Source organism: Coenobita brevimanus, chromosome 100 (genome assembly GCF_032717465.1).
Source record: "Coenobita brevimanus isolate Jiangsu-jjx chromosome 100, ASM3271746v2, whole genome shotgun sequence".
Lineage (NCBI taxonomy): Eukaryota > Metazoa > Arthropoda > Malacostraca > Decapoda > Coenobitidae > Coenobita > Coenobita brevimanus.
The window spans coordinates 59068256-59140344 of NC_137053.1; the positions used below are offsets into that span (position 1 = coordinate 59068256).

Consider the following 72089-nt stretch of genomic DNA (forward strand, 5'->3'; position numbering starts at 1 on the left):
GCATTGTGAATTATAACTGTTTAACACTGCACATTCTGTTCTTACTTATGCTATGCCAGTGTTGCACTCTGCACTTAATCGTTTGCACTCTGAATTCTAATTTCTTAACAGTGCACAACACTGTAAATTCCAATGTGGTCCAGTGGTGATGTATTGCAGTTTATTCACTGTTTATTCACAAAAAAAAAGCATGTGGCACAGCCATGGCGACAAGTGTGCAGTCACAATGGTAGGTAGGCGGGAACCAGGGAGGAGAGGATGCAGGGGCGCTCCACTATGTGCCAAAACACAGCTGTTTGTCACCGCGCAGCAAAGCTTTAAAGTAGGGATGAACACATATCGGCTTTTCTTTTTTGCAATTTTACGTTTTTTGGCCATTTTTGGTGTCCAAGGAACCGAGCCCAAAATGTCTGGGACTTGGGGTGTCCGGGACTTAAAGGGATTACTGTAGTTCCAAATACTGTATAAGTTAAGCCGAGCAAGGTACGAGACTGCTGGGTTGCCACTGTCCAAGGGAGGTACTAAAATGGGGGTGGTGAGGAGCAAGAAATCTAGTTGCTGGCCTCATGCAACTCACCCAGGAGGGCTATTACACACACTACTAAAATTGGTTCCCTTAAGTAGACTGAACCTAATTGCCTTAGAAGGTATCTAACCTAAGAGAAAGAAAACTCCAAATTGAAATCCAAGATCCTAGGTAAGGGCTGGGGACAGCAAAGACATATGGCCATTTACAAAAAAGACATGCACATCCTACCAGTCAGTGGTACACCAGTGGTGCTGGAGTCACATGGCACCCAGTAGTGAAAGTGTTACCATCAATGGGTGGAAAAATACTTACACATGCTTGCATGGCCACAGCCTTCAGAATGCAAACATAAATGTCACAAATATGCTAAAGGCATCAGAGGGAAATCTCAGCAAAAACTTGATGATAAACCTAGTGAATGCAACAGTCTGTGGGACTCACTCTGAAGGATTTATAAGAGAGTGCTGTTATGAGTATATATCTATGAAGAGAGAAGAAAGGCATTACAACATGGTAAATAAAGAAGTTTAGTAATGAACCAAGGGATGCACATCACACAAAATGTTCTTAATAAACTGATAACAAACAAGTTAATACATAGAAAATGCACTGTAGTTTAGCTTTATACCTGACCTTCAAAAAGAGTACAAAACAGCTGTGAATGAAAAGAAGGAATAATAATTGTATGGACAAGGAGAGATCACACAGAAGCAGCCAAACTAAAGAAAACCATCAATAATGAAAAAAAATGAAAAAATGAAAATTTGAAAGTTTAACATGAATATTGTGGTTGGTGGGAGTGCTCACCATCCACTCACTTGATGTAGTGCTGTTTTGGGTGTCTGCCCTTTCTTCCATCCTTCCTCTTCTGTCTTTCTATCCATCATTCTTTCCTCTTCCTTCTGCCTATGGGTGACTTTACACTCCCTCTTGTACTGCCTATGGGTGACTTTACACTCCCTCTTGTACTGCCTATGGGTGACTCTACATTGAGTGACAAGCCAAATGGTTTACTGTACACCAGAAAACCATTTACAACACTGGGTGGTAACCATATAACCAAAGTATGGCACCTGGTTGTTTAGTGGGTAATTAAGGTACTCCAATAAGATTGAGCCTGTGTAGGTTTATATTCAAGGGATGGTTGGGGTTTATTGCTCATGTAATGCCACTCAGGGATGAATGAGGCTGGTCACTCTCATCTAAATGTCAGGATCAACTTACCTAGCTCCAGGTTCCTAAGCTCCTTGTGGGACGACATAGGATTAGATGATGAATGGATGGATTAACATAAATTCATTTTTTCATTCATTGCCAGACGCCATGTATCCCAAACAGGGTGGCCAAGGGCTTAGAGTTAATTGTTTTACAGGGAGGGGCACTAATCCTCTACCAACCCCACTTGACACATAGGGATGCCAACAGCATCTGGTGTTCCCAGGCGGTCACCCATCCAAGTACTAACCAGACCCAACGTTGCTTAACTTCGCTGATCGGACGGGAAGCGGTGTACTCAACGTGGTATGGCCATTGGCATTAACATAAATAAAAGTGAAAAAACTTGTAAGAATAGATGAATCTTGATAGCACTTAAACAAGGGTTTGACATACCAAGAAACCAAATGTGTACCCTGAACGACTCTAATGGGGTAAGTACAAAGCAACAATTCGTTGTTTCGTTTGTGAAAGCTCCAACGTGCTCGCATGCGTCGGCCCTGGTCGCCTAATGACGGCTCTTCATGCTGCTTGATCTCTAGCAGCTTCCCTATTTACTCCCTTATCCCTGAGGCCATACTCAATGACCTTGTCCCAGGTCTTTGTCAGTTTACATCTTGCTACCGTACCCCCAACATTAACACTCCTCACTTTTTGCACCGAATTATCATCCCCCACCCTCTCCACATACGCAAACCATCTCAGTCTACCTCTCCTCATCACAACACCAATACACACCAGTCCCACCCTACCTCTCAACTCTTCCATTGTATACCTAGCCCCCCCAGGCCATGCACTCAGGAACATCCACCTAATTGCTGCCATGTTTGTACATCTGAACTTGTGAATATCCTCTTCCTTTACTGCCCAGGTCTCAGTACCATACAGCATTACACTTCTGACACATGCCACATACAAAAATCCCTCAGGACAGAGGAAGAGCCCTCTCAATGTCATGAGAGGCAGCAGCTCCCTCAACTTCTTCCAACTACTCCTCACTTTATCCACAAAGATAGCTCCTGCCCCACCTCCAGCACATAACATGTCTCCCAAATAACAAAACTTTTCCACACACTCAAGAGACTCACCAGCAACTTCAATCCTTTCACGCCTAGCAATCTCCACTGCTGTCCGCAACACACCGCCCACATGAAATCAGCATTATCTTGCGGCTTACCTCTAATACCACTACATCTCTTATGCACCCAATTATCACACACACTGCACAAAATGAAATTGCTTCACACGCCACTGTGGCAAATTGCGCATAGCCACTCCCCCTCTTCTTTGACAGTATCGTCCCCAGCCCTAGATACCATCACTTTGGTTTAATCTGACTTTACTTTTAAGCCCTTGTGCCCCATACCATCTCTCCACTTCCTAAACCTTTTCTCCACCTCCCTTTCATTCTCTGAGTCAACACCAAATCATCAGCATAAAACATCTCCCATGGGAGTCCATTTCTGAAGTCATGTGAGAGGGTTTCAAGTGCCATAATAAACAAGGGGCTCAAGACTGACCCCTGATACACACCAACAACCATGGAAAAATCCTCACTCAAATCTCCATTCACACCAACATTCATGGAAAACTCCCCACTCAAATCTCCATTCATCCTTACCTGGGTGCGAGCACCCACATACAAGGCCATGGTCACTCTAACCAGCCTCTCTTTGATCCCAAGCTTTCTCATTATGCACTTCACCACCTCTCTAGGGGTTCTGTCAAAGGCCTTCTCCATCATCATCCAAACCTCCTTTCCCACCCTCGAGCAGGGTGAGGAGTAGCAACATCCAGACAGCCCAAGTTTGCCCATTCCAATGGGCCATGCTTCCAATGACTCATCATTCAAGTCCTGGAATCCTGGCTTTATGTGATACACCAAAAACTTTCGCCACATTCTGTAGCTTCACATATACGTATCCAACAGAGTTAATCCGAACGTGTCATGTTAAAAAGGGTGCCAAATCCCTGATGGTGCACTTCTCACAGCATTCATCCAGCCAGCTTGATCTCTTGTCAGTCCCCTAGCCTCACTGACTTCCATATCTCTCTCCTTCACACACTCATCCACCATATCCCTCCACCTTCTCCATGGGCTACTTCACCTCCTCCCTCCTTCAAATTCGCTCAGATATACCTCTTTCACCACTCTGGTTTTATCCACTCTTCTCTAAATCAACAAAAACAAAGTACAGTGTGAAGAGAGCGCTTGATGCAAGAGGGATGTCTGTTGAGCAAGGAAGAGTGGCTGTGCGTGACAGAAATAAATGGAAAGAAATTGTGAATGAATAAGTGATGACGCAGCCCTGAGGGGATATTCTCCCGCATTTGGTCTGATCAGCTAGTCAGGTAGAGGTGTGGGTAAGGGGATGGGTCTGTTATGATGTGGGAAGGGTAAACCAGCTCTGCTGTCGGGCCCTGCTGCGGATGTCACTGATTGCATTGCGCAGTTGACCCTTGTGCGGTGTGGTGCAGTGAGGATCTGTCCGTTCTCCCCTTTGGGGCTAAGATGCGAATGAATGTGTTTGAATGGATGAGTAAATGGGGAGTGTGTCGTCCTGTCTCGGCTACCTCCCTTTCCTTGGGGGAAGCAGCCTAGGTATATAGACAGACAGATAGATATATTCTTCCTGAAGCAGTTGAACAATGAATTTGGCATCAGTGATCCCCTTGCCTGGCATAAACCCAAACTGCATCTCATCAATATTCACTCTTTCTCTAATCATATCTTCTAGAACTCTCTCCATTACCTTCATTCTCTGGTCCAAAAGCTTTATGCCTCTATAATTTCCTCTTTTCAGGGCATCACCCTTCCCTTTGAACACATTTACAATTACGCTCCTCAGCCAATCATCTGGGACAACACACTCATATAAAATCAGGAAGTAGGCTGTAGCACCAGCCGATCAGGGTGGTACTCCCCAGGGGAATGGGAATGCTGGTGATAGGGAGAGCTGGTGCTCCTGTTTCACTAGCTACAAGACCACCCCCCTTTGCTGACCTTCGCAGTGTGATACTAATATGGAGAACAGACCTGCATATTCTCCCAAACACTTTCCTCTATCTCATGCACTACTCTAAATGTGTTTTACATATCACATAACGTATCCCACTACGTCACAGGGGTTGGTGCCAGCAAGGGCATGTGGCCAGAAACTTTGCCACTGCTACATAGTGGCAGACCTATCATGGGGAGGCTTGACGAGGGCTCCACCTGCATAGATTTTGGTGCTGGCATGGGATGGGGCTCAAAATCTGTGTTAGAGGGTACAGGGCATTGTGGTTACAAGGCTGCAGCTTCCAACAGAGAGGGGCCCGAACCTGGAAGTAGCGCCCCAAGAGGCTGCCCTATCAATGGGTGCACATGGCAGGACACTTACAGTGCCAAGGTTCACTTGGAGGGTGTCCCTGTACCTGTCCTGGCAGGGTGCCCTGAGGCCACTGCCACAGCCACTGGTCATGGCTGGTTGGATATGGGTCCCAGATCCCATGCCTAGGCCTGAGACTGTGTGGGTGGATGGGGCCTGTGGTATGTCTTTCCCCATTATTTATTCAAATATATATATATATATATATATATATATATATACAGTAAGTCCTCATATTTGGATGCATTTTACTTCGATCCCTTGTTTTTCGCGCAAGAAAAGTTTCCGAGTTGTCTCACAATTCGCAAATTTCCCCACAATTCGATGCTCCCAGCCAGCAGCCGACACTCAGCAGATAATGCGTACCGATGCTCAGTCTAGTCACTGTCCATTTTTTTATGCAACAGTTTTCCATGATCTTTATACAGCAGGTCCAGCGGGGCAGTAAACACACGAGTTTGTTATTGTTTATGATCGTAACGTACGATCTTCAGCCGTAGCGTGAATACACAGCAGGTCCAGCTAAGCAGCAGACACGTGTCTGTTATTGTTTGTGATCGTAACGTACGATCTTCAACCGTGTCATGCTACTACTGTATTTCTTAACAAAGAATCGTTACGTTTCTCATAAAACTATTTATTTTTGTTTTGATAGACAAATACCTGAAATGGATGTAAAATAAAGCTTATCGATATTTAAGGAAGGAAAGAATAATAACCATCCCAATACAGAGATGGTAGACTCAGCCCACCAATTTTTTATTCTATTTGACTATATTACAGCCTCTCTTCCTTGTTGCAATAAAATAATGTTGTTATAATTTCTCCCTTCCTTTTAGTGACAAAGAGGGCACATAAAATGACTGAGGTTTAGTTGACCTACTTTGATGTCGAAAATTAAATAATCTGGTGAAAAGTGGGAGCTTTTCCTTGGTTAATGACATCAGGAACTAGCCCATCCACTCTCAACACACCTTCACTTGCCACTCAAGCCAGTCTTCTCTTTATTTCTGGTAAGGATTTTTGGTGTTGCAGCTCTTTATAACAGCTTTAATGTCTTTTCAGGTACATGTTTTATTGTGTAATGCTGTTTTAGCACTAGTAAACACTCTTCATTTAATTTTGGGTAGGGAGGTGTTATAGTACTTTCTGATAGGGTTGGTACATGTCCCATCGGAATGCTCCTCTATTTTTCCCATTGATTCTTAACTTCACAATTCGATATTTCGCAGTTCGCGAGGTTTTGGCGGAACATCCAAGCCGCAAAAAAACAGGATTTACAGTATATACAAATATATATATATACAGTACTCTCACGTCCAGTACGATATTTTTGTCAGACAGTACTACCGTACTGGACTAAATCTGTGCTGGACAAACAACAGACCTTATGGGAAAAATTAATAATGTCAGACAAGCCTTGAAAAAGTCCCCCCAAAATTTAAGTTAATTACATTTTGAAACAACTAAGATTTTACCAACCTTTAAGGTGAGTGATGATGGGCTTGGGGGGGGGGAAGAGGGAGGGGTTTCCAAGGCTGTAAGAGGTCCCGCTGACCCCCTGGAGGAGGGCATTCAGGATCCTCTCTGCCAGACAAAAAAGAAGTCGGGGTGCATTCATGTGACGGCAATACAGTAATCTCCCCCAAGATCCGATGTAATAGGGCCAAAGGCATGTCCGGGACTTGGTTTTGTCCGGGACTTGGTAAAAATGCTCCTGGACAGGTACTTATTAACCCCATCCCAACCTAACTTTAAAAACCACATAACTCCCTACTGGACATGCACAGCACCTATTTAAGACCCTATGCACACAAGTAAGGTACAGAAACCATGAAATAAATGAAAAGGAGCCAGAGAATGAGAAATTAGAAGTCCATCCATCACCCAAACCTGCATTGCCCTATAAGGAGCATAGGAGGCCGGGGCTAGGCAGTTGGTCCCGACTTTTAAGATGAGAGTGACCAGCCTCACTCATCCCTGAGTGGCATTACATGAGCAATCAACCCCAACCACCCCTTGGATATAAACATTCACCGGCTCAATCTCATTGGAGCGCAATAATTACCCACTAAACCACCAGGCACCAAAATTTGGTTATATGGTTGTTACCCAGCATAGTAAACGGTTTCCTGGTGTACAGGGAACCATTTGGTTTGTCACTCAGTGCTGAGTCACCCACAGGCAGAAGGAAGAGGAAAGAATGAAGGAAAGAATGAAAGAAATGGGAGTGTAAAGTTACCCGTAGGCAGAAGGACAAGGAAAGAATGAAGGAAAGAAAGACAGAAGAGGATGGAAGGAAAGAAGGATGGAGGAGAGGAAAGGGCAGACACCCAACAGCAGCACTACATTTAGTGAGTGGATGGGGAGCGCCCCCACCTAGAAATTGGAAGTGAGTGTGGAAAATATTTAGCAGTGTACAGGGTACTCAACATGTCCGTGGCCGTCATGAAGATTAACCAGCCTCCTCTAAGGCTCTGACACTGATGAAGGTGTATTTGAGGCACATACAGTAATCCAGTGTTGTGCTGCATTTAATCCTTTGCACTGTGAATTATAACTGATTAACACTGCACATTCTGTTCTTACTTGCACCACACCAGTTGCAACACACCAGTGTTGCACTCTGCACTTAATCCTTTGCACTCTGAATTCTAATTTCTTAACATTGCACAGCAATGTAAATTCCCATGTGGTGTAGTGGCGAGGTATTGCAGTTTATTCACTGTTTATTCACAAAAACGAGCACATGGTGCAGCCATGGCAATGAGCGTGCAGTCATGACGGTAGGTAGACGGGAACTGGGGAGGGGAGGATGCAGAGGCACTCTACTACGTGCCAAAACACAGCTGTTCGTCACCGTGCAGCAAATTTAAAGTAGGGATGAACACATATCGGCTTTTCTTTTTTGCATTTTTATGTTTTCTGGCCATTTTTGGTGTTCAAGGACCCGAGCCCAAAATGTCCAGGACTTGGGGTGCCTGGGACTTGGGCATCCGGGTCTGAAAGGGATTACATTACTGCAATTTGATTGGCACACATCACATCACAAGGAAGGCGTACTGGACTGGTGCGGCAGTACTAGGGAAACGTTCCTTGGTGTTGGCCATCCTCCCACATGCACGCGGACAGTAGTACTGGACACAGCACGTCAGTACTAGTGAAGAACTCCTCCGATTTGGCCCACTTTGTGCGGCCGATCCATACTAGCCCAACAAATTTGTACTACTGTACAGTAATAAATTATTATCTTTTTTTTTTTGCCGACCATACTGGACATGAATAGTACTGGACAAACGCGTACTGAAGGCGAGGGTACTGTATATACTGTATATATATACAGTAAGACCTCACTATAACGGACTAACTGGGGCCCAAGCCTTTCTGAAAAATGCGAAATTCTGATAAAAGCGACATCCGGACTTCCCCCTGCTAACTCGGACTTTTTCCGATATATTCGACATTAGTCCAGATAGCATGAATGGTTTTTAAATTCTTTTGCCTATCATTGCAGTACTGTACTGTGTTATAACTTCACTACATTAATCAAATAGTATAATTATAATAATATTGTACTGTACACTGACAATCATGTCTTTTATTTGTCTTACTGTGGTGAACATAGCTGAAGTGGTCAAGCAGTCCAGACTGCTTCTGGCTTTAACAGACTTTTTCTGATATTTAGGAGTTTAATCCGGTTGCTCCTCTATTCCGATAAAAGCGAAATCTGATCTACTGGAGTCCGTTATATCAAAAATTTACTATATATATATGTATATACATTATATATATATATATATATATATATATAAATATACACCTACTGCAAATTGACTTAGGACCTCCCCCCACAAGGTATTAAAAAACACAGAAATCATAGTATATCACAATGTTTGTTCATGACATGCCATTCATTAACATGAAATCATGTTTCCCTTGTTTTTCAGGACCAGTTGGATGCGTTTTGGAATGGAATCACTTAGATCTCTAAGGTAATCTAAGGACACATCTTTGCACCAAACATTTGTCAGTTCAGTCTTGAGGTTGTCCAGATTGGGTGTCTTCTTCTCTGCCATGTTTTTCTTCATCTTTGCCCAGCAGTTTTCTACTGGATTTAGATCCAGACTGTTGCCCGGCCAGTCGAGGACCTCAATCCGATTATTCTGAAGCCATTTTCTCACCTTTCTTGACTTGTGACATGGAGCTGAATCGTGCATGAAAATGTCGCACCCATGAATAGCAAAAAAGTTTAACAAATGATCTTTCAGAATTTGGATGTACCAGCCACCATTCATCATAAGTTCTTAGGAAGAAAGTAGAGGCCTCCCCTTCTCATTTCACCTGAGAAACACCCCCATACCATTTCTGATTGTGGGTGCTTAACAGTCGGCACCATGTAAGCAGCGTCATATCGACTAAGGGAGGCAGGGCAACGAACCTTGGCAGAACGCACTGGAACACATGAAGTGTGCTTTCATTAGAAAACATAACTTTTCTCCACTTATTCGATGTCCAGTGTGCATACTTCTTGGCAAACTGAATGCGCTGCTCCTTCATACGGTCACTGAGAAGCAGTTTCTTGGCTGTGGTGCGGCTTGGCAAACCCAGCTCCTTCTGCAAGTGGTGTTGGATAGTTCGAACTGAGACATCTTGTAACAGCAGGGGATGCATTCTCTTCAATTCTGCTGCTGTCAGTTGAGGATTCTTGATTACTTCCCTCTTCAGAAGCGTATCTGTACCTTTGGAAGTTGCCCTCTTCTTTCCACCACCATGCTTGTGCTCTGGTATGACATCAGGTGGCAGGCCGCTAACTGCAGCAAGAATCTTCATGACAGTCGACTTTGCGCATCCAGTACGTTCATATTCATGTTGTTAGGGACATTATCCTGCCTCCATGCAATGATACGGACCCTCTCATCCCTTGAGCAGTGCTTTCCAGGCATGACAACTCGACTCTAGGAAAATAACAGGGCAAATAGTAATGCAAACGAAAAAAGAGGGAGGTGCAAGCTTGAAGCGATGGGAACATATACTGTACTCCCACTCTCGCTTCTGGGCAACCACTGACATGCTGAGTGTTTCACCACCTCCCACCAACACCAGAGGAGTTGCCAGTTACTCCTTGCCCAAAAAATTCACTTGGTAGAGGTGGAAACACAAAGCAAAGACAGGCAACTCTCCCATAGTAATTCTGTGTGTAGGTCCTAAGTCAATTTGCGGTGGGTGTATATATATATATATATATATATATATATATATATATATATATATATATATATATATATATTGTGGTAGGTGGGGGCACTCACCATCCACTCACTTGATGTAGTGCTGCTCTCAGGTGTCTGCCCTATCCTCTCCTCCATCCTTCTTTCCATTCATCCTCTTCTGTCTTTCTTTCCTTCATTCTTTCCTCTTTCTTTTGTCTGTGGGTGACTTTACACTCCCACTTCTGTCTTTCTTTCCTTCATTCTTTCCTCTTCCTTCTGCCTGTGAGTGACTCTACACTGAGTGACAAGCCAAATGGTTTCCTGTACACCAGGAAACCATTTACTACGCTGGGTGGTAACCATATAACCAAATTTTGGCACCTGGTGGTTTAGTGGGTAATAATGGTGCTCCAATCGGATTGAGCCGGTGAAGGTTTATATCCAAGGGATGGTTGGGGTTGATTGCTCACGTAATGCCACTCAGGGATGAGTGAGGCTGATCACCCTCATCTTAAATGCCAGGACCAACTTGCCTAGCCCTGGGCTCCTACGTTCCTCATGGGGCAATGTAGGACTAGATGATGGATGGATTATATATATATATATATATATATATATATATATATATATATATATATATACGGTATACAGCGCTGGGTGGTAACCTTATGACCAACCAACACGTGTTCGTTATGTGACAGCAAGTGGGTTGGCGGAGGGTTAGTGCCCCTCCCCGGAAAACAACTAACTAAAAATGCAAACAAGAAGCCTCAGACCAGGATTGACCAAAAGGTGACAACTAAGGACTGAACAAAGAAAATGATACAGATTGCGACATGGAATGTTTGGGGTGCAAATGATGAGGTGAATGAGGGAGAGAGATTGTCCAGGTGCTTAAGGGTGCGAAAGCTGATGTATGTGGATTAAATGAAACTAATTGAAGAGGTTAGAGTGTGAGAGAAGGGTAGTATGGATAAAGTATATGTGCAGGAGTAGGTGAGAATGAGAAGGCAAAAGAAGGAGTGTGTATTGTTGCAAGTAACAGATGGAAGGAGAATATAAAAGAGTATGGATCAGTTGGCTCAAGGATTGTGTGGGTAAGACTGAAAGTTGGACTACAAATGTGGACGATTTTGTGTGTGTGTGTGTGTGTGTGTGTGTGTGTGTGTGCCAACACATGATCATGCAAGCAGAGTGAGAGAAGAGTTCTGGACAAATGTGGAAGCATACATGGAAAAGTTTGAAAAGAATGAGAATGTTTTTGACTGGCGATGTGAATAGTAAAGTAGGGAATGTGAAGGTAGATGGAGTAGCTGGTGAGAGGAGTCTGCCTGCTGAGATAGATGAGAATGGCAGTGCTTTAGTGGACACTCGAGCCGGGAAGGGGTTGGTGACAGCCAATACCCTCTTCAGACACAAAATGATCCATAGGTATATGTGGCGTGTGATGAGAAGGGTGAGTGGTTAACTGAATGAAAGGAAGGCAATTATTGATTACGTGTGTGTGGATGAAAGGATGTGAAGGTGTGTAATGGATGCAAGTGCATAAGAGGTTGGGGGAGTGGACTTTCTGACCACCATTTAGTAATGGTTAGAATCAAGGTCCTAGTGAAATGGAGAAACAGAAGAAGGGAAGGACAGGAGGAAGTAGTATATGCAAGGAGGGTGAGGAACAACTGGGTAAATATGGATTGGAGCAGATGGGGGATGTGGAAGGTGTGTGCCAGATATTCACAGAAGAAAACTGTGCAGCATGTGAGCTGGTGTGTGGGGAGAAGAGAAGATGAAAGGGGGTGCAAGAAACAGCATGGTGGAATGAAGAGGTGAGACAGGCTGTGGCACGAAAGAAAAAAGCATATAGTGAATGGATGAGAAATAGGGGCATGGAAGAAGTGGAGAGATGGAAGAGAGAGTTATATGTACAGTGGAGGAGAGAGGCAAAAAGATTAGTAAGAGAGAGTAAGAAGAGAGTGGATGAGGACTTTGGAAGGAATTTGAGTGTAAAGTGGAGGGTGAAAGATAATAATGGTAGCTTACTAGTGGAGAAGGAAGAAAAAGTGAGCAGATGGAGAGAACACTTTAAGGAAATGTTGAACATACAGAATGAAAGCAATGCAAGTAGAAGTGGTGAGGGAATGGCTGGGAGACAGAGGAATGTGAAAAGAGAGGAAGAAATCAGTAGGATGGAAGTTGTGGAAGCAATGAAGAAAGTCAAAATGTGGAAAGCCCCAGGAATTGATGGAGTGTGTGGTGAAATGCTGATGGGGTAGAGATAGTAATAGAATGGATGTGGAAGATGTGCAGATTGGCCTGGGAGGAAGGCAGACTCCCAAAGGATTGGAAGTCAGGTGTAATTATTCCCTTGCACAGAGGAAATGGGGAAAAAGAAGTGTGTGGTCATATAGGGGCATTTGTCTTCTTAGTGTAACAGAAAAAGTGTATACTGTACATAGTAGGATACTTATTGACAGAGTTAGGGGAATAACAGAGGAATTAGTTGGAGAAAAACAGGGAGGTTTTTGGAAGGGAAGAGGTTGTGTAGATCAGATATTCATTCTTGGATCTTTAGTGGAAAAGTTTTTAGAGAAAGGAAAGACATTGAATGCAGCCTTCATGGATTTGGAGAAAGCATATGACAGGGTGGATAGACAAGGATTGTGGAAAGTATTAAGAATATATGGAGTACATGGGATGTTGACGAATGTTGCGAAGTGTATGTATGAGGGTGCTAAGGCTGCAATACGTGTGGATAGTGAACTGAGTGAATTTTTCTACCTGAATGTTGGACTGAAACATGGATGTCATGTCTCCATGGTTGTTTCAATCTGTATATGGATGGGGTTATAAAAGAGATACAAGGTAGGGCAGTGGATGTTGGAGTGGCCCTAATGAGAGAAAGCAGAATTTGGAAACTCCCTGTACTGTTGCTTGCAGATGATACTGTGCTGTTTAGTGAAGACAAAAGGGAGCTGCAAGGCTTGGTGGATGAGTTTGGGAGACTGTGTAAGAAATGGAATCTAAAGGTGAATGTAGGGAAGAGTAAAGTTATGGTCTTCAACTCAGTGAATGTACAGTGAAGTTGGATGAGGAGGAAATGGAAAATGTGAGTGCGTTTAAGTACTTGGGTAGCATGATGAGTAAGGATGGCAGTTTGGAGAGTGATGTGCTTGAAAGGGTACAACAAGGAAGAAAGGGTGCTGGTTCCTTGAAAGCAGTGATAAGAAACAGGGAAGTGAGCATGGAAGTGAAAAAGTTACAACATGACAGTATTGTGATACCAACTCTAACATATGGAAGTGAAGCTTGGACCTTGTTGGAGGGACAGAAGTCAAGAGTGAGAGCAATGGAAATGAGTTATTTGTGTGGAGCCTGTGGAGTCACATGGAGAGACAGACTGACAAATGAGGATGTGAAGGAGCATTGTGGTGTGGATGTGATAGAAAGCATTAGGAGAAACACACCGACGTGGTCTGGCCATGTGGAAATGATGAAGATTGAGAAACTGATGAGGAAAGTGTAAGTGAGTGAGGTGGAGGGGGGGGAGAGGGAAGGGGAGGCCAAGGTTAAGATGGAGGGATGGATTGGAGAGGTATATGAGAGGGGTGTGAGCTGCGGGCAGGGCAGTGAAATGGCGAGTTACAGGGTGACATGGAGGCGATTTGTTTGTGGCCACCCCTTATGGGATTATGGCGTCTGGCAATCTATCTATCTATCTATATATATATATATATATATATACACAGTATATCAGAAACAGAATGGCTGAAGTCAGTTTGGGAAAGAGAAATAGTGGGCACAGTGATTCCTAGCATTCCATTAGAAAAAGTAAAGAAAGCCTTTATATGAATGATAAATCTCACTTTTTATCATGAAAAGGATGCAGGTGGTTTGACATCAGACAAACTAACAAAACTATTTACAAAAAAATTTATGGGACAAGGCAGTCCCTACATGGTGAAAAATGCATCTGTTACACTATAGCTTGAAAAAAAGCCAATAATACTCATTCGATGTAGTGCTGCTCTCAGGTGTCTTCCCTTTCCTCTCTTCCATCCTTCTTTCCTTCCATCCTCTTCTGTCTTTCTTTCCTGCTTTCTTTCCTTGTCCCTCTTCCTATGGGTGGCTTTACACTCCCTCTTCTGTCTTTATTTCCTTCATTCTTTCCATTTCCTTCTGCCTGAGGGTGACTCTATATTGAATGACAAGCCAAATGGTTTCCTGCACACCAGGAAACCATTTACTATGCTGGGTGGTAACCACATAGCCAAATTTTGGCACCTGGTGGTTTAGTGGGTATTTATTGCACTCCAGTCAGACTGAGCCAGTGAAGGTTTATATCCAAGGGGTAGATGGGGTTGATTGCTCATGTAATGCCACTCAGGGATGAGTGAGGCTGGTCACTCTCATCTTAAATGTCGAGACCAACTGCCTACCCCCAGGCTCCTACACTCCTCAAGCAGCAATGTAGGATTGGATGATGGATGGATGGATGAAGGCCTAAAAAACTATTGTTACATCACCTGGGTAGTTCAGTGTATGGATGGAGCAGTCAAAGAGTTGAAAGCAAGGACAAGCGGTACACAGCAGAAGCAAAACTTAATCCAGGGTATGGTAACATACAGAAACTTGACTTAGTTGTATGCTAACAATGCCGTTTTGGTGGCAGAGAGCAATTTGTTAGAGGTCATGAATGAATCGGACAGAGTTTGCACACAAGAAAAAAAAAAATGAAAGTACTGTATATAAACGCCATCCATCCATTATGGAATCTTTTTTTGCCCCATAAGGAGTGTAGAAGCCCAGGACTAAGGCAAGGGTGACTAGCCACACTTGCTACTAAGTGACATTATGTGAACAGCAAACTGCAACCATCCCCTGGATATAAACCCTTTCTGGCTCAATTCGGCTGGAGTGCTTTAACCCACTAAATCACCAGGTGTAATGTGACTGTATGGTTGCCACCTAACATAATAAAAGTTCCAGGTACCTGGTACTAACAACTGGAAATAAGGAATATGACACAATAATAAATCTGGCACTTAGTATTGGATAGAATGAGGATGTACAGTGAAGTGCTGGGTCCAATCGGGAGGTGATATGCTTGACGAAGCTAATGGTTTCAAATAAACAGGGGCTATACTGTGTACACATGGCAAAATGGAGTGTAAGGTTAGAGAGAGATAACTCCAGGGAAGAAAAGTACTGACTGGAAAACTTGACTGTATTCTGAAGGCTAGGATGGTTAGTACAGAGGTTAAGAGAATCCTGTATGAAGGTGTTTTATTGTCAACACTCTAGTATTGGAATGAAACCTGGACAGTGAGTGAGAGAGAACTTTTCAATGACAAGCTGTAGAAATGAGCTTTATCAGAACAATTGCAAGCATAAGAGGAGGAGGATGCCTTCATGCAATGTAACTGATATAAATGGGTAATATCATGCCCTAGTGGCCCTTAACTCCCTCTCTCCCTATCCCCCAAAGGCGTCAGCCCATGACGTAGTGGGGTACGCTGTACGGTATGTAAAGCACATGTAAGATAGTGCATGAGATAGAGAAAAGTGTTGTGGGAGTATACTGGCCTGCTCTCCATGTTAATGTCACACTAAGAGACTGAAAAGGTCTGCAAAGGTGGATTGTACGGATATCCTGATGGCTAGTAAAACAGGAGCTCCAGCTCTCCCTATCACGAGAAGCCCATCCTCCTCGGGAGTACTACCCTGAATGGCTGGTGATACAGCTTACTCTCTGCAGAGGATTTAAAGTTGCTTCAAAGCAACAGAACAATCTTTGATATACTGATGAGTTTCCTTTCTGTCAATCAAGGGAGAAATTACAGGAAATGATAGCTGATCTGAACAGGGATGGTATGAAAGCCAGTTTGACAATGAACATGGTATGAGGGGACTGTGACTGTAAGTTCAAGATAGCTTCGCACTAGCATTCCCACCCCCCCGTGTGTATACATACATACATATATATATATATATATAAATAAAAGGTTGGTGGGGGCACTCACCATCCACTCACTCAATGTAGTGCTGCTTTTGGGTGTCTGCCCTTTCCTCTCTTCTCTCCTTTCTTTCCTTCCTCCTCTGTCTTTCTTTCCTTCATTCTTTCCTCGTCCTTCTGCCTATGGGTGACTTAACACTCCCTCTTCTGTCTTTCTTTACTTCATTCTTTCCTCTTCCTTCTGCCTGTGGGTGACTCTACACTGAGTGATAAGCGAAATAGTTTCCTGTACACCAGGAAACCATTTACTACGCTGGATGTAACCATATAACCAAATTATGGCGCCTGGTGGTTTAGTGGGTAATTATGGTGCTCCAATCGGATTTAGCTGGTGGAGGTTTATATCCAAGGGGTGGTTGGGGTTTATTGCTCATGTAATGCCTCTCAGGGATGAGCGAGGCTCCTCACTCTCATCTTAAATGTCAGGACCAACTTGCCTACCCCTGGGCTTCCACGCTCCTCATGGGGCAATGTAGGATTGGACGATGGATGGATGGATGGATGGATGGATGGATGGATGGACGGATGGCTGGATATATATATATATATATATCTTAAATGTCGGGACCAACTGCTTAGCCTCGGGCTCCTATGCTCCTCATGGAGCAATGTAGGATTGGATGATGGACATATGGATATATAAAATTCAGTAAGAGTGTAAATATTGAAAACAATAGGTGTAGCGGTAGTAACAGAACTAACTGCATGATGCTGTTGTATGCAAGAAGGCACCTCCAGTTAGGAGAGATAAGCTGGAATATGAAAATATATCCCTTGCGCACTTTATTCAACTAGGAAACACAGTCATCACAACAAAAATCATACGTAGCTGGAAAATTCAGACCTGCTGTCTCATCTGATAACTACAGAGCCCTTCTCCATTTAAAGCCTTCACTACAATGACACTTTTCACAGTTCATCCCTACTGTTCCCAAATGCTTTTATTTAAGTAATTAGACCTTTCAAACAGGAAGGATTATATCTAGTCTTCATTATCCCCTTCAAAACAAATGGTCTTTCCATAATCATAATCACTGTCCTAACTTTTTTTCTTTCAACTAAAGATGGGGGGGAAATCTTCCTACAGCTGAATAATACTGTCTGGAGGTAACAAGAATCATCAATGCCATCACCATCAAGCATAAGAACAAAAATCAATATCATCAATAATAAACCCAGAAAGGGCATCACTGTACTGCAAGGGTGAAAAGGTACACTGCTTGCATAAGATGTTCAATGTTGTATGACAGTGAAACATGGGTGATCAAGTAGAAGGATGAAACACTGTATAAATGCAAATAAATAATGATCATTAGATGGATGTGTAATACATTACTATAGAAAAAAAAATGCCCCTTGCAGAGTTTAAGTACAGAAAGTATCAGTGTAGTCTTGCACTGGAAAGGCTGACATGGTTCAGGGAAGCGAAAAGACTGATAAAGATGTTTGTGTGAAGGGCTGTATTAGTATAAATGTCAATGGAACAATAATAACAGACCATTCTATGAAAACAAAGAACAAGGTGCTACAGAACTTTGGGCTACTGTGTTGCTTTAGCTAAAGAAGAAGCAAAAGAGTCTGCAACTTAGATTGGTGTCATAGAGTGAACCATGGCTAACACCTCACAGTCCTTGGGGGGGGGGGGGGAGAAAAAAAAAAAAAGTAGCTAAGGATTACATCTTACACCCAAGCAGCATTTTCTGGTGTGACGAGCATGTAACTGGAAGCCAATATAGATGAAATCACATTTAAGCCTCAACTAACATAAGACTAACACAAAAGGACAAGTACTAATTTATTATTAGAAAGGAGCTAGCATCATAGTAGTGGAATAACTCCAAGTATTGAAATGTCTTGAATCATACATAAGACGGAAGTTTATCAAATTACACAGCATAGAAATTCTGCATAGCTGTATTATAACGGCCACATCTAGGTATCCTGAGTGCTGTAGTGTCTGCTAATGTTACTCTAATCATCTAAGTTCACAGACAGCTCTCTGGCAATGAAACCACAGAAATTTGACAGTTAAGTCTGTGCTACTTAGCCTTATTCTCAGCTTTCACAATCCTGTTACAGTCGTACTGTACATCAGTAACTTCTCACTTTCAGAAGTACAAAAGTAAAATCCACTATTAAGACTAGACTGGATGTAAAATACAGTATTATAATAAAGACTACTTATTGTGCCTTATCAAAGTACTGAGTGATACACTGTGTGTTGCATTAAGCCTTGCACTGTACTGTTGTCTTGTTTTTTATGGCTTCTTAATTCTGTAGCAACAGTAGTTCATTATTCAAGTAAGCCTAGTTATGTGAAGGCCTCCAATGCATTAATTACATGAAATGGCAGAATGGTCACAAAAATAATTAGTAAAAAGGAACTATCTACAGTATAACTAAAATACTCTGTGGTACCTATCAAAAATATTACTTACAAGTACTGATGACATGATATTTTATCTCATACTGATGCCTGCCCAGTCATTCAAGTTTCAAAACAATAATGAATCAATCAGCACAGTGGAAGAAACAGTAAAATCCCACTTAATCATACTATTTGGAGGGGGAACCTAATATGATTAAAGTACAAGTAGCAAAAGAAAGCTTTTACTATACTGTAGCTGTGCTGGAAAATAATTACAGATATGTATGCCTGTTCATCCATCTGTCCATCATCCAATCCATTGTTGCCTCATCAAACTCATAAGGGTCTGGGATGAAGGTTTAGTGGGTGGAGACATCCATCAGTCAGTCACCTAACATAACACTACCTTCAGGTTACTCTACACTGAGTGACACACTGACTGGTTTCTTGTAGCCCTGGGAACCATTAACTACACTGGAAGGTAATAGTAAACCTAAATAAACACCTGGTGGTCTAGTTGGTTAAGGCAATCAAACCAGGTATGGCCCATAATGTTTACATTCAAGGAATGGCTGAGCTTTATTGCTCACATATTACCACTTAGGTAGGCAGTTTGTCACACAAATGCTTGGACTACATAACCAAGGCCTGGGCCCCAATGTTCCTGTTGGAGCAATAATGGATTGGATGGTAGATAAGAAAGGAATACACTGACAATGGCAGCAGTTAAGCACAATCTCTGATCTAGGAGAACAAAGACAAGCAAACTTACTGGGTCTGATAAAAACAACAGGCTAACATACTGTAGCTAAGTCCAATACATGTGAGGCTTTTCATTTCATCAAACTGATGGGGGATACTTCCAACTAATTTAATACATGTCTAGCTTACATTAACAAATAAATTTTTATCTCTTTGATCATGGTCAGTACAGTGAAACAATATATATATATATATATATATATATATATATATATATATTATATAACAAGTGCACTGAGAGAGCCTACACCAGGGTCAAACTGAGTCAGTTTTGACCTTTACCTCTGATTTTTTTGTCCAAAGTCTAATCATGTATTCCTCTAATAGTCCTCAATCATGTTCCAAATTTGGTGCAATTCCATCCTCTGCTTTCCATTTTTTGATAACTCTGACCTTTGATGTTTTCATCATAAATGTACCAGATACTCTCATGTGCTGCTGATAGTTCTCCATCATTATGCCAAATCTGGTGCAATTTCATTCAGTAATTATATATATATCTACTCTGGTGCAACTCCATCCAAAATTTTATTTTTTCCAAAAAATTTCTAACAGACAGACACACAAAACAAATGAAATACACTACCCCCCTGGCGGAGTGGTAAGAATAGTAGAAAATGTCTTGGTTGTAAGTTATACACAACCAGAGTACAGTGAAAGTAAAAACCAGACTGAAGCTGTTTCAAGCACTACGTTTTGTAGGCTATTTATCTTCAATTTCTTTAGAACAACACTGGAAGAGAAAATTCACTGCAAAAATTCATCTGTGACCAATAATTACTGTAAATAACCTTTACATTCCAGCAACAATTGATGGTCACTTGTTTTAGTTCTCACTCATGACACATGCACACTTATAGGGTGCTTTTACTGTTTATTTTTATTTACAATAATTTCATATTATAAAATATATGAAACATTTCATAAAGAAAATACTAAAATGTAAGAGCATCCCTTAGAAAGCCTTTTTTCCTCTTTGTGGAATGAATTCTTCTTTCAAGTAGTTGAAGAATGCAAGAAGCCCATATTTCTTGCCCTTCTTGTTAAAGTAGCCCGTAACAAAGTCATCATCATCTGAAAGAAAAGTGACATTCGACCTGCCATCAGTATCTCCACTTCCCATGAACAGAAAGTATGAGAGACAATGAATGAATTTAAGAACAAGATCAGCACTCAGCAAGTGCATACCTCCAACAAAGGAAACACCAGCCCTCCCTTGACATCCCCCTCCCCCCCAAAAAAAAATTAACCACTTGTTCCTCTGAAGGTCCTCAGTTATTATGCCACATTTGGTGCAATTCCATCCAACAATTCTGTCATAATGTTGCTGACAGGCAAAAAAAACTAAGCCAAAAATATAAATTCCTTGGCAAAGATGATAACGTGGCTATGATCTCCCTTTTTCTTCCTTTCAAATTCTTTCTTTCATTTTTCCTTATGAGGTCAGGATTTTTTAACACCTATTACACTGCTTGTCTAATACAATGTTAGATTCTTTCTGTAAAATCCTGTTAAAAATGTCTCCCTGCCTGATTCTAACAGAGTTTTTAGGTCAAGTTAGGTAAACGTAATACCCTGTACTGGTATTTGATATACATGAGTGAGTATGTATGTGTGTAATACAGCATATAATGTAACACATAAAACAGTGCAGACTGCAGTCTCCTGATCTGGACATGTGCCTGTTCTTTCCAAAGAACATGTTCTGTTTGGTTTCATTCATATCGTATCATGTCAATTATAACAGCTCCAACATGCTTGCATGCATCGCCTTGGTCACCTAATGGTGGCTCTTCATGCTGTTCAGTCTCTGGCACCCTCCCTATGGATGGGAATGATCAGGCCTCGCTATACTGTACGTTTGTTCACTATGTGGTAAATTGCTAGAGTGATGAACTTAAAGTTATACCCATTTTTGCTACAACGATGGCAAAATTCGCTAGAATGGTAATTCTGGTGGCCACATATGACAATCCTGTGCATACATGGTGCCTCCCGTGCAAGCTGAAAGTTGGCCATTTGAGTCAAGATGGCCGCCCAGTGTTTACAGTTGCCATGATCATCCCCCATTTCATTCCATTTCATATGTGCAAGGCCAATGAAACACCATTGCTATCACCAAATAATAGTGCAAGTGTGTAACAAATAGTGCAGCATGCAATGTTATGTGAAGTGATAACTTCTGTTGTAGTGAAATACTGAAACTTATGATTTGGAGACTGTCTACTGTGTGTACATGGTGTCTCTCCCACATGCCAACAGCCAGCTGTTAGAGCCAAGATGGCCACCCAGTGTTTACAACGGCTGTGATCGTCTCCTTTCATTTCAATTGGTGCGTGAAAGACCAATGAAACACCACTGCTATCGCCAAATAACAGTGCAAGTGTTTAGCAAACAGTGCAGTGTGGAATTTTAAGTGACAACTTTCTATATGTCTATCTATCTATAGCCAGATACCATAAGCCTGAATGGGGTGACCATTTGTCTTTGAGTTAGTTGTTTTACAGGGATTAGAGGGAAAAGTACTAACCCACTGCCAACCCACTTTTTTTTTTTTCTTTTTTTTTTTTAATGCTAGGAAGAAGGAACCAAAGGCCACAAGCCCGCAATAACTGTTCCTTCCAAGAGAAAAACAAAATACACGAGAAAGCCAAATTCAAGAACCAATCATTTCGAGATGCCTGGACACACTGCATTTGAAAGACTGGAGATCATAATTAGCAGGAAATACAAACAGAGGGAGACAGTTCCAGAGTTGACCTGTTGCATAAATGATGGACTGGGAGTAACGGTTAGCTCTTGCATTAGGGAGCTGGACAGAAAAGGGATGAGAGTTTGCTGCTAGACAGGTGCTATGCGCCCGTTGTAGAGATGGAGGAATGCAAACAGACGGTTCAGAGGAGCAGTGACCATTGATGTTGCGATAAAAAAGAGATAAAGATGCAACAGTCAGAGGTTGAAGGGAGCCAGTAAGAGGAGGAGAGTTAATGAGACGAAAAGCCTCTGACTCCAACCTATTGAGAAGAGCTGTATGTGGGAAGCCTCCTCACACACGAGAGTTGTACTCTACACAGAGGCGGATAAAACCCGTGTATGGGTTGGTTATATGGTCACCACCCAGCATTGTAAATGGGTTCCTGGCTTACAGGAAACCATTTGGCTTATCACTCAATGTAATGCCACCTGAAAAGGAAAGAAGAGTAATAAAAAGTGACAGGGAAGATGGGAGAAACAGGAAGAGAGGAGAAAAGACATGAAAAAAGAATAATAAAGTTGAAGGAACAAGTGTGAAATGCTGAAACTTGTGATCTGGAACTTGTGTCTGGCAAGGACGCTACCCAGGTGGAAAGCATAGTGTTACTGAGGGCACCAAGACCAAGGCTTTTTTTTTTTTTTTTTTTTTTTTTTTTTTTTTTTAAGATTACATGGTCACAGGACCCCTCCCTACCCCGAATGAACCCATGTTGCACAGACCTTGCTATACGATAAAACACTATGCAATGAGTTTTCATTTGACATAGCCTCATTGTACAGCAAGGAGTCACAGTATCTGAATTATTCTGCAGGAGTTGCAATCACTGTCACTTTTGATATCATTGAACACTTCAACTGAAGAGGCAAACAATTATGAATCTGAGTCATGTGGAACATGATCAGAAACGAAGTGGCATGCTGTAGACATGTTACTGTGGGTTCTGTCTACTACAGCTAGTACCTCTATGCATTGCAGTTAATTTATTGTGCATAACTATATCATGTGAACATATGAAAGCGTTCAAAATTATAATACAATAAACTCTCACTTATACGATGTAATTCAGCCAAGCCCTACGCTGAGTAAATGTGAAATGCCAGATATTGCATAATGCCCCCACCACTGGCTCAAAATTGGGTGTTGTGCCGGATACTGTGGTACTATCTGTCTCGACCCTCTATCCTAGAAACCTTCCCATGAGTAACAGATGAGAGCTATGCATAATATACAATATAACAACAATACAGTACAGTAACACAGTAATAATGTGCCAGCTGGCTACTGATTACAAGCTGGTTGATATACCTCAATGCTGGATATTGCATAAAGTCGCCAATTACATCCCGTTTTGGTGCCAGATATTTCATAATTTTGCTGCATATTGCTTATGTTGATCCGAGCTGGCAGCACTGGATATTGCACTGGGCCAGATACTGTGATGGCGAATAACTGTGAGTTTATGGTACACTGCTATGAAAGGACTTCAACCCACATACCCTTTACTGTGACCTACTTCAATAGACAGTGTAGACTGCAACATGCATCAACAGAGACCAATTACAAATCAATTTCCCACTTTTTTTTTTTTTTTACCCGGTCTAGACATGGGCAAAGCACAGTAAAAACTGACCTGGAAGTTTGCATACCTACATTTCTGCATGCCATCTTACATTTCATACCTATAAACAGGCACATTAACTAGTCTTCGATCAAATATACATAAAACACGCCCCCAATTTACAATGGGGCTGCGTTTGAAAAACTCCATTGCACAAAGATTCATTGTGACTCAGGCACTGCCTCTGTCTGACTGTGTGTGTGTGTGTGTGTGTGTGTGTGTGTGTGTGTGTGTGTGTGTGTGTGTGTGTGTGTGTGTGTGTGTGTGTGTGTGTGTGTGTGTGTGTGTGTGTGTGTGACTCTACTTGCAACTGTAGGTACTCTAATATAACTTGCTTTGTAAAATCATAAATGCCATTATATCATACACTAAGTGACTTACAATATACTGTAGATCAAAATATTACACCTCCAATCTGCAGTACAGTAACTGAACATGCAAGAAATAAAGCCATAAGTAATCATGGTAACTATTAATATGTACGGATGGCAACCAATGAAAATGGCATCCTGTACATAACGTATATATCTGGGCATGCACACCAAACCGCTTGCAAAGACCAGTTTCAAGCCTATGGACTAAAAGATCTTTGTTATTTAAATGTAATGCTACTCATAAAGTCCCACTGACCTTCTTAAAAGTAGCAAAATCATGTCACAAAAATACTGCTTTTGTTGTTCTTCTCTCTCTCTTTCTTCCTTCATCAATTATACAGTAACTCCAAAACAAAAAGCCATACACAAGCACATTACACACCAAACTTTTCTTAACTGGAGTATTTTCTTTTCATACTTAGAGCGGTGTTTAAGCTACAGTACATGAATTACAACCTAAAAACATTCTTTATCAATCAGGTTCTCCGCAGAATATATAAAATTCCACTGATTCATGTTTCTCCATTTCACAAACACATTTCATATATAGTGTATCAGTACTCGCATTAGTGATATCATACAGTTAAAAGTTGTTTTATACCGTAATGCAGCTAAAGTGTGTTTGGTAGCTTGCTTCCATAAAAAATTCACAAGCTAGAAAAAAAAAAAAAAACTAAAATGACTTAAGATGCAGGAATGGAAAAAGTGCATAAACAAGAGATAAATAATGCACAGAAACAAGAGAGCATTTGGAATAGGAAGAGATTCACAGTTCTACACCCATTAATACATTCCACTGGCTACAAACACTTTATAGGTACAGTGTGGAATGTAGTAATGGGTACAGAATTATTCGGTTTTCTCCCAACCTAAATGCTCTTGATTATGCTTCTTTCATCTCGTTTCTGAACATCTCCACTTCTACATTTTAACAATTGCCTTACAATAAAATTTTTGCTTTCTATCATACATATGAAGGTATTGGGTAAGAAGACAGGTGTAGTACCAACATGATATATCAGATATCCTAAACACTACATTCAGAGTTCCAGAAAGTAGTATGCTAAAAAGGTGCAACAGTTTTTGGAGGAAGTGTACAGTACAGTATATAAATTCCAGGTTGCAAGGGACTTTAACTTCTTATAAACACACCTAAAAATGTGGCAAATAGGTGCAAAACACAACTGCAAAAGTTAAACATTTTGAACTGTCAAGACTGATATAGCAAATATACCACAAATTCAAAGCAGGGCAGATTCTTTTCCCATCACCTACTCATACAAATGGTATGTTGTGCTCGGTGAGAGATTATATTTTCTATGTACCCAATTTAAAGAAAAAAAAAAAAAAAAAAATACAGAGTATCACACAGGTTTGGTCTGATCTCTTTCATAATACTTCAAGCAATCCACACCACAATACAACCAGCACATGGTGGAAGTTGCTATGAACGTCCCAGATGTATATAATAACTACTGTGAATTTTAAGAATCAGCAGTAGGCTAAATGTACAGAATAATGATGGGTGGTGGAAGGCAATATTTTCCAAGGTATTCTGTATACAGCTAAGGAGGTGCCTATCTTGTTTTTCTTTGTGGTGGTGTGGAGTATCAAGAATGGGACATATCTTCGGATGAAGCGATGTACTGTGTACCTCTCTTTTAGTCTTTTACTGTAAATGAGGTTCTGATCAAAGTGAACTGGCCTGACAACACCTGTTTTTATCCACTGCTGATGGGAATTGTGAAGCCACTTCCAGTATTGGAAAATCACATACTTATAAGGAATTATAGATATACTTTTATAATTCTTAAATCATTCAGATGTCATGCACTAGTTTGTCCTAGCTCAAATCAGGTTACTTAATTCTGCTAAAGAAAATCTCAATTTACCTTACAGGATTAAACTTATCTCAAGTAACCCTTTCAAGGAGTGGTGCACCACTTTTATTTTATTTCTGCTAACCCCTGACACTTGCTGTATATTCTGAATAAGGAAATTTCTATGCAACAATTTCAAAATGACACAAGTAAGTACAGTACTGAATTAAAGTATCTTTCAGCTAGCACCCACAGGTTACATCAACTTACTTGAGAGAAGGGGTCTGGTCTCTGCATGTGTTGGAAGTACATTCTCATTGGCAGACAATGAAATGAAGAAGCCAAAGGGTACCAGCCACACAAACAAAGTGAAGTACGCTAATACCTGGAAATATATATATTTTTTAACTGTTTACAGTATTACAGGAAGTATTCAGCATTTTATTTAGGGAGGATGTTTTGGTTCTGCCCAGGTAAGAAGTACCTCACTCCTCTTACTCACACTCTTCCCTTGTTTGCCCTACCCCTCGCCATTCTTTAAGTTCAATACGATATTGTGTGCCTAGAGGTGGTGTGTTGTTTGTGCCATGGTTGCCATTTCTTCCACATCATATGATAAGGCTGGGGTTGGTGATTCCATGGTGGCATCACTGGTGGCCCTGCTTGATGATCATGGCTCAGTGATGGACCACTTGCTGACTCAGGACTCGGACACAGTCACACGCAAGCGTAGCCAGCCATCGTCCATCAGGGATGATGACGTGGGTGTCTCTGGTCCATCACCTCATGCAGGGAAGTATACCGGGACTTCATCTGAAGCCTGTACAGGTGACCATCTTGTCGTCACAGTCTGCCCAGTAGACAGGAAGCCCAGTGTTTTCCAATTTCTATGCACTCTCAACAGCTGTCAATGCTTGGTTCTAGAGTAAATACTGTGTAGAGAGGGAACTTACGGTGTTGGCCACGGGTGCTGCTTGTCATTTTTACATTGTGGACACTGACTTGGTGAAGGTGCCTGTTCTGCCTGAATCACTCACCACACTGGGTAACTGGAAAGTTAGGTGTTGGAAAGCCACCTCCCCTGCTGGCAGAGATTTCACATTTGGGAAAATTACCCGTTTTCCACGAATACTTTCAGTCAGATTCATTCCCTGGGGACTTCCAGCCAGCATGTGAAGTCATATGCCTCATCTCCTAACTCCAACAGAATGGGCCTGTGATTCAATCCCAGGTCGACTGCCTGAAGTTTCAGGGCCCTGCCAGAGAAGGTCTTAGCAGGTCACTGAAGCTACATGGTAGGCACTTATGTCTTCCCAGTGCTCCGATGTTTCACATGCCACCAGTTGGGTCGTGGTACTTTCTTCTGCAGGAATAGGGCCAGGTGCTCCTGCTGCAGCAGATTTCATTTGTTCCACTCTACCAATGGTGAAACATGCACTGAGGATTCTTACAGGCTCTTCTGCAGTGGCGAATCGATTTCTTTTTCTTACAAATGTGAAGAGAATTGTCTGGTGCACCTAGCAATGTGTTTTATAGTTTCCTAAACCCATCCTGTGATTCACGATGATTCACGGAAGAATTAATAAAGTTACTGCACATGTGCCACTAACATGTAAACCATCCATCCATCATCCAATCCTACATTGCCCCATGAGGAGCGTAGGAGCCCAGGGCTAGGCAGTTGGTCCTGATATTTAAGATAAGAGTGACCAGCCTCACTCATCCCTGAGTGGCACTGCATGAGCAATCAACCCCAACCACCCCTTGGATATAAACCTTCACCAGTTCAATCCGATTGGAGTGCAATGATTATCCACTAAACCACCAGGCGCCAAAATCTGGTTATATGGTTACCACCCAGCATATTAAATGGTTTCCTGGTGTACAGGAAACCATTTGGCTTGTCACTCAGTGTAGAGTCACCCACAGGCAGAGGAAAAAGGAAAGAGTGAAGGAAAGAATGAACATACAGGCAAAAAATCCAAGATGAAGTGACTCCCTGAGTGCTTGGGATGGTAGAGTAGGGTCGTATAAACATACCAATGACCTTCGTTCCCTTCCCATAATTGTTTGCAGTCTTTTATACATCATGCTAACTTGACGTCACAGGTGCTGGTATGGTAAAGTGTCGTTCAACGCCGGCGGCTATTAAGGGGTTAATGTATCCATTCCCAGGTAGGTATTCGTGGGAATAAAATGCCGACCAGATGGAACACTAGTTTGTATCCCCCGATCACCTCATCAAGCCGGACCCAGACCCCTCTGTCCCCATCTGCTGCACCTGTTGGTTTACGTGGGAGTCACAACTCTTGTTCAACCTGGCTACAACTCCACTGGACCTCTTTCGTACTGATGCAGCTGCCCACCCCTCAGTCTGCTGTTCCCACTGTCTTCTGGATGTTGCCCTTGCTAACCTGCACATTGGTCACACAAGTCTAAATGGTCACCTACACAAGTAAGGTATTGCACTGACCCCTTGGTGTCCATGTTGTTAAGTGACCACTGAGCAAATCTTGCTATCATCCGCAGATTTCAGTCCCTCCGGCTTGTTCTACAGCATTGCCTGGTTGCCCTCAAACTTCCCCGCCATTCCCTCCAAGTCTTTCTTGGTGACAATGTTGGAGTGTTAGCTCTTTACCACAAGACTGGTATATGTGTGACTTACTGCAGTCAGTGCAACTTCCCCACTTATGATACAGTACCACACACCATTCACTGAGGAAAGGCATATGACTGAGGCCCTTTAAAACCACAAGAAGAATATTTTCCTAAGGATGCCAGCATTCATCCATCCATTATCCAGTCCTACGTTGCCCCATGAGGAGTGTAGGAGCCGGGGCTAGGCAAGTTGGTCCTGACATTTAAGATAAGAGTGACCAGCCTCACTCATCCCTGAGTGGCATTACGTGAGCAATAAACCCCGACCACTCCTTGGATATAAACCTTCACCGGCTCAATCCGATTGGAGCGCCGTAATTACCCACTAAACCACCAGGCGCCAAAATTTGGTTATATGGTTACCACCCAGGGTAGTAATTTGTTTCCTGGTGTCCGGGAAACCATTTGGTTTGTCACTCAGTGTTGAGTCACCCACAGGTGGAAGGAAGAGGAAAGAATGAAGGAAAGAAAGACAGAAGAGGAAGTGTAAAGTCACCCATAGGCAGAAGGACAGGAAAAGAATGAAGGAAAGAAAGACAGAAGAGGATGGAAGGAAAGAAGGATGGAGGAGAGGAAAGGGCAGACACCCGAGAGCAGCACTACATTGAATGAGTGGATGGTGAGTGGCCCCACCTACCACAACGTTGCCACCACATAACTTAATTCAGCAGGAAACCCCTGGTCAATTGATGGTTAACGCTTAAAGTTCATATATGTCTTACTAAAGCTGAGTAGTCATCTGGAATTACACAGAACAATTATACAAGATGTCTCCAGGCTGACAGGGTTACTGACATGGTTTTATGTTCTAATGTAGTGAGTTGTGTTGGCTTACTTTGTCGGTGAGGTATTCAACTTTAAACTTTTTTTCTTAAACTCTGTTCAAAGTCACTCTGTGGTCAAAATGGTCTTAATTTAATTTACTATAACATACAGTTAAACCAGTGCAAAAATACAGTATATACACATGCAAATCAAATAACAGAGTGAACCTGAATAACATTAAATATTATCTTGATGGCCACTGTGCCAGAATATACAATGAAAGTTTACTAAAAGTAATTCAATTTACAAATGAACACAGAAAAACAGCAAAGGACAATCAACAGCACCTTACCTCAGAAGCTGGATAATAGTAGGTGGCAAAATATGAGAATGCCAAATAATGGTTGACAAAGAACAAGACTGAAAAGACAAAAAGATTTAAATATATTAGTAAGAATTCTTCCATAAAAAAAAAAATCACAATTCAAATACTGTACTGTATAAATATTACTTGATAAATTTCATAATTACAAAATCATAAACCTGAATAACAACTAACACAACATGGCAAAAATTAGAGAACTACAGATGGATACAATAATTCCTGTTATCTCTCTGTAAACTTCCTGTTATATGCCCTAACTTAAATATACCTTCAGGAATGTAATGGCATAGAGTGATGCCCTGGAAAGAAAAAATTATAGAGACAGAAAGCTTTTCACCAGATAATGAAGGTAATAGAGAGATTTCTAGAAGGTATGATTAAAGAAGGAATGAATACTTAAGAGATGCAGTTTGAGTTTACACCAGGCAAAGGGACCACTGATGCCATATTCATTGGTTGACAACTTCAGGAAAAATATGTAGGAAAGAAAAGGGACCTGTACTTTGTTTTTGTTGATTTGGAGAAGACCTTTGACATAGTCCCTAGAGAGGTGGTGATGTTGGCAATGAAAAAGCTTGGGATCGAGGACTGGCTGGTTAGGGTGGTCATGACTGTGTATGTGGATGCTCGCACCTGGGTAAGGGTGAATGGAGATTTGAGTGATGAGTTTTCCAGGAATGTTGGTGTGCATCAGAGGGTCAGTCTTGACTCTTGAGCCTCTTATTGTTTATCATGGTACTTGAAGCCCTCCCACTTGGCTTCATAAATGGACTTCCGTGGGAAATATTGAATGTTGATGATTTGGCGTTGACTGCAGAGAATAAAAGGGAGGAGGAGGAAAGACTTAGGGAGTGGAGAGATGCGTACGGGGAACAAGGGCTTAAGAGCAAATGCAGGTAAAATGAAAGAAAAGCATTTGGGAGCCGAATGCCAATCGCGCGCCAGAATATGCTGTTGGCCAAGTCCACGATTTTGTCCATACCTTGATACCCTGAAGGTTTCATGGTGATAGCTCAATCCATGAGATATTATGGCGCTAAAAGCAGATAATGAAAACTAGTTGGCCTTTGGCATCCATTTTGGTGATCTTGACCTTGACCCCAAATGCCCATTTTCGAACTCATCCAAGATTTTGGCCATAGGCTGAAGGTTTCATGTTGATAGCTCAAGCCATTCATGAGATATAATGGTGTTAAAGGCAGGCGATAAGAATTAGATGACCTTTGCCAGCCATTTTGGTGACCTGGACATTGACCCCTACTGCCCATTTTTGAACGCAGCCAAGATTCTGGCCATATTTTAATACCCTGAAGGTTTCATGCTGGCAATTCCAGCCCTTCATGAGATATAATGGGAAAACCCACCCACCCACACCCACACCCACACACACATATCCACACCCACACCCACACCCACACATTCCTTGGGAATGGATGAGGGCCAATGTGGTACCAATTTATAAGGGAGGAAACAAGGAAGAATCCCTGAATTATAGACCAGAGTCCCTGACCAGCGTAGTTGCAAAATTGTGCGAGAGAATCCTGAAAGACAGATGGATAAAATATCTGGAGATGAACATTTTGGCTGAAAGTCAGTTTGGATTTAGAAGTGGAAGGTCGTGTGTTTCCAACTTGTTGAGCTTTTACTCAAGAGCGATTGACATGCTACACAAGAGAGACAGCTGGATGGATTGTGTGTATTTAGATTTGGAGAAAGCCTTTAACAAGGCACCCCACAAATGACTAATGTGGAAACTGAAACACAGAGCACTGACAGGAAACCTCCTGGAGTGGATGAGAGATTTCTTGAAAGACAGACAAATGAGAACAGTAATAAAGGACAAGATGTCCGGATGGAGGGAAGTAACAAGTGGAGTCCCACAGGGATCAGTGTTAGCGTCAGTAATGTTCCTGATTTACGTAAATGATAGTGTAGATGGAATGAATGGTTAGGCAAATCTGTTTGCTGATGTTGCAAAGACCTTGAGGAGAGTTGAAATCGAGGAAGACTGTAAAATGCTGCAGGAAGACCTGAATAGGATTCATGATTGGAGCCAGATGTGGGAGATGAAATTCAATGCCAAAAAATTTAAAATATTGGAAATGGATAAGAGTACCTAGAGGCCATCACTGAATTATAAGATGGGTAATGAACCAATCACAAAAGCGAGAGATGAGAAAGATTTGGGAGTGCTGGTCCAGGATAGTTTGTCACCGGTAAAACACATTAACAAGCTAGTTAGAGAGATGTACAATCCCTTGACTAATATACGAGTGGCATTCCATTACATGGATGAGGAGATGATGAAAAAATTGATAGTGGCCGTGATACGCCCAAGGTTGGAATATGCAGCAGCAGTGTGGTCCCCACACAAAAAGAGAGTTATAAACAAGATCGAGAGAATACAAAGAAAAGCAACCGAGATGGTCTCCTGCCTGGCAGATCTGTCCTATGGAGATAGGCTGGAAAAGGTGGATCGGCCTTCCCTAGAAAAAAGAAGAGAGAGGGGTGACATGATTGCAGTGCTCAGGGCCATAATGGGAGAAGTTAAAATTGATAAAAAAGATCTGTTTGTATGGGATGGGAGAGTAACAAGAAGACACGGAATTAAACCGAAAAAGCCAAGTTGCTTGAAGGATATCAAGAAATATAGCTTTTCACATAGATGCACAGACCTGTGGAACAGCCTGGACAAAGAGATCGTCCAGTCTAAAAACTTAAACAAGTTCAAAGCAAAATCTGACTTACTGAGAAAAAGACTCTGGACCCCACGAATGTAGCTCATTTCCTGTATATCACAACTAGGTAAATACAACTAGGTAAATACACACACACACACACAGAAGCAGGCAAAACATATCACTCCCCCTTGTAAGACAGGCGATAACAAAAGCAAGGGTAACTAGGGCAGGTGGCGGTACTGTCAAAGAAGAGGGAGAGTGACCATGTGGGATCTGCCACATGGGGGTGGGAAGTAATTCCACCTTGTGCAGTGTTTGAGATCAGTGGGTGCATAACAGATATAGTGGTACTACAGGCAGACTGCAAGATAATCTGATTTCATATGGGCGGTGTGTTGCGGAAAGCATGTGGAAATTGTCAGGTGTGAAAGCACTGATCTTGCTGGTGAGTCTCTTGAGTGTGTGGAAGAGTTTTCTTATTTGGGAGACATGTTATGTACTGGAGGTGGGGCTGGAACTAGCTCTGTGGCTAGTGTGAGGAGTGGCTGGAAGAACTTCAGGGAGCTGTTGCCTCTCCTGACATTGAGTGGGCTCTCCCTCCACACTAGAGGATCTTTGTATGCGGCATGTGTTAGGAGTGTAATGATGTATGGTAGCAAGAAATGGGCAATAAAGGAGGAGAATATTCACAGGTTCCAATGTACAGAAATGACAATGAATAGGTGGATGTGCAGTACATCCCTGAGTGCATGGCCTGGGGAGGCTAGTTTTACAATAGATGGGGGTCTAGGTTTACAATGGCAGAGTTGAGAGGTAGGATGGGACTGGAGTGTATCGGTGCTGTGATGAGGAGAGGTAGATTGAGATGGTTTGGGCATGTGGAGAGGATGGGGGATGATAACTGGGTGCAGAAAGTGAGACATTTTAACATTAGGGGTAAGGCTGCAAGAGGTACTCTGAAAAGACCTGGGATGAAGTCACTGAGTGTGATCTCAGGGATAAGGGACTGAATAGGGAAGCTGCCAGAGATAGAGCAGCATGGACAGCTACCATTAAGTGACCAATGCCGACGCATGCAAGCATGTTGAAGCCTTTAAAAACGAAACAAAACAAAACAATGAATGCATAGGAACACAGTATCACGGTTATTTTTGAACCAGAAACTTTACCATTCATCATTATCATCATGCCTTGTTTTTCCACCCAAAGTTGGGGCAAGGCAGGGTCCAGGGGGAAGAAGAAGAAGATGAAAAAAAAAGTAAATGCTCGATTAACCGGCATCCGATGCATCAGCACATCTGTATAACCAGAACTCGAATTCGCTCAGGCATGGGGTCGAAAATATTCCGGATACCGTTGGGGAGTGTTTTGAAACTTCCTTGCAGATGATACTGTATCGTTAAGCAAAGATGATGGGGAACTGCAAGGCTCAGTGAATGAGTCTGAGGAGTGTGTAAGAAAAGGAATCTGAAGGAAATGGAAGGAACAGGATCTCCTTATCCTGTTCCTTCCACTTCTTCAGCTCCTGACACAGTTCCTTCCACTTCTTCAGCTCCTGACCTAGTTCCGTCCACTTCTTCAGCTCCTGACCTAGTTCCTTCCACTTCTTCAGCTCCTGACCTTGTTCCTTCCACTTCTTCTCCACTGTCTCAATCCTCATCTCATGATCTTGATGATCCCCCAATAATTCTTGATCAGTTTTGTACAGTACAGGATAAAGTAGTGTATGCAGCTAAGGTTTCAAAATTATTTTGGCCTGTAACATATGCTAAATTTTTCTTTAACCCGCCGCGTGCCGGACACCCCAGACATAAAATGGCACGTCAGTGCTGGCCAATTTTTTTTTTTTTTTTTTTTTTTTTTTTTTTTTTTTTTAAGCCTAAAATGATAGATTTTGACGTGAAAAAAACGAGTATGGCCATTAAAAGACTCACCGGAGGCAAGAAGTGCGTTTTCTGGAAGTCCCTGGTCTGCCCCTCAGGTGAGGTCTGGAAGAACCACAGCGAAGGTGAGAGAAAACCTCATTTTCTATGAAAGTAAACTCAGGTATTCTGGCCAACGTTACTCAGGGAAGGTCTAGGAATGTTATTTACACTTTTCAGTTCACTTCATACGTAAAAAAAATTTTTTTCATTGGATTTCATAATGAAAACAGCTTTTTTTCCCCTATAAATCACTTAGCATAGCAACACCTGTCACATGTGACGTATCTCTCTCACTGTGCATTCTTCATCTTACATTTACAGTAACTTACATATAACTTTACTTCACTATGTACTGCACTTACACTTACGGTAAATTATTTACAACATGCCTTCAGTATACACAGACACTAAGAGTATTTCTGGGTGTCTCACTGTGAATACATCGTCGTACACTTACCATAACAACGTTACTTCACTACGTACAGTCCTTACACTTACGAGAAAATATTTACAAGAGTCTTTCACTGTCTTACTCATTAGTTTTGAAGAGCGTGGCACTCCTCCAAGCAAGGATAGATGCACAGACCAAGGTTGCATTGCATACACATACTGTATACCTAGAGTCCTTCCGCTGAGTAAGTGGCCTTGCAGTGCTATTTGGGCACACATGACACCTTCACTGCAGATTCTGATGAGTCTCAGTGGGAGGGATGATCGTGGGGAAGTGGCGACCAGTGAGGCGGATAGGTGTTCCACTGGTGTGGCGGTGGCAAGCGGCAGTCCTTTCCTCTGAGTATTCCCCCAGTATTTCCTGCACCAGCTCACGAATATAGCCCTCAAAGGTCTCCTTTACGCCGGTTACCTGAGAGTGGTGCAGGTGAGCATTTAGGACTGTGATGTCGAGGAGACAGAAGAATAGTTTCTTGTACCACTTCATTGTAGGCCTGGCACAATCCATGCTGGAAATCACTGCGTCTGACTGATCTACATGTCGCATATTCACATTGTAGGCCAGGACAGGTTCTGGTTTCCAGATGCGGCGCTGCCCTTCTGTCCTGTAGTGGATGCTGTTGGTGTGGTGTACGAGTGGTTTGTGTACAGACGAGAGGAGGAAAACTTCTCTGTTGTGATGCCTGGCTGTTGTAAGGATGTTACTGGCCTTGTAAAATACAACTTCATTCTTTTGCAGCTTCCTCCCCACCTTCACCATGTGCTTGCGGCTCTTTTCCACAGTGCCACACAAACCTGTCTCCTGAAGGTGAAGGTACCTGGCCAGAAGGGGGCTTGTGTACCTGTTGTCCAGGTACAGGACATGCCCACAATGAAAGTACTCATCAATCATCATCTTCACCACAGTCCCGGATAGTCTCAAGGTTCGATCTTCGACGATGTCCATCTGAACACCTGTGTACAAGACTGTCCTGCACATACCCAGTCTTACAGTCGCACATCACGAAGATTTTGAAACCAGACCTGTGCCTTTTGCTGGGAATATATTGCCTGTAGGCAATATTACCTCTCCATAGTACAAGACTATCGTCTATGATGTGGTGGGAGAAAAGGAGGTACGAGATTTCTCACGCAGGTGATCGAAAACCACACGTATCCACCTTAACCTGTCCATGTTGTTTGCATTTGCAGGGTCAAGTTGGTCAAAGAAACGCAGTCGGTTCAGGATGTATTGGAACTGATTCCTCCCCGTTACTTTCCCAAAGATAGGTGTTTCCATTAGTGGATCTATGGTCCAGTAGGAGGGGAGCTGGTTCTTTTTCAAAATCCCCATCAAAAGTACCAGGCCTAGGAACACATACATCTCGTTTTGGCTCACGTCCACCTCAAACAACCGGCTATGTGGCGTTTGTGTTGCCCTTGCAGGCTCAAAGGCAGCAAAGGCGTTAGTTAGGGCAACAATTCTCAGTACAAAGTCCACAGTAAAGAAATTTCTGAAGAAATCCAGCCTACTTGATGCTGTGGTTAGCTCAGGTACAGTACACCCAGCAACATGCTCGTATGTGAACAGGTGTATTTCTAGAACAAAGTCACTCCCGTCCTTCCACTCCCACGTCAGTTCCTCCTCATCACCATCATCACCTCCCTCATCCCCGGGCCATGGGGAAGCATGGGGAAGTGTGGGGAAGGAGGGAAAAGTCTCACTGGAGGTGCTGGGAAGTGTGGGGGATAGGGAACACTTTCCCTCAATGCACTTGGAAATGTAGCAAATGGAGCAACACATTCACGAGACGTGCTGGGTGTGGGGAATTGGGAAACACTTTCTATGGATGTGCTGGGTGTGGGGAACAGGGGAACACTTTGTCCTGAGATGCTAGGGTGGGCTGGGTCACGTGGGTGCGAGGTATAGTGCAGGCAAGATGACTTACCCGCATCCCCCGCCAGTGGAATATACCCAAATCTCCCTCTCTTCCTCCTAACACTTCCAACCCCACGTGGGGAAATCCTCGGCTTCCCCAGCCACCCAGGAATACTAGAAGCCTCACCTTCCTCCTCTGAATCCTCCTCCTCGTCACGTGGGGCTAGGCGACGACGTGCTGATGGCCTCATCCCATGGGTGCCACCATACCCCACATACCTGGATTTTCTTGGTGTGGGTATTTCCTCCTCACTAGTACTTTCATCTTCCGGTTGCACATAATCCTTATCTTGCACATTCGTCAACGTCGCTTTTGACAGTGTAGGGCACCTTCAGGAGCTCCTGAATCTCCTCATCAGAGAGACCGCAGTGAGACATGACTGTACTGTACGAGTGGTACAAGCAGAGTGAGGCAGAGCGAGGGTGATGACTCAGCGCCTGAGGCAAGGTGGTGGAAGAGTAGATGTACATCCTCACCAATTTTTGTGCTCCTAGTTTGAAAATTGCACTCTCCATGATTTTTTGACAAAAATGATGTTTTAAAACTGCACTGGCACAGAGCGGGCAGTTGCGTAACACTGTTTTAAAACGGCACTGGCACGGGGCAGGTTAAATAATTTTTGGTAATGTTTGCTGGTTTGTGTTCAGTCCTGTACATTTTCTCTTTCTGTCTTTTTTTTTGTGTATTGTAGTGTACCTGTGCTGTATCTAATACTGAATAATGTACTTTATGAAATAATGTCCCAAGTTTGGTCCTATTTCATTTATTTGGCCTCACAGAAAATTTCTAAGAGTAACATTCGGTTATCCAGAAAATTCCATATCCAGAAAGGAAGAATTCCCATGCATTCCGGTTAATCGAGCTTTTACTGTAGTTAGAACTACTCAACAACACGTCCAACAAAATGGGCCACACACTCATTCACTTACCCGTCAAATTCCCTCAAATTTTAGCCAGTGAATATATTCAAAGGTAATCCTTGGATCAATCCGTTAAGTGACTTTTTCATTCTTTCTTATGCCAATACTGTTTCAAAGCCAAATACTGTACAATACAAAATTAAAATAAGCTTACTGTTCTAAAGCCAAATACACTACTGTATAATACAATATTAACCCTTTGAGATTCCAATGACTATTTCGATTGTCATTTCAAATCCAACCTCAGAGATTCGGATGATGCTTTTAATCATCATTTTAAGAAACTTTTGTAAAATATTCACCATAAATCGCATTTACGCATCATACCAAAGAGGCTCAAGCATGATGTCACGGAATGGTTGCTTTATGTGTGGCGGTACTGCACAGCTGGTCTGACTCATGGCTTTGTTTCTTTATAACTTTATTCTTGGTGAATATTTTTCTACAGCAAGGTATAAAATTATTGGGTTTTGCCTAACTTCAAGTCATCACTTTGACTTTTTAATTTCTTTGTTTTCCTTTTATTAACATACTACGATAAAGTACAACTATTCAACTTCAAAATAACACCACAACCAGCATCCTATCATAGAAAGTGTATTTACACTGACCGATCAAAGAAAAACATCGCTATGCGAATATGCGGCCGAGACTAAAATAAAATTGTTCATCTCTTTCCTTTCGCTTTACTGCACAATGAAATGCAAAAATTACCATAATCTATATATCACTGTAAAGGTAATTTATTGTATTTTTGCATGGTTTAAACCAAATTTACATATCTTTACTCATTTTTTTTTGCCGAATATTTTTCTACAGCAAGGTATAAAATTTTTGCTTTTCTCCTAACTTCATCATTTTGACATTTTATTTTCTTTGTTCTCCTTTTTTGAACATACTGCGATAAAGTACAACTATTCAGCTTTAAAATGACACCAAAACCAACATTCTATCATGAAAAGTGTATTGACACAGAGTAATCAAAGTAAAATACCGGGCCACGAAAAGGTGGGTCAGCGTGAGTGGCTGACTCTGCCACAGACGAAATCTGCCCGGCCCAAAAACCTCAAAGGGTTAAAATATGCTTACTGTCCCCATGACAAATACTGTACAATACAATATTAAAATATGCATGCTTACAAAAGATTCTTGGTTTCATCAAACTGGGTTCTCCTCCAGTTAGTCTTATGTTTTCAGACTTTACCATATAATTTGCAGCACAGTCACCAGGTCTGGAAAACTTTTCTAATAAACTCTTCTGTTAATTCTACACTATGAATACAGTATTTACTCACAATTAGGCTGGTTGTAGGTGGGGCTGCCCACCATCCACTCAATGTAGTTTTTTGCCAAATTCTTCCTTCACGTTATCATTCCTTTTCTGTGTCTGTCCTCCTCCCTTCCTATTTCTCCCAGCCTTACTGTCATTATTTATTACTCTTCTTTCCACTTCAGGTGGCTACGACAAGCCAAATGGTTTCCTGAACTCGGAAAATCATTTACAATGCTGGGTGGTAACCATATAGCCAAATAATGCAGTGACATGGAGCAAGTAACACAACAACAAAAGCAACTCATAATCAGGCACACATCGACTCAGTGATACATTTGCACATACTTACTGACACCAAGGATGAATGGAAGGGAAGTGAGGAAGAAGTAGGGGAAGGTTCGGAGAATGGAGAGGTGGACGAGCTGTGATGCTAGCCCACACGTTATCACCGATGATGGTAAACTCTCAAATAAGAAGAGGAGAATGTACAGCCCTATGGTCACCTGTGGGTTAATCAGACCAGTAAATTAAAACCACTCTATTGTTTCACTGAATCACCAATACTGTAAAATAAATGTCCACAAAAGATTAATGATGTATTAAACAGGAAAGTATTGCCTGTTATGAAGTGGATGGGAAGTGAGACAAAGTACAGAACAGTAAGCCCTTCATTTTGGCAGGTTTATGTTTGGCAGATTTGCAGTTGGCAGGAAAATTCAAAATATTTTATCCTTTTATTTTGGCGACTAAAGTCTCACAACTGGCAAATAATTCCTGAGCACAAACCACAAACCACTGTTGCCAAACAGAAAAATCTGAGGCCAAATGGTTTTTAAAAGGCCAAATCTGAGATATTTGGATTGCTAAATGCCAACCTGGCAACCCTATTACAGTAAACTCTCAATTATCCGGCATAATTCAGCCAAGCCCTACCCCGGATATTGCAGTGTACCCCCCATCAGCTCAATATTTGGCACTGAACCGGAAATTGCATTATTATCCATCTCCACCCTCTATGCTAAAAACTTTCCCAAGGGTAAAAGTTGAAAATTATGCATAAAATACATTAATGATAAAGTACAGTACTGTAATACAGTCATACTGTGCCGGTTGGCTACCGTTTACGAGTTGGTTGATAAACTTTGATGCCGGATATTGCACAGAAACGTCGGTCATGACCCATTTCGGCACCAGATATTGCATAATTTCACTGCATATTGCTTTAACAGAGCCGAGTTAGCAGCGCCAGATATTGCGTTGGGCCAGATATTGCGATGATGGATAACTGAGAGTTTACTGTACAGTATTTAACCCGGTCAGCTGGGACTGTAAATAAGATCTGATCACTCGCAATTTCAACCGCAAATGAAAAGAAAATAACCAAGTGGTAGAGGCAATTGAATGTGCAAATGTGGAAGACGACATGGAAGAAGATGAACATAGCCTACCAATGGATATTGACTTTGAAGGTTTTGATGAAATGGTGGCAGAGGCAGAAGCAGCAACGGAAGGAGTGGTGGAGGAGGATGGAGGAGAAGCCTTCGAGGGGGAACCACAGAGTCAGTCTTGGATACTAGTTTAAACTATCAGTGCACTCAATTTCTGTTTATGGGTTAGTTTTCAAAAGTTATGTTAATATACTGATTATTTATTACCTCTCAACAAGAGAATAAAAGTGGAACTGGAGAAAAATCAGGCTTTTTTATTGACCTATCAGAACCAATTAAAATTTTCCCCATTTAATTAAACCTTGGATTTGGTGAAATTGGGTTTGACAAGGTTACTTTGGCACCAATTAATTGCCAAAATGGAGGTCTTACAATAGTGTAGAAATAGTCAGAGCCAGGCTCTGGTGCAATATACTGTACAGTACTATACTTATTGGTTGCAGATGAGTTACATGGAGGCTTTACTAGAGCAAAAATTCTATATACCCTTTGCAGTACAGTACTGTACAGTACTTCTCAATTTCCAAGGGCACTCTTCCACCCTATGTATCTGCAATAAAAAACCCTTAAGCAGTCAACATACCAAAGATCCACAAGGCCTATCAAAAAGAATAAAAATGGACCTCAATACAGCACACTCATTAATGTTTGGTGCTACTGGTAATTTACAACATCCATTACATCAATGATCTTCTGTATATAAAGAAAAATACCTTGATCTCTGTTCTAACAAAAATAGTTTGATACTCATTAAAGTGGGTACAGTGCCTCATCAATTTAAATAATTCTCACCATGTATCTGTATAACTTCCATCATTCACCATCATCCCAGCCTAATTCCCCACCTAGAATCCAGAAAACAAAGAAATAAAGAAATGCATGCACACACACACACACACACAATTAAAAAATGACTGCAGTCCTTGTCAACTGCATCTCCACACATACTTCATCCATCCACTTTGATCCTTTGTCATTTCCTTAGACTTCTCAACGTCCACTCACCTACCACATCCATCTATCATCATCCTGGCTTACAACACATACAGTTAAAGCTTTTCATCACCATATTCATTATCACCATCATATCCTGATCCTTTTTCCTACCTAAAGATGGGTTAAGTATGATCCAGAAACAAGGAAAGTGAAAATACCAAAATGAAAGAAGCCACAAAATAATGTAGAGATTATTCAAGCCCCTGCTATTTATTTGACAACATCATCTTGTTATTAGTGTACTCTCTTCCACCCTCTATCAACAGCCTTCAGCAATAAAAAATTCTCAAAGATCTGATCCTGTAACAATTTACACAACTTACCTATATTCCTTACCTGTCCATCTTCCATTACATTCAATCCTCATAAATCACAGCAATTTGGGTCTGGACCACTGCCGTGATTTACGAATTCCGTGATTTATGAATAATAACTCTTAGGTGAAAAATTAATTTGGATCTGGACTTTGGCAAACCCGCCCCCACAGCACCCTACCTACACCTATCTAGGCACCATCAAACACAAACATACAAATTTAGGAATATTCAGTGCATGTATTAAATAGAAATAAGCCATGTTAAGGGATCTCACCTTAATCCTATGATGAAAATGCTTCAGTGAATAGAGTGGGGTGGTGTTGGGAAGAACTTAGAACCTCTCTGCACTTGTTCTTCCCAAACTCTTTCGCCTGCTTTGAAAACTTCTCTCCCCTCTCAACACGACAAATGAGCTCCAAACGTTGACTGTACAACAACTGCAGCAGCTTCTTGACACCATACTGCTTAGAGTGCTTCATTGGGGGGTCGGGAGGGGCCATGGCAGGTAGGAGACAAGGGAGAAATTGCACAAAAAAGGCAGGTAACTCTCGTACATTGCGACAGTCTGTAGTGTGCGGACTGGCGGGACAAGAACAACAACAACATGGCGGCATTAGTATGCACAGATGCCACCAGGGACGCGCGGTGATTGGTTGTTGGGTCGCGATTTTCAGTTTGAATGCCGCGGTTTACAGTTCTCCTCGGAAAAGGCCCACTTGGGTGCCTAGATCCGCGATTTTCATGACTTAACAGTGATTTAAGGTTGCCGGCAGTCTGACGGCCACCTAGCCATGATATACAAATCCATGATTTATGAACACACAATTTACGAGGACTGAGTGTACTTTCACTTTTGACTTCTCAGACATATGCCACACCTGACACCTATATGTTAAACCTTAAATAATGGGGTACATCATATGACAAACACATTTCCCTCCCCTTTTTTTCATTTTCTTCAACTGTGTTACATATGATGGCAGTCCTGTCTTTATAGTCTGTTTTGGGCAGGCCACTGAACAGTGAAGTCCACCTCCTATGCTTATGTCAGGACTTACAGACCCTTCTGCCTCCATAACTGCTATCTTTTGGAGTAAAACAGCCAGAAGTTGCAATCTTTCAGGTCACTGCCACTGCAAGATGACAAGAGCTACACAGGTGTTCTTTGTGCCTGCCTGCATATAAAAGAATGGATTTCTGAAAACTATGGTATATTCTTATTTAATTTTTTTATAGAATGATGTGGAGGTCTGTCAGATCATATGACTGTGGTATGCAAGATCAAGCTGAGAGGAGTGAGATGGATCACAACAGAGAGGAGCAGTCAGGGAGAAAGACTGAAAGTTGGGAAGCTGAGAATCAAAGAAATGGCAGATGATTACAGGACCAAAATAGAGGAGACAGAATCAGTGAATTGGAATGAAATGGATCTGGTCAGCCTGTGGAAAACAGACAAGTATTGCATAGTTACAAATGCTAAAGTGGTGTGTGGTGTGGTAAAAGAGTAACAAAGAAGAAAGGTTCAGCATGGTGAGATGATAAGGTTAAGAAAGCGGGGGAGGAAAAGAGGAAGAAGTGGCTAAAGTGGTTACAGGACAGGGGTTCAGTTGAAATAAGAACTGAACATACTGAGAGCAAGAAGCACATAAACAGACTAGTGAAGAGGAAAAAGGAGGAGGTAAATGATGATCTAGGAAGAAAAATGAATGCAAACTACTCTGAAAATAGGAAGTTACTCTGGAAAGAGGTGCAGAAATGCAGAAGCGAAAGTGGAAAGAAATGTGATGGTGTGAAGGATGTAGGTGGTAAATTATTAACCAATGAGGATGAAGTAAGGACTAGATAGAAAGAATATTTTGAAAGCCTGATGAATCGGAATAGAGACAGTAGAGTAGCTGTAAACATGATTGGTTTTGGGGGTGTGCAGAAAAGGAATGCAGTGTCAGGAGACATGACACTCGCACAGGTGAATACTGCTGTGAAGCGGCTGAAAAATGGGAAAGCAACTGGGGTTGATGAGGTGTATGCAGAGATGATTAAGTGTAGTGGAGAGAGTGGAATGAAGTGCTTGTTGGAGATATGTAAAGAAGGCATGGATGAGTGAAACTGTGCCAGCAGAGTGGAAAAGGGCTGTGATCATACCCCTGTACAAAAATAAAGGTCAGCAAAGTGAGTGCAAGAATTATTGTGGCATAAGTTTATTGAGTGTGGTGGGGATGGTATATGGAAGAATCATAGAGAAAGTAAGAGAGATATCAGAAGTCCTAGTGAGTGATGAACAGGGTGGCTTTAGAAGTGGCAAGGGATGTGTGGATCAACTATTTGCAGTATGACAGATAGCAGAGAAGGCTTGTGAGAAGGACCATAAAGTGTTTATGGCATTCATGGATCTGGAAAAAAGCATATGACAATGTGGACAGAGAAGGATTGTGGAAAGTTTTGCACATGTACGGTGTAGATGTATGCTGCTACGTGCCCTCAAAAGTTTTTATGGTGGTAGTGAAGCATGTGTCAGGGTTAATGGGCATCTAAGTGAATGGTTCATGATCGGTATGGGCGTGCGACAAGATTGTGTGATATCCCCTTGGTTGTTCAATATATATATGGATGGGATAATGAGGGAAGTAAAATCATGAGTAATGGAGAGAGAGATGGCACTGGTAATGAATGGCGATGGATGGAATATCTCAAATATGTTATATGCTGATGATGCAGTACTGCTTGCAAATACCGGACAAGAACTTGGTAGGCTAGTGCAGAGTTTTGCTGATGTCTGTGAGTGTTGTGCCTTGGGAGTAAATGTAGAAAAGAGTCAAGTGATGGTTATTGAGAGAGAAGGTGACACCCAGTGCAATGTTACAGTGAATGGAGAGATACTGGAATTGGTGAGAGAGTTCAAATACCTGGGTACGGTGAGATAAAAGAGAGGAAAATGTGCAAAAGAAGTGGAAAGTAGAGTGACACAAGGAAGAAAAGTAGCTGGTGCAATGAAGGCCTTGATAAGAAACAGAGGCTTGAGTGTTGCAGCTGCACAAAGCATACATGAAGGAATGTTAGTGCCCACTTTAACATATGGATGTAAGACTATGGTGTAGCATGAAAATGAAAAGTCAAGAGTATGAGCAGTGGAGATGGTACTGCTCAGGAATGTATGTGGAGTACAGAGGGTGGATAGGATACAAAATAATGTGATTCGTGAAAGATGTGGAGTGAGGAAATCGGTGGACACCAGAATCAAAGACAGTGTACTGAGATGGTATGGTCATATGGAGACAATGTATAACAACAGAGTGGTGAAAAAGGTATATCTGAGCAAATCTGAAGGAGCGAGGAAGCGAGGTAGGCCAAGGAGAAGGTGGAGAGATATGGTGGATGAGTGCGTGAGGAAGAGAGGTTTGGAAGTCAGCAAGGCTAGGGAACTGACAGGAGATCGAGCTGGCTGGATGAATTTTGTGAGGAGAAATGCATGATCAGGGATTTGGCACCCTCTTTTAACGTGGCAGCGACCGGACTGACTCTATCGGATAAGTTTGTGTGAAGCTACAGAATGTGGCGAATGTTTTTGGCATATCCAATAGAGCCAGGATTCCGGGGGCTTGAATGATGAATGAATGGAAGCATGGCCCATTGGAATGGGCAAATTTGGGCTATCTGGACATTGTTACTCCTCATCCTGCCCTAGGGTGGGAAAGAAGGTCTGGATGATGATGATGATGATGATCTCTATCATTAAAGAAGCACAAGATATAAATAAGCAAAAATCACTATTCTGCCAGCTGTTTGATGGTTGGTGTGGACACTAAAACACAAACATGTAATCTTTTTGCAGCCTCCACATTCAGTCCTGTTTCATATTAAAGTCACCATATAAAATAATCCTCAGATAAATGAATATAGTAGTTACTTCTGCTGTAGCAAGAGCTGCAAAAAGTTACAATAATGGATGTCCACATTAAGAGAACCCAGAATAAGGTTTCTGCTAAATACAGAACTGTACTACTTTAAATATTCAGAATGTGACTGTATGGGCTTTGAAGGAACCAGCAACTTTTCTTCCTAGTTGTACCTTTTCAAGCACTTCACCCTCCAAACTTCCATCCTTACTCATCACACTACCCAAGTACTTAAACGCCCTCACATATTCCATTTCCTCCTCGTTCAACCTCACTGCACATTCAGTAACTTCATTTCTCTCGAAGACCATAACTTTACTCTTCCCTACATTCACCTTTAGATTCAGTTTCTTACAAACTCTCCCAAATCATCCACCAAGCCTTGCAGCTCCCCTTTGTCTTCACTTAACAACACAGTAGCATCTGCAAACTGTACAGGGAATTTCCAAACACTTCCCTCTCTCATTAGGACTGCTCCAACATCCACCGCCCTATCTTGTATCTCCTTTTTAACCCCATCTATATACAGATTGAGCAACTTTGGAGACATGACACATCCCTGTTTCAATCCAACCTTCAAACAGAAAAATTCACTCAATTCACTATCCACACGTACTGCAGCCTCATACATAATCTTCACGGCACTCAACACTTTCCCATTTACTCCATAGCATGGAAGTGAAAAAGCTACTGCATGACAGTATTGTGATACCAACTCTAACATATAGAAGTGAAGCTTGGACCTTGTTGGAGGGACAGAAGTCAAGAGTGAAAGTAGTGGAAATGAGTTATTTGAGAGGTGCATGTGGAGTCACATGGAGAGACAGACTGACAAATGAGGAAATGAAGGCGCATTCGTTTTCGTTTTTGAAGGCTCCATTATGCTTGCATGCGTCGGTCTTGGTCACCTAATGGCGGCTCTCCATGCTGCATGATCTATGGCAGCCTCCCTGTTCAGTCCCTTAACCCTAAGGTCACACTTAATGACCTCGCCCTACATCTTTCTGGGTCTACCCCTTGCAACCCCGCCCTCAATATTAACACTTCTCACCTTCTGCACCCAATTTTCATCCCCCATCCTCTCCACATGCCCAAACCATCTCAATCTACCTCTCCTCATCACAACACCAATACACACCAGTCCCATCCTACCTCTCAACTCTACCATTGTAAACCCAACCCCCCCGGGCCTTGCACACAGGGATGCACTGCACATCCACCTAATCATTGTCATTTCTGTACGTCTAAGCCTGCAAATATCCTCTTCCATTACTGCCCAGGTTTCACTACCATACAGCATCACACTCCTAACACATGCTGCATACAAAGACCCCTTAACACGTAGGGAGAGTACTCTCAATGTCAGGAGAGGCAACAGCTCCCTGAACTTCTTCCAACCACTTCTAACCCTAACCACAGAGCTAGCTCCAGCCTCACCTCCAGCACATAACGTTTCCCAAATAACAAAACTCTTACGCACACTCAAGAGACTCACCAGCAAGTTCAATCCTTTCACGCCTGACAATCTCCACCTGCTCCCCCTGACACGCCTCACACATGAAATCAGCATTATCTCGCAGTCTACCTCTGATACCACTACATCTCTTGTGCACCCATTTATCACAAACACTGCACAAGATGAAATTACTTCCCATGCCCTTGTGGCAAACTGCACATGGCCACTCTCCCTCATCTTTGACAGTACCGCCACCAACCCTAGATATCATCACTTTTGTTTTATCTGCATTTACCCTTTAGCCCTTGTGCCCCATACCATCTCTCCACTTCCTAAATCTTTCCGCTGCCTGTGGATGTTAGGAGAAATACACTGAGGTGGTTTGGCCATGTGGAGAGGATGGAAAGTGAGAGACTGATGAGGATAGTGTATGTGAGTGAGGTGGAGGGGGGGGGGTGAGGGAAGGGGAGGCCAAGGATGAGATGGAGGGGTGGAATGGAGAGGTATATGAGAGAGGGGGTGTGTGAGCTGGAAGCAGGGCAGTGAAATGGCAGGGGACAGGGTGACACAGAGGCAATTTATTTGTGGCCATCCCTCACACGATTAAGGAATCTGGCAATAGAGAGATATAGAGATAGACAGACAGACTGTATGGGGAAAGCTGCAGGAACTGATGGAGTGTGTGGTGAAGTGCTGAAGCATGGGGGAAGAGATAGTAGTAGAATGGATATGGAAGATGTGCAGATTGGCCTGGGAGGAAGATGGAGTCCCAGAGGATTGGAAGTCAAGTATAATTATTCCCCTGTACAAAGGAAAAGGGAAAAAAGAAGTGTGTGGTAATCACAGGGACATTTGTCTTCTAAGTGTAATAGGAAAAGTATATGGCAGGATACTTATTGACAGTTAGGGAAATAACAGAAGCATTAGTTGGAGAAGAAGAGGGCGAAGAGAAAAGGTTTTGTTGATCAGATATTCATCCTTAGGTCTTTAGTGGAATAGTTTCTAGAGAAGGGAAAGAAGTTGTATGCCACCTTCATGGATTTGGAGACAGCATATGACAAAGTGGATGGACAAGGATGTGAATGGACAAAGAATGTGGAAAATATTAAGAATATATGGGGTAAGGGAAGTTGTTGAAAGCCATGATAAGTATGTATGACGGTGGTAAGGCTGCAGTGCATGTGGATAGTGAACTGAGTGATTCTTCTATCTTAATGTTGAATTAAAACCGGATGTGTCATGTCTCCATGGATGTTCAACCTGTATATGGATGGGGTTATAAAACATGTACAAGGTAGAGCAGTGGATGTTGGTGCGGCCCTAATGGGAGAGGGCAGTGTTTGGAAACTTCCTGTACTGTTTTTTGCAGATGATACTGTATTGTTAAGTGAAGAGGAAAGGGAACTGCAAGGCTTAGTGAATGTGTCTGGGAGAGTGTGTGTAAGAAATGGAATCTAAAGGTAAATGCAGGGAGGAGTAAAGCTATGGTCTTCGAGAAAAATTATGTCACTGAATGTACAGTGAAGATGAATGATGACGAAATAGAAAATGTGAGTGCATTTAGGTACTTACGTGTCAAGAGTAAGGATGGAAATTTGGAGGATGAAGTGCTTGAAAGGGCGCAACAAAGAAGAATGGTTGCTGGTTCTTTGAAAGCAGTGATAAGAAATAGGGATATGAGCATGGAAGAATAAAAGTCTCTCCATGACAGTATTGTGATACCAACTCTAATGAATGGAAGCAAAACTTTGACCTTGTTGGTGGGACACAGGTCAAGAGTGAGAGCAGTGGATATGAGCTACTTGAAAGGAGCATGTGGATTTACATGGAGGGTCAGACTGACTAATGCAGAAAGGAAGAAGCATTGTGGTGTGGATGTGGATGTGACAGAAAGCATTACGAGAAATACACTGAGCTGGTTTGGCCATCAGCTAGTCAGGTCAGGTGCGGGTAAGGGGATGGGTCTATTATGATGTGGCAGGGGTAAACCAGCTCTGCTGTCGGGCCCTGCTGCGGATGTCACTGATTGCACTGCGCAGTTGACCCTTGTGCAGTGTGGTGCGGTGAGGATCTGTCCCTTCTCCCCTTTGGGGCTAAGATGCGAATGAATGAGTAAATGGGGAGTGTGTCGTCCTATCTCGGCTACCTCCCTTTCCTTGGGGGAAGCAGCCTAGGTATATGGATAGATAGAAAGGTTTGGCCATGTGGAGAGGAAGGAGAGCAAGAGACTAATGAGGAGAATGTATGAGAGTGAGGTGGAAAGGGGGAGAGGGAGGAGGAGGCTGAGGATGAGATGGAGGGATGGAGTGGAGAGGTAAATGAGAGAGGGGGGTGTGGGCTGAGGGAGGGCAGTGAAATGGCAGGAGACAGCGCAATAAGGAGGCACTTTGTTTGTAGCCAAGCCTTATGGGACTGAGGCGTCTGACAATAGACAGACAGACACACTGAATTAGCAGAAACACTCAGAGTGAGAACATTAAAGAATATAATGGAACATATTCTTTACATTCAACACTAACATTAACACAATTACTCTACTTACAACTGCTGTACCAGTATAAATACTTTCATGAGCAAATCAGACAACCTCTCCTACTGCAGCAAATTATGAGCATGGGCTACACACAAAATATTAAACAGCTGAAACTGATGACCAAGTTCAATTAACAATACTCTCATTAAAAGCTACCTCATTGTATGGTACTCAACCATCTGTGTAAAGTAGCTACCAGTACTGTGGTTTGCACATTAGCTATAACAATGTGTAGTACAATACTCACCCAAATCCAGTACCGAATAACTTTTGCAGCTGTGCTTGTGTATTCTTCAACCAACTCTGCTAGGTAGTACAGGGCAGCAGCTGCAAGGTCAAGTATTATTAAGGTATCTCAATGTTAAACATAACTAATATATCAGTACTGTTTATCCATATTACCATATTTGAAGTAATACAGTATACAATAAATAACATTCTCTAAGCTGGCAAAAGTCAAGAATATTCTTGGTGGGTTCTTACACACGAGACTAGAAATCACAATGAATGTTAGTGTCTTAAAGTTGTTGTACTGAACAAAATGCAGTACCACATAAAAACTGATGATAGTATACAGTTAACTGTAGAGAATATTCTAGTTAAATGGTAACCCACGTGTGCAACAACAGTATACTCTACCGGTACTGTAGATACATTCATGTACAACTAACTGAGTGATAAATTAGTCTATACTGGAGGTACAAAGGTGAGCTTATATTTGAAGTACTGTACTATCTGTAGTGTGGTAATCAAAATTTTTTATGGTAACTTTATACAGAACTGTCTATATGCTCAACAAATGCTTTCTTTCTTCATTCTATGGAGACACCCTCTAGGAAAGGTCACATCCTCTTCACCCACTGCTGACATACCAAGAAGGGCAGGTAAAACACTCTAACTAGAGAGTACGAGGGAAATTGTGTTTATTACTCCGCTAAATGGCTTGAAGAATTGGAACTTGCCTTTACAGATAGACAGACAGACAGAGAGATATAGATTTATAAAGCGTAAAGATGGGTACATACTCAACGTCTCCTTCCTGTTCCAGCATACAATTTGGAAACCTGGAGTCCAATAAAAATATTTGGAGACAAACTTGACAGTGCTCAGAAAGGGAATGGAATGGATCACCGGTATACAGCTATAGCTATAAGGAATCACATAAATGGATAAAGACCTTCTTGGAAAAGGGAACTTATATAATCAAATAATAAAAATCATCAGAGCTACAGTACTTAAAAAGCAGAAATGGATGATGACAACTCATATGCTTTGTAGATCAAACAAACCTGGGTAACTGAATGGCAATCCTGAGACGGGGTGAGAGCATGAGTCAGACAAAACATACCGTAATAAAAAGATGAAATTCAGAGACTTGAAACCCTTGGTTAACAGCCAACATGCTACAGAGATGATGGGAAACGTGTCCATCCTACACTGGACTGTCTTAGACCATTGATGATGATGTTTTAAGGTAGATACCATTATACATATAAATGTTTTTTATAATTCTCCTGTGCTGAACACCAATGCTGGTCATATAAAAGTTAAAAGAAAATTGTCAATGAACTTCTTTTGCATTCCTTGTATGACTACAAAAGTACTGGTAAACTTTCAATGTTGTATATGCAATAATCGACATTTATGACAGTTCCTTTCTAAACTACCATAATTTTTATGCTTCCAGCCACCTATGGTCAAGGATGCATTGCATGACTGTTCTGTCTGTGCATCTTTAACACTATTGAGGGCGCAATATCTCCTGAACCCATTAGCAGATTTCTACCAAACTTCAGTTTGTAAAGCAGTATAAGATGATTAACTGATTAAGTCAGCTAGGTCAAGGGGTCAAAGGTCAAGGTCATGCGGGGCTGACTTAGTTTGTCCTTGTGGGTACAATATCTCCTGAACCCCTTGACAGAATTCAACCAAATTTTTGACTGTGATTGAGCATGAAGGGATGATGAACTGATAAGGTCAGCAAGGTCATGGACAATGTATGGTGAGTCTATGCACAAGGCTTGGTGGCAGCACACCAAGTGAAACATTGTCGACATCTCAGGGCCCTAGTTCTCGGCATTTAATTTTCCACGAGGCAGGGACAGGCTTGAAGACAGAGCACAATTCACTGAGTACCAGTATTTTGCAGAGGCCACAACTGGCATTCAAGAATTTTGAAGTAATCAGTTTATATCTCATCAATGCGACACTTTCTTCTATGACACTTCAGTCACAAAATAATTCCATCTCCCCTTAGTATAAGGAAATATATAATCTCCCTGGGGATCACTAATACCCTGGGAGTCATTTGTGATGCAGGTCATAGAAAAAAAGTGTTAGCAAATGATGATATACCAGTATATTGAGTCATTCCATGAAAATGTCAACCTTTAATGCCAATCTCAGAATTGATAAAAAATAAAAAAATTATTTATCACATTAAAGCTTAAACATTGAATTTTATGATTCTGGACAGAAAAAGTTTCTAAACTGTCTACTGAGAGTAACCCATTAAAAAATATCATATCATGTCACTGAAGAAAAATTCAGACTGAAATTGGTGATTTTTTTTTTTTTTTTCCATCATTGACCCAAGTATGTATTTGTTTGAAATGCTGTCACTGGTTTTTATTGAAATGGCATCTACTTGACTGTAATTGTCACTTCAGATTACATATACTTTACGGTCAGACTGTGGTATGACCTTAAAGTGGATTTACTTCAAGAGTAATGTGTGTGACTTTTTTTAACATTTTTCCCATACACAGCTTACAAATTAGAGAACACTAACATAAACTTTATATTACAAATAGGCATCCTAGTACCTTACTAAAGTAGCCCTGTGATATATATCTTGTAAAAGACCCTGGTAAGCCATATGCTCTGTCACACAAGTTACATGCATAACATGAGGAATGTTACTGGAAAAAAGACGTAACGTTTCTCACGCACAGCTTTAAACATGAAATCACTGCAGTTAAACTGAATTCAGGGAGACATGGGTGGGTAAGGTGGGAGGGCTGGATGGGTTGGTGTTATGGATGGCACAGCTGGGTAAGCAGGGTGGGTGGCATCTGTGGGTGGGGACGATGGATGACCATGGTCGGTGGGCAAGATGGGTCATCGGAATGTATGGGTTGCCAGGGTGGCTGAGAAGATTATGTGACTGGGGTGCTCTGTGTGGGTGGTTGGGTTGGTGGGTTGGGTGGGTGGGTGGTTCAGGTTGGGTAGATGTGTTGGGTGTCATTGTTAGATCAGCCTGGTGGGTGGCATTCATGAGTGGGCAGGATGAATGACCGAGATCGGTGTGCTTTGTGGGTTGCACAAGTGGCTGGGAAGGGTGAGTGTTGGATGGGTTGAGTGAGCAGGTAGATATGTGGCTCCCCACATTACATGGCAGGAGTGGGTCTTTTAGGGCTAGTAGACATATAACTTGTCACTGCTAGCCTAATTTGATTTTAACACATCATTTAGAAGATAAATACCGGTACTGTAAATACTTGGACTAAAATTCTATACAGGAGGGTCATTCTACAGAAATCTGTTAAAGTCTCAATATACTGTTAATTATTTCTCACTGAGCTGAAGGTGGATGTACACCGGTACTCATAATAATACTGTACACATAATAGTAGAATAAATTAAGCTGATATTACATGCCGCAAGACGTGACAGAGAATGAAGCTTCAGATCTCTGATCCATCCACCTGGCTAATCAGTGGTTTTGTAGGGGTAAGGAGGAGGAGTTGGGGGGTGGACGTGTGTGATTAACTTGCCCTCTGGTGGCAGACTACCCTGTCCCCTTATTAGTGTTCATGACTGTACTTGTTCATTATATAATAATGATGATGTCAAAACATTATGTTGCAGTCACAGGGTCAGTGCCTGAAGAGGGCATGATCAAAGTTAATTACCTTAGAAAGAGGGACATACATAACCAGAGTGGGTCACTTCATTTCCCTGACAACCCAGAGATGTAATACCGGTACTGTAGCAGAGGACATGGTTGTGCAGGCTTTGCCAACTTCCCAAGTATCAAGAATTGTACATACATTCGAAGGGGTGACTTTTCCCTCCTACAGTAGTCTATGTTCATGCCATGTTGTTGATGTCACTTGAATATGTTGATGTCACTTAAACAGGGATTGTCTCCTGGTTAGTTCATTCATTCATTCACCATCTAATACACTGTTGCCCCATGAGGTGTGTAGGAGCCCAGGGTTAGGCAAGTTGGTCCTGACATTTACGATGAGAGTGACCAGCCTCACTCATCCCTGAGTGGCATTACGTGAGCAGCAAACCCCAACCACCCCTTGGATATAAACCTGCACCGGCTCAATCCAATTGGAGCGCCTTAATTGCCCACTAAACCACCAGACGCCATGATTTGGTTATATGGTTACCACCCAGTGTAGTAAATGATTTCCTGGTGTACAGGAAACCATTTGGCTTGTCACTTAGTGTAGAGTCACCTGTTGACAGAAGAAAGAAGAAAGAATGACGGAAGGAAAGACAGAAGAGGAAGGATGGAAAGTAGGAAGGAAGAAAGGAAAGGGCAAGCACCCGAGAGCACCCCTGCATCGAGTGAGTGGAAGGTGAGCGCCCCCACCAACAGCTCTGTGGTTAGTTTATTATGAAAATTTCACATCAGTACACGTATGGTTGTTTGTGATATTTACAATTACTGTAACCATAATAAGAGTTGATTGTATAATCATATTTCAATAAAAATCGCACAAATAACGTTTCTCACTTTTTCGGTAACATAAGGTCACATTTTCCTTAACAACATAACAGTTACTGGCAATAATCAAATTTGCTGTTTATGGTTATGATCCTTATCTACTGACATATTGTTATGAAGCACTCCTTGATTGAACCAGTAAAATCACAGACTTACTGAAATTTCTTATGCCAACTACAAGAGGGGGTTGAATCATGGTAATGTTCCTCACACAACTTCTGAAAATCTATTTAACATCCAAATTTTATAAAACACATAAACAATATGAATATGGTATGATGTAGAGTGAAGTGTTGGTAATATAGCTTGCAAAAACCATTTGTTTATATTGCATAATTTAGCATATATACCGGTAACTGAGAGAGGGTCAATAACTTGTCTCCGAATGTAACGTTCCTCACAATGGGATGACCCTATTGGAAAACACTTTCACATACTGTACCGGTACCTGATTTCCAGTTGTAGCTTCAGCTTAATATTATTCTCAATTTCTCATACCCCCAAATATAGCATCAAAGAGAATAAGAACCCTGCCCAGATCCACCCTATCTCAATGGCCAAAGAATATTCAACTCACTCCCAGTAGAAATGAGAGGAATCACAGGCTACCCAGTTGGCAGGTTCAAGGGGGACCTGGACAAGATCCAGATCTATATGAACCAGCAATAACTGGTTACATTATGGTCCCAGCTGTCAGGCAACTTCCAACTCCATTATGGATCAAGCGGACCTCATGAGTTAGAGTTACCAGGAACAGATACAGTGGTGGACTACCATCACTAAGAGGCATAAACCTGTAAACATCGCTAAGACGCCAAGTAGCCTAAACTACCCAGACACTTTAATCCCAGAAGGGAAGGCCAGAAATAAATTGTCTCCATTTCACTTCCATCTCGCCCAGGTTAGGACTAATGAATATTAAGGTTTGGGCCAAAAACGGTTATTTCCGGGAATCCACCCAGCTACATTTGTGTGCTACTAGTGATGTGTATTTTCCAAACAATACGCCTGCTCACATTTAACAATTACAAATGTCCCAGAAATGTCTGTCAAAACTTAGGAGCTTGCTTACAATATCGCTCGCTAAATTTTAATATCACGGTCATAATCTGATAAGACACCAATACCTGTTATAGGTACCCGGAATCTTTTGGTATTTTCACAAATTTGAAGAATAGTTTCTAACATCGATGAACGTACCTAAAGCAAGAGTCCCTAGACATATATGGACGAGAGTTGAAACCCATGACATGATGTATAAAAACCCAGGCATTGTTTAAAACTGTCAAAAGCAACACAATCCAGCTCACAATGCGTCTTCCAAAACACTGTGTTCGGGTGTGTTGATTACACCGGCTATACAGTTAATCAACAGTTTATCATTAATTGGACACTTGAAGGATACATATACTTACTTTCTTGACTACTTACCCACAAACCGCGAAGTATCTTTGCTGCGAATGTAACGTAACCTCGTTATCACAATGTTAAGCCAATTGCATGCAAGTCTTTCGCAGCCAATCGGATGACAGCTGAGATGGCGATGACAAACCAAGGATCATGCTGATAAATCTATCATCCCTCAAATATCCTTTACTTTTCAGATAATTCTACATATATATTTCATGTGGCATATAAACAAAAAATAGGACCAAAAGCTCTCCAAATATGATCGAGAAACATGATATTCAGATAACATCACCTGTTGTACACACTGGGCACAAATTTGTAACCACTGACTGTATAATATTATAACTGATTATATATATATATATATATATATATATATTTCTAGAAAGCTGAAAACGGAGTCCTTATGGTATTATCAGGCATCCACGGCTACTTAGTGCAGCACTGAAGATTATTTTTAATACTGCTAACCAACATTACACTACCAGATATCAGCGCAATATTTAAAAGGGAGACCGTCAACCTACATGCATAACCTGCAAGAGAAAATAATACATCACATGGTGATTAACTTGTTCTGTAATAATTTGGATTAAAAAGTGTCAGGTCCACCTCTCTCCAGCTGCTAAAGGTCCTTTGATGAATGGACATAAAGCGAGACAAAAGTGAGAAGACTCTACACAGTAGCGACCCGATTTTCGTTCCACTTTTCCCTTCATTTTACTCTGATGAGGGGGATTAATCCCCGAGATAGACCTCATCAGATCATATAGCCCTGCTATGGTTACAGGCACAGTGTAGAGACTCAAACAGTGTGCTCATACGCAGCTTCCTCCGCCCCCAGAATATGGCTCCTCCTACTTTTCTTAGTGTCTACGTCACTTGGAAACTGATTCTGTCTCACGGTCTCAGGTGACATTCCGACTCCTCCCACTCTCTTATAGTTCTAGCTATATATATATATATATATATATATATATATATATATATATATATATATATATATATATATATATGTGTGTGTGTGTGTGTGTGTGTGTACAGTATGTATTTAGCAATTTGTAGTATACAGGTATTGAGCTTAGCTCGTGTTGTCCTGTCTCCATATCTTGTGTGTGTGTGTGTGTGTGTGTGTGTGTGTAAAGCTATGTTTGCATGCATGCGTGAGAGAGAGAGAGAGAGAGAGAGAGAGAGAGAGAGAGAGAGAGAGAGGCTGCATCTGTTTTACCTGCGGGTATTTACCATGCTTGTCTCAGGGGAATACTCTCTCTCTCTCTCTCTCTCTCTCTCTCTCTCTCTAATTTTCTAACATTCCTTTTTTTTCCGTCGGTATTTACACGGGTGTCAATTAATTTAAAGTTATTACAAGAATTATTGTCAAATATATAGGTCTGTAGCATTAATATTTCGTTGCATTCACAAACTGTTTCGTTATACCTAACCACTTACTCATATTACAATGAACCTATCACCATTTCATTATGGAAATTGTATAAATAATTGTATGTTAAATGAAAATATAGTTATGGTGCACTGATAAAGCCCTAGAGGTACGTTTGTCATGACTGGGTCCACATTCATTTATTTAGCTTGTTACACACACCCCTTGGGTTCTTGGTGATAATGCATTGCGTAGGGACAAGAAAATCCTTTAAGCATCTTACATGAACATTTGATGCTCATACTTGAACATAAATCCCCTAACAATTATTAATCTTACTGTAGTCAGTTATTTTTCACCATAAAACTATTCACTCACTGCATACCTTGTTTATTAGGCAGATTTTGATCAGGGACTACTCCAGACTTTAGCAGTCTTTTTCTGATTGGTGGTGGTGTCCCCAGCAACTTGCTTTGCAGATCTTTTGCATACTGTTGCGAGCTGAAATGCCTTTCACAGACACGGCCAGTGGGAGAAACCTTGTCCTTCCGTCCACACAAATGTATCCACTTTTGCCTGTTGATTTTATCATTTGGCATGCGAAAGCGTCTCAGAAACTTGCCATCAGATGTCTTCCCTGAACACCCAAACACACTGCACATCGTGAAAAGTTTTTGAAGTTGATGAAATGTATAAAATAAAGCAGGCTACGCGTCACAAATGGCTGGATAAAAACACACTGTTGTCCTGCTCCTGTGAGCGAGCCAGCGACCCAGCTGACGTCACGGGTCAAGGCCACCAATCATAGATGACCTGCGCGAAACCGACCTTATTTTGGTCCAGAGATGAGCACACTGTTTGAGTCTATACACTGTGGTTACAGGAGAGCGCTACCCCTCCCAGCTCAGCAGCCACCGGGCGGGGCGCGAACTCGCAACCAGAGGATTACGAGCCCGACACCCTACCACTAAGATACCGCGCTCCCCTGCTCTGATGATGTCCTTTCAGCCACAAGCGAACATTACTGCATGGGATGGCTCCCAAGGGGTGATTGCTTACATGCAGCAGATGGAATTACTTGGTCAGACAGACTTCGGTTGCTCAACAACAGCTACATCAAATAATTTTATTCAGTTTTGAAGATCTCCCTCATAATGAATAAACTACCTGCAACCCCTCAAGTTCAAAATGTCTCTCATAACCATAGGGGGCATGGTGGCTCAGAGGTAGATCATCGAGCTCGGGGCTGGGGGGTCACGAGTTCGAGCCGTGCCGGAAGGGATAGCGCCTTCCTGTTACCTAGCGGGGCTATATGATCTGTAAGGTGTACCTCGGGGATCCTTTTTTAATCTCAAAAGCGTAACCATGAGGTACTCTGCAGTAGCAAAAACTAGTTTGAAGAGTTGAGCAGTTTCAGTGTCTGTTAATTCTACATCACAAATTCAGACGGATTCATTACTGAAGTTTTTGGCTGCACTATGAAGACATTGTATTTCATCTTGGCTAAAATTTGATGATTTTATTAATCTCGGGCATGGCCACGATGATCATTTGGCTGAAACCTAAATTCATTCTTTCATCATCTAATCCAGTGTTGCCCCATGAGATGCACAGAAGAACAGGGCTAGGTAAGTTGGTTCTGACATTTAAAATGAGCAGCCTCACTCATCCCTGAGTGGCATTAGGTGAGCAATAAACCCCAACCACCTCCTTGATATAAACCTGCACCAGCTCAATCTGACTGGAGTGCCTTAATTGCCCACTAAATCACCAGGCACCATAATTTGGTAATATGGTTACCACCCAGCAGAGTAAATGGTTTCCTGGTGTACAGGAAACCATTTGGCTTGTCATTCAGTGTAGAGTCACCTGCAGGCAGAAGAGGAAAGAATGAAGGAAAGACAGAAGACGAAAGAAGGAAGAGAGAAAAGGGCAGGCACCCAAGATCAGCACTACATTGAGTCAGTGGATGATTAGCATTCCCACCAACCACTTAAAACTTTTAATATTATTCCAGTTATTGCTGTGAGCTTATTTCGATCAGAAAAACCCATCACAGGCAAAGGGTTCATGAGCTGTTGTTGGTGTTACTTAACCCCCATCAACGTGGCTAAGCAGACTTGTCAACCACAGTTATTTAAACAAATGCTTCTGTGTCACTTTCCTACGAGTACAATACATACACCCATATACTGTGCAGGGATTTTGCACACCCTTGTGGTTGGCAGCCCTTCAACAGGGTCATACTTTCCTACGAGTACAATACATACACCCATATACTGTGCAGGGATTTTGCACACCCTTGTGGTTGGCAGCCCTTCAACAGGGTCATACCAGTCATTCCCATGGTGTGGTGCAGGGAAATACGAGGTATGGCTCCCAGGTGGATGCTGCAGCTGCTTCATCCAGGGTGCACAGTGCCACCAAGTGTAGGCTTCTCGTGAGTGCAAGAGTTAACGAGTAACCAATACAGCTAATGATTTTTTTTTTTTATTATTATAAGCATTACACCCATACTGCCTCATCAGATGTGCAGGGGCCTGTGGCTAGGCTAGCCATCCCAGACATTGAAAGTGAGAATGACCAGCTGCTCACCCCACATGTGAGGAACAAACTCCAACCACGTGGAAGGTGTGTGCAGGATATTTACAGAAGAAATATGTGCAGCATGTGATGTGGTGTGTGGGAGGAAGAGCAGACGGAGGGGGGTGCAAGGAACAGCGTGGTGGACTGAAGAGGTGAGACAAGCTGTGGCACAAAAGAAGAAAGCATACAATGAATGGATGAGAAATAGGGGCGTGGAAGAAGTTGAGAGGCGGAAGAGAGAGTTACTATATATGTAGAAAGAAAGAGAGAGGTGAAAAGATTAGTAAGAGAGAGTAAGAAGAGAGTGGATGAGGAATTTGGAAGGAATTTGAGTGTAAACTGGAGGGACTGTAAGAAAATGTTCTGGAAAGAGGTGAAGAGAGTAAGACAGGGTGGAAGTGAGATTAGCAGGGGAGTGAAAGATAAAAATGGTAGATTACTAGTGGAGAAGGGAGAATAAGTGAGCAGATGGAGAGAACATTTTAAGGAATTGTTGAACATACAGGATGGAAGTAATGCGAGGATAAGTGGCTGGGGAATGGCTGGGAGAAGGAGGGAGGTGAGAAGACAGGAAGAAATCAGTAGGACAGAAGTTGTGGAAGCAATGAAGAAAGTTAAATCGGGGAAAGCCCCCGGAATTGATGGAGTGTGTGGTGAAATGCTGAAGCATGGGGGAGAGACAGTAGTAGAATGGATGTGGAAGATGTGCAGATTGGCCTGGGAGGAAGGTAGAGTCCCAGAGGATTGGAAGTCAGGTATAATTATTCCCTTGTACAAAGGAAAAGGGGAGAAAGAAGTGTGTGGTAATCACAGGGGCATTTGTCTTCTTGGTATAATAGGAAAAGTGTATGGTAGGATACTTATTGACAAAGTTAGAGAAAGAACAGAGGAATTAGTTGGAGAACAGGGAGGCTTTAGGAAGGGAAGAGGGTGTGTAGATCAGATATTCATTCTTAGATCTTTAGTGGAAAAGTTTCTAGAGAAGGGAAAGAAGTTGTATGCGGCTTTCATGGATTTGGAGAAAGCATATGACAGGGTGGATAGACAAGGATTGTGGAAAGTATTAAGAATATATGGAGTAGATGGAAAGTTGTTGAATGCTGTGAAGAGTATGTATGATGGTGCTAAGACTGCAGTGCGTGTGGATGGTGAACTAAGTGGCTTTTTCTCTTTGGAGGTTGGGTTGAAACAGGGATGTGTCATGTCTCCATGGTTGTTCAATCTGTTCATAGATGGAGTAATAAAAGAGGTACAGTACAAGGTAGGGTAGCGGATGTTGGAGTGGCCCTGGTGAGAGAGGATAGTGTTTGGAAACTCCCTGTACTGTTGTTTGCAGATGATACTGTGTTGTTGAGTGAAGACGAAGGGGAGCTGCAAGGCTTGGGGTGGATAAGTGGGAGAGTGTGTAAGAAACAGAATTTAAAGGTGAATGTAGGGAAGAGTAAAGTGATGGTCTTTGAGATAGGTGAAGTCAGTGAATGTACAGCGAGGTTGGATGGTGAGGAATTGGAAAATGTGAGTACGTTTAAGTACTTGGGTAGTGTGATGAGTTAGGATGGAGGTTTGGAGGGTGAAGTGCTTGAAAGGGTACAGCAGGGAAGAAAGGTTGCTGGTTCTTTGAAAGCAGTGTTAAGAAACAGGGAAGTGAGCATGGAAGTGAAAAAATTACTACATGACGGTATTGTGATACCAACTCTAATGTATGGAAGTGAAGCTTGGACGTTGTTGGAAGGACACAAGTCAAGAGTGAGAGCAGTGGAAATGAGTTATTTAAGAGGAGCCTGTGGAGTCACATGGAGAAACAGGCTGACGAATGAGGATATAAAGAAGCGCTGTGGTGTGAATGTGGATGTGATAGGAAGTGTTATGAGGAACACACTGGCGTGGTTTGGTCAGGTGGAGAGGATGGAGGGTGAAAGACTGACGAAGAGAGTGTATGTGAGTGAGGTGGAGGGAGGAAGAGGGAGGGGGAGGCCAAGGATGAGATGGAGGGATTGGGTGGAGAGGTATATTGAGAGAGGGGGGTGTGAGTTGGGAGCAGGACAGTGAAATGGCAGGGGACAGGACGATGTGGAGGCGATTTGTTTGTGGCCACCTCAAACGGGACTGAGGCGTCTGGCAACAGATAGATAGATAGACAGACTATTGTGACGAAAAGGAGACAAAAGTAATGAGGCAATCGGGGGTTTAAAAAAAGTAAATACCAAACTTTTTTAGGTTTATACTAGTAGGATATGACAAAATTAGAGTTATAGGCAGTGCAACAACCAAAAATTCTAAATCTATTTAATTTACAAAACATTATTTGTACAAACACACACACACACACACACCCACCCACACACACACACACATTCTTGACACAGTGGTTAGGTCAGTGATAAATTATGAAGTTCTTTAAAATTAGTGGTGGGTCTCAAACAACTGAGCATACAGCTACCACAAATCTTCATCATTACAATTTTCTTTTACCCTAAGTTCCAAGTGGGAGATGAGTATGTCAGTTCAGAGATTAAAGCACTTTTTATAGATTGGAATCAAGAGAATAAAAGTCACTATCTAAGTGGTATTGAAGGCTTCCTAGCACCTATTCCTTAGTGACATATTTTGCATATTACACCATAACATTCACTTGTTTGCTCTTTTATGGTTTTAATATTGACATTAATATACAAGAAAATACTAGTGTGTAACTGGCTGAATATTATGCTATGGAAGAGGTGTTATATCTTCAAAACCACTTAGAATGTGGGCCTTACAGCCTAGTTAATACAAAATATATCTGTGATGAGCTGTGATACTGACAATATGGTACTGTAATTTGTAGGTAACAGTGACCTTCATGATCAGTATGAGAGAAATTTGTAGCATTCTAACCCTTTTAGTACAATATACACATTCATAAACAAAATTCTTTTTATCAAATTCTTTACATTTTACAATGGAAAACATAGTTGTGATAATAATAATAATTAGGAACAATGTGTAAATTACATTAAACTCATCCGTCATTAAACACTCTTCAGTCTTCATATATTTGCTATGAACTATTGGACAGTGCAGTATAAAAGTGCTTTCCTTTCCAAATTTAATATTTTACATGAGCTGTCTAGAAGAGGAAAACAATCATGATTGCACTCATATACACTATATAGTCCTTTAAAAATGGTAACAGCCAATCCCATATTACCCATTTTAAGGTGTAAGGGTCCAGGGCTAGGCTACCATAGTTCAATGCATTTAGGGGAAGATGACCAACCTAATCCCCTTGGTGGCATAACATGATGGAAAAAAAAAAATCCTCCAGTCACCTCTTAGGGATGAACATATCCTGATAACCAGGCCATCACTCCAACAGGGTGATCTTACCACTGATCCACCAGGCATCTATATATCTCCCTCTACAAGCTAATAATGAGATCCATACTCAGCTGTGCACTGTCTTATCAGGGTACATTAAATCTTCTTGTACATTCCTTCACTCTTAATGGTTCTCTTTGCTATGTGAAGTGAGATGCAACAACACTGCCTTCAACCAACAGCCTTGAATAATATGCACACTAAATTTAATGGTAAAAAAAGGCCTAGCCGTGATCTACAACACTGAAATTTGTGGAAAAAGATCTTAATTCTATATGCGGCAGTGCAGAAATCTCACAGTCAAGGTCTTAGCATATATACAGCTATCTACATCATAGACTTACTCTCATGAATAAATCTGTATGTACAATAAATTTCACAAAGGAGTTTGAGGGTACAGTAACTATTTATTCAGTCCTATGACAGAGAAGTCAGTTCACAGGCAGAATCTCTAACTGATGTACAGACAGCAAAGCAATGCAAGTTTATGGTGTTTTAACTAACACTCTAATCTGATGACACACTTTCTAATTTATTCCTGCTAATTCCAGACAAGATTATTCAACACAGGAAGGACTTCCAGCAGCAAATGGGGTAAATGAAGGTTACATTTAACCTTTCCACTTTGAAAAAAATCCATACAGAGCTAAACAGGCTGGAAATAGCAAGAATATAATGAAAAACACATAACCTTGAAGGCATTTATGAAAGTACAAAATCAGGGTACACTGATACAGCAAAAAGTACACTGTACAAGGTAACTTCAGCAGTGTACTTGTTTCATCATCATGTTTGCTACTGTGACCCCACATTCATCTGAATATGAACCTGGTGAGAAGAAAAGATTAGAGGGCATGAGATGGAGGGAAGCAGATGTATCAGAGATGAGTGGCTCATTAATATGCTGAGATAAAAATAAATGGAGACCCATATGTTGTGGCCACTCCTCACAGGATCTGATGCTGGACTAAACCAGTAGCGTGACAGTCAGATAAGCATTTTTTTTTTTTTGGCAACAGAACTTTATCTAACACACACCTTTTGTAAACTTGCAATACTTTACAGCAGAAATTATAAAGAGTTAATTCTGATATAAACTGGCTGCAGAATCAGTAACTGCAAACTCTTCAGTATGGTTGCTACATTCATCTAGTATTTTCAGTATCCAGTGCATCTTTACCAAAAGGGCAGCTGTAATGTGATGAAGATACAGCATACTATCCCACTGCATCACAGCACTAAAGAAAGCAATGTGGTTTATAAAAGGGGGAAGATTCCTCACACTGCAGTGACATAATATGACAGAAGAGCAAAATTTCACATCCAGAGCTATGTTTCAAGCTTATCAGCGACAACTGTATCATGATAAAAAACAAGGTTAGTTTGGACTCTAATATACAGTAATATGCCGCCATGAATGCACATATTTTTGCGCTGAAACTCACCCTTGGTACTACATAGTCTTGGTTACACTAGAAGTTCACACTGGGCCTGCTGGGAAGCAGCCAGTTTTGCAGTGATGCGCTCACACTGGAATTAAAGGTGCTCCAGTGTATGATTAAGCTGTTGTCCTATTATCCCAAACTCATATTAACAGCATCATCAACTCAATTTTCAAAATAATCCAAAATGCCCTCAAGGTTATAGTTTCAGGCATCCTTACGGTCACCTCTCATACTTTCTATCTTGGCACAGATCTTGAGTGCGGGCCCGAGCTTCATGGACATGGCAGACATTAAATGGTCAGCCTTGAGCAGCATCAGGGCTTGACCATCAATCTCCTGGAGGGCAAAGTCTTCAGCATACTCTTTGCAGCCCGGAAGATTTTGGATGAAGTCCACTACATCCTTTACCTGTAATCAAGAATGAAAAAAAAAAGAAAAATTATTACACAAATTACAATAAGGCTTAAATTACACTCTAGACCAACTGCCTAGCCCCGGGCTCCTACGCTCCTCATGGGGAAACGTAGGATTGGATGATGGATGGATGGATGGACATGCCAAGACAAAATTTTCAATCAATCATACCTCTAATCTTACTAACTTTCCCATAAAGAAAGCAATGGATGGTAGAAACCCCACCATCTTTAAAATTCCTCATTGTCATGACCTCTCTTCCCACCTAAGGATGAACAGGGAAGAAAAAGAGAAGGAGAAACAGAAAAAGCAGCCAAATCAAATGAGCCACACTCTCATAAATAATGCAACAGATGGTAGCAGCACCACCATCTAAAAAATGCATCAATATCATGACCTCTCTTCCCATCTAAGGACATCAATGTCAAAAACAGAGAGAGAGAGAGAGAGAGAGAGAGAGAGATCCCAAATTAAATGAGCCACACACTCATTCCCACACCACTGAAGCCTCCAAAATCCGGAATCCACCTCACAGGCAAAAACACCCACACTTACATACTTCATATTACCCATCAGCATGTCAATACAACAACTACTCTACCACTGGAAAAAAGAGGTGACAAGCTCTTGCCAGATACCCCTACATACAAAATTCTTCCAAGCTTGATACACTGTCAGCTGTCTAGCCTCGTCAACCTCCGTACATCATTTTCTCTCATTTACCATATCTATCCACCTTCTTGGACCAACACACAGGCTCCCACCTTTAAACATGCTCAGATATAGCACAGGGTATGGCAGTTTCACCACTCCATCCACACCAATAATATTAATTTTAAATCCCACCAAGGAATTTTGCATTTAACAGTCTCTTACAAGTAGATCCTGCTGTCAACACAGCTGGATGGTTGTACAAGGCACTTTAATTCACTCATTATTCATGTTCCTGAGAAAATAATGATTTGCTGAATGATAAAACCAGAAGAAAAAAAGCTAATCATAAAGGTCTATTTATGGATGAAATCTTGAAACAAGTGAAGGATAATGGGCTAATAAATGATGAAAACTAAAAAAATATAGAAATAACTGGCTACTGAATGATAAACAAAATAGGAAAAAAGGTAAAATACTGGTCTAAACAATGAAAAATAAAAAGAATGAGTTACTAATTTATTTAATGATAAGAAAAAAGACATTGTTTTAACCCGTGGATTGCCAGCCACATACAGGCTGGGTAGCGTTGCGTTGTGAGCCACAGTTCAGGCTGTGCTGGCCGTGCTTCACCATTAACTACTCCACCCCTTTGCAAACTTACGCATGGCACTATGCAAAAACATTTTTTTTTTTTTTTTTTTTTTTTTTTTTTTTTTTTAATAACCTGCTGATGCCCTGGATGTTTATCTTCAAGTTTATAATAAAAAAATTTTTTTTTTTTTTTTTTTTTTTTCACTACTCCCCTTCCTAAACTTATGCATGGCCTTATGCAAAGACAGAGTGAGATTTTTTTTTTTTTTTTTACCTGATGATGCCCTGGATGTTTATCTTCAAGTTATAAAAAAAATAAAAAAAAAAAAAAAAAAAAAAAAAATCTTCATTTTTTGCACACCACAGGGTGGGATAAAAAAAAAAAGGTACAGAGATAGCTCGATTATCTAGACTATATGGTGTGAAGGGGTGCCTGAATAGTCCGAAATCACGATTAATCCGGCGGAATCAAAATACAAGTACCGTACTGTTAGATACATTTATTTACCAGTAAATGTACACTTTAAGCAGCAGAAAGACCTTACCAATTCAATTCAATCCTCCAGCTTGTTTCTGTATTTTTCTGACAACTTTCAGTGTGGCAAATTACATTTTCTTGCTGAAAAATTTCCTTCCTGTTATTTCGTCGTTTTCCCCTACGATCATTTCCAGCGCAGTGGAAAAAACTCAACGTGCTCAAAAGTGGATATTGTTTCCCAATTTCCCAACTGGAGGATAGGATAGTTTAGGTAAATTAATTATGTACAGTTAAGCTAGGTTAGGCCAGGTCTAGTTAAACACTTAGGTTAGAACAGTCCTTTCTGCCATTATGTTAATGAAATAAACATACCAGAACAGCTAAAAACAATGGGGAAACAGATTTGACAAGAAACGTTTTTTACCAACCCAGAAATAATCAGAAAAATAACAGACTATCAGGAAGAACTGATTTGGTTAGGTGCTTTTACTAAATAAAGTAAAGCATATGTTAAGCCCCCTCAGTGGCCTTGAGTTCAGAAATTTGCATGCTCCCATGGTCAGCCTCAGGACCATTTTTTCAAAGGTCTAAAATCAATTTCTTTTTCATATGTATGTAAAAAGACTCGTCTAGCACACCTTCCCCCCCCCCCAAACCCATCCTGTGATTTGTTATGATTCGTGAGAGAATTAATAAATTAGGATGAGTGCTACATTAGCATGTAAACATCAGCGAAAACATCTGAGATGAGGTGAACTGAGAAAGCATGACTGCTTGGGATGGTGCACTAAAGGATCGTGTAATCACACCAGCGACCTTTGTTCCCTTCCCATAATTGCTCGCAGTTTTTTATAGCTCGCCCTAACTCAATGTCACTGACACCGGTACAGTGAAGCGTCATTCAAGGCCGGTAGCTATGAATGCGATAATGGAATACATCATTGTTTGTACCAGTCCTCTCTCTTTCACACACACATAAGAATGAACAAAAGAATGAGCAGTAAATGTACACCAACTTTAAGGGGCAGAAATAACTGTGCTCAGTCGGTCCGAAATATATTGGTAAGAGCGATACCGAACAAAGAATGTGGAACTGAATGCTAACCTACAAGAACAAGTGGGACAAAGGAGTAATTTTTTCTGATTAGCAGACATTTTTGTTCCACATCGTCTCCTAAAATTGTGAAACCCATAACTTTTCATGTAGGCATACAGCCTAAAGACCTTACCAATTCAGTTCAAATTCCTCTAGTTTGTCTTCTGTCTTTTTCTGACTATTTTGAGGGTGGTTCTCTTGCTGAAAGAAATTTACTAAAAATTAGGGCACATGTAACATAAGCATGTAAACATCAGTGAAAACATCTGGAGTGAAGTGAACGCCTAACTGCTTTGGAAGGTAGAGTAAGGTCGTGTAAACATACCAGTGACCTTCATTCTGTTCCCATAATTGTTCACAGTTTTTTATAGCTCGCCCTAACTCAATGTCACTGACACTGAAACAGTAAAGACTTGTTCAAGGCCAGCAGCTATAAAGGGGTTACTGGAATACATTATTGTTTGTATCAATACGCTCTCTTTCACACATACTGTACACATAAGAAAGAACAAAAGAATGAGCAGTAAATGTACACTTAACGTCAAGGAGCAGAAATAACTGTATGCTCAGTTGGTTCGAAATGTGTTGGGAACAGTGATATCAAACGAAAAATGTGGAACTATATGCTGACTAAGAGTAATTTTTTCCTGACTAGCATTTCTGTTCCATTTCGTCCCCTAAAATTGTGAAACCCATACATTTTTGTCTATGCATACAGCCTAAAGACTTCACCAGTTCAATTCGTATTCATCTTGTTTGTTTTGTATATTTTTCTATTCTGATGGTGGTAAATTACCCTTCTCTTGCTTAAAGATTTCCTCTTTTATCATCATCATGCTCTTTAAGTCGTACTTACGATTGTTTCCGGCACAATGGAAGAAACTACTCAATGTACTAAAAAGTGGACTTCGTTTCCCAGTTTCCCAACTGGAACCCAGGTTAGCTTAGGTTAAATTATTAGGTAGTTAAGCAAGTTTAGGCTAAGCTAAGTTATCAGTCACCTCACCAAACTCCACCCTACCGCCCTTGTGATCGAGTTGTAAGCAGGAGGTGTGGGTGGGGGCAGACTCACGCTCGTTTACCCGTGCCTAGCTCGTTAGCAACCATGTGCTTCCTGTTTAAACTGGAGCTATCGTACAGATAATTCTATGTATTACTGTACCACTGAACCATTTGGTCACGGCCCGGATATACTGAAAACTGGATAATCCGAACCTGGATAATCGAGCTTTCACTGTAATTACGCAATCCATGGGTTAATTACTCTGCTACTGGTAATAGATTTCAGGGAAAGGAAGGAAATTAACAATAGCTGCAACCTATCTGTCTGGAAGTCTCTAGATATCACAACCATTCAGTGAGTGCATCGTACCGTCCACTTGAGGATGTCGACTCTCTGTGTCTTGGATGGTGACTCCGGTGCGCTTTCCCCTTCCGCCCCCGCTGCCGACACGTCCTCCTCCATCGCTGTGTTGTTTGTCCCTACTGCCTCTTGCGTCTCCATGGCATCCAGCTTTGGTGCCAAGTCTGCATCTTCCATGGAGCCTTCCTCACGCACACGTTTGCTAGGGGATTCCTCTGGGTTTCTGAAGAGGCCAATTCGTTTTGAACAACCAACATTGTACCTGTTAAAGGTGGGCCCTTCTTAATATGCCTTATGGAGGAGGTGGGAAGGAATTAGGCATTAGACACTGCAATATGGTCAAAATGAGTTAAATACACCTTAATGGTACATATCTTACATCAAAGATGTATATGCATTCTCCTTTATCTCAGTATACAATCAAATTGGAAACACTGAGCAAGTGTTGAGCTTCATCAGTAATTATCAATCAGAACCTATAAAATACTGGTGATCAAAATTATGCCAAGCTGATTAAAACAAATCTGTTCTTAATAAAAATGCCTCTACAATGAAAAGAAAAATATATGCATACCTTTTTGCACATGCTGTACTACAGAATCTTTTTGATCTTTTAAATTTTGAACGTAAATCTGTCTTGCCACAAAATTCGCACTTTGCAGTATCTCCCTTTGGTGATGTGGAGGTCTGCTCCATTGGTCTTTTCCCTGTGAGTGGAGAATAAAAGCTTAGTATATCCCAGCACTCAGATGGCTGCATTTAATGATAAAGTACAGTTATTCCATCCATCCATCTTCCAATCCTACGTTGCCCCATGAGTAGTGCAGGAACCTGGGGCTAGGCAAGTTGGTCCTGACATTTAAGAGGAGAGTAAATACAAAATTTATGTAAGTCATACTTTTTTTTAAGATTAATTACTGAATCATTCATATTAATCAGTTCTAGTGATTAGGCTTGCTAACGTTCACTTCAATCATGGTTGGTTTACTGTAAATACAACAGCAACAGTATTATATCCATCTATCTATTGCCAGATGCTCCAATCCGGTAAGGGGTGGCCACAAACAAATCGCCTCCACGTCGCCCTGTCCTCCGCCATTTCACTGTCCTGCTCCCAGCTCACACCCCCCTCTCTCATACACCTCTCCACTCCATCCCTCCATCTCATCCTCGGCCTCCCCCTCCCTCTCCCCCCCTCTACCTCACTCACATACACTCTCCTCATCAGTCTCTCACAACAGTATTAATATATCATCATCATCATCCGGACCTCCTTTCTCACACAAGGGCAGGGTGAGGAGTAGCAATATCCAGACAGCCCAAAATTGCCCAATCCAATGGGCCACGCTTCCATTCACTCATCATTCAAGCCCCTGGAAACCTGGCTCTATCGGGTACGCCAAAAACATTCACCACGTTCTGTAGCTTCACATAATCGTAACCAACAGAGTCAATCCAGATGCTGCCACGTTAAAAATGAGTGCCAAAAATCCCTGATCATGCACTTCTCCTCACAAAATTCATCCAGCCAGCTCAATCTCCTGTCAGTTCCCTAGTCTCTCTTCCTCACACATTCATCTACCATATCTCTCCACCTTCTCCTTGGCCTACCTCGCCTCGTCTCTCCTTTGAATTCGCTCAGATAAACCTTCTTCACCACTCTATTGTTATCCATTCTCTCCACATGACCATACCATCTCAGTACACTCTTTTCAATTCTGGTGTCCACCGACTTCCTCACTCCGCATCTTTCACGACTCATTATTTCGTATTCTATCCACCCTCTGTACTCCACATACATTCCTCAGCAGTCCCATCTCCACTGCTCTTACTCCTGACTTTTCATTTTCATGCCACACCATAGTCTCACATCCATATGTTAAAGTTGGCACAAACACTCCTTCATGTAAGCCTTGTGCAGCTGCAACACTCAAGCCTCTGTTTCTTATCAAGGCCTTCATTGCACCAGCTACTTTTCTTCCTTGTGTCACTCTACTTTCAACTTCCTTTGCACATTTTCCTCTCTTTTCTATCACTGTACCCAGGTATTTGAACTCTCTCACCAATTCCAGTCTCTCGTCATTCACTGTTACATTGCACTGGGAGTCACCTTCTCTCTCAGTAACCATCACTTTACTCTTTTCTACAATTACTCTCAAGGAACGACGCTTACAGACATCAGCAAAACTCTGCACTAGCCTACCAAGTTCTTGTCTGGTACTTGCAAGCAGTACTGCATCATCAGCATACAACAAATTTGAGATATTCCATCCATCACCATTCATTACCAATGCCATCCCTCTCTTCATTACTCGTGTTTTCACTTCTCTCATCACCCCATCCATATATACATTGAACAACCATGGGGACATCACACAACCTTGTCGCACGCCCACACCGATCGTGAACCATTCACTTAATACCCATTAACCCTGACACATGCTTCACTACCATCATAAAAACTCTTGACAGCACCTAGCAGCTTACCCTCTACACCGTACATGCGCAAAACTTTCCACAATCCTTCTCAGTCCACTTTGTCATATGCTTTTTCCAGATCCATGAATGCCATAAACACCTTATGGTCCTTTTCACAAGCCTTCTCTACTATCTGTCTCACTGCAAATATTTGATCCACACATCCTCTGCCACTCCTAAAGCCACCCTGTTCATCACCCACTAGGACTTCTGATATCTCTCTTACTTTCTCTATAATAATTCTTCCATATACCCTCCCTACCACATTCAGTAAGCTTATGCCACGATAATTCTTGCACTCACTTCGTTCACCTTTATTTTTGTACAGGGGTACAATCACAGCCTTTTTCCACTCTGCAGGCACAGTTTCATCATCCATGCCTTCTTACATATCTCCAACAAGCACTTCATTCCATTCTCTCCACTACATTTAAGCAT

General features: G+C 41.7%; 2 protein-coding genes and 1 non-coding gene across 3 annotated transcripts in view; all 3 read right to left on the minus strand.

Annotated features, from left to right (window-relative positions):
* Positions 1–1945: 1945 nt before the first annotated feature.
* Positions 1946–2064, minus strand: LOC145414743 (5S ribosomal RNA). Its single transcript, XR_013899924.1, has one exon. It is a non-coding gene; the product is annotated as a 5S ribosomal RNA (ribosomal RNA).
* An 18160-nt stretch (positions 2065–20224) lies between these two features.
* Positions 20225–55711, minus strand: LOC145414523 (protein TEX261). The gene is made up of 6 exons (XM_080284045.1): positions 55596–55711; positions 49899–49978; positions 39358–39511; positions 29808–29875; positions 26303–26417; positions 20225–20539 (listed from the first exon to the last, which is right to left on the minus strand). The coding sequence occupies exons 1-6, from the start codon at positions 55666–55668 to the stop codon at positions 20421–20423; spliced, it is 609 nt and encodes a 202-aa protein (XP_080140171.1). The 5' UTR covers positions 55669–55711; the 3' UTR covers positions 20225–20420.
* Positions 55712–64744: 9033 nt separating this feature from the next.
* Positions 64745–72089, minus strand: part of LOC145414562 (uncharacterized) — a 117596-nt gene continuing 110251 nt past the window's right edge. Inside the window, exons 14-16 of the mRNA XM_080284080.1 lie at positions 69748–69880; positions 69183–69435; positions 64745–64985 (exon numbers count right to left, since the gene is read on the minus strand). Of these exons, the coding sequence (XP_080140206.1) occupies positions 64782–64985; positions 69183–69435; positions 69748–69880 (590 nt within the window). The 3' untranslated portion in view covers positions 64745–64781. The remainder of the gene's footprint in view (positions 64986–69182; positions 69436–69747; positions 69881–72089) is intronic.

What these genes read in the sequence shown, in the direction of transcription:
- LOC145414523 (XM_080284045.1), bottom strand. Translation starts at nt 55,668, where the DNA reads ATGCCTGGGTTTTTATACATCATGTCATGGGTTTCAACTCTCGTCCAT. An exon ending in TCTAGGGACTCTTGCTTTAG is followed by an intron (nt 49,979 to 55,595) that starts GTACGTTCATCG and finishes TTGACCTTGCAG; the next exon opens with CTGCTGCCCTGTACTACCTA. An exon ending in TTATTCGGTACTGGATTTGG is followed by an intron (nt 39,512 to 49,898) that starts GTGAGTATTGTA and finishes ATTAACCCACAG; the next exon opens with GTGACCATAGGGCTGTACAT.